Genomic DNA, 72,089 nt, shown 5'->3' on the forward strand with positions numbered 1-72,089 from the left:
CACCACCCCTCCCTGTCAGAGAGTTTCAGAAATCATCAAGCTGGGGGAGCCCCAAGACTTCCTGGTCTGCCCCAATGGGACACTGAGGCTTGGTGAGCAAGCTGCCCAAGGGTCTGGCCTTGGCTGTTTGGGGATATGGGTCCTTGGATGAAAAGTTCAGGCTCTTTCCATTTCCCCCATCTCCCCTTTCCTGACATGGCTGCTCTGGAGTGATGGGCACCTCTGCTCCTGACCCTCTCGAGTTCTTGATTCTCTCCAAATACCCTTTATCAGCTCCTTGATGGTTTCTCCGTTCCAGCTTCTCTAAGTCCTTCCACCCACTGGGATAATGAAGTCATCCGAAAAATACCATTTTGAACATGCTACCCACCAGCTCTACACAGCTCCCAGCTTCCCAGTTTGCACAAGCCCCTTGCCCAAGCATGCAATCTGGTGTCCTGCCACCTTCCCAGCCACAGGGCAGCCTGCAGCCTCCTCTCACCTGCGGACATCAGTTCTCCATGCAGGCTCCTGGGTGTGCCCACCACAGCCCAGCCCAGCACACCCACCCTGCCCGCTGCTTCCGTTCACGCTCTTGTCCCAAGCCTGGTATCCTTCTAGCGTTCAGATCTGGCTCGGAAAACCCTAGGGGGCTCTCCCTCTCTCTCATTTCCTACATCCCTTATTTTCTGTCCCATTTATCATTAAACAATTAGTCATGTCCTACTTCTGGCTGCCTTGATCGACTATGAAAGACACACACTTAACTCTTCAGCTGCCCCTGCCTAACGATTCCAGCTAGACCCGCAGTGGCCTTATCGTGTGCATCTCTCCGTCTTGCCCAGCATCGAGCAGCACGCCACCCTCCTCCACTTTACAACGGGAGCATATAGGAATAAAAGAGGGCAAAGGCCTCTGGGAGAGTTTGAGTGCCCTGGGAACCCGAGGAGGCACAGGGACAGTCATTCAACCTCTGCTATCCTCCAAACCACCTAAAACGAGGTTTCCAGTTTGTGGCTTCTGTGTTTTATATAAATCTGGCCTCATTACAGCTCATTAAATATATTGCCAATTCTATTTAAATAGAGGTTACAACAGCCAGACGTTCTTCTCACCCAAAGACGCTGAAATGTTTCTATATTCTGACCCTCATTCGAGACCCTCATGTGAGACCAGCAACACGGCCGCTGTTCAGGTGCCAGCGCCCTGCTCCCATCACACGCTGCCCGTTGGCTGCCTCCCCTTAACCATCACCCAGTCTAACCTGTCTACCCTGCAGCAAGGTTTTATGACAGCCAAGTTGATCATGTCATTCTCCTCCATGGCCTTGATCCTTCAGCTCCTCAAGGCCGCTCCCATGCCCCCCACTGTCCCCTGTCAGGATGGCTCACCCTTCCCCCAATTCCAGCTCAGCCCCCTCCCTCTAGCAGCCTGGTAAAACCATCCGTCAGGTTTCTGGCCTAAATGTCACTGACTCCCTGTCTACAGGCCCTCCTGACCCCAAGGCATAAACTAAGGGGCAGAGGGTCTGGTGCGATTTTCTCAGCATCTGGAACTTCCTGCACATAATAGGTCCCCAATGTGTGTGTTTCACTTTCCTCAAGAGAAAACTGGAGCACAGGGAATTCAGAGAGAGGTGAGTCATGCCACATACCCCGATGTTCATCCTTGTCTCAAAGTGATCAGAGCTCTAACAGCAGGGCACCCTGTTCTGTCTGTGCCATGAGGCGGCGACAGGCTGAGCGAGGGCGCCTGGCGCCCGCGGTGGCAGCAGACACCTTGGGCTCTTTACTGGGCCCACCGGGGATGGCCAGCCACCGAACAGCCTCGGGGACGCTACCTAGATGCTGGTAGCAGTAGTAAAGTACGTGTAACAGAAAGTTAACCATTTCTAAATGCACCCTTTTGTGCATTCACCATCACCAGCACCCACCTCCAGAACCTTTTCATCTGCCCACACTGAAACTCTGAACCCGTGAAACCCCACTTTCCTCCTCTCCCTCTGGCTCCTGGCAAGCACCATTCTATTTTCTGTTTCTATGATTTTTCTGTTATTTTATATAGGAGGAATTACACAGTATTTGTCCTTTCATGACAGGCTTATTTCACTTGGCAGAGCGACCTCAATGCTCACCCATGTTGTAGCTTGTTCCTTCTTTAAGGTTGAAATATATTCCACTGTATGCAAAGACCTCATTGCGTTTATCTATTCATCTGTCCATTGACCCCTGGGTGGCTCCAACCCTTCCCCCAGCAAAATGGAGCAGGTGCCGCGAACGTGCTGCTCACATACCCTCGGCACCTGCTGTGCCACCCAAGTCTTCTTGCCCTGGATTCTCTGCCTGAGGCTGCAGAGGGCAGGCTGGACGTGCTCTTACGTACACAGCCTCGGGAGCAGCCCTGATGGCCTGGGAGCTGGGGGGTGAATGCCCCACTGACACCCTCACCCTCGTGGCGGTACCCACCTGCCCTTCCCTCCCCCATCTGCCCTCTCCTCCCTGCTCCGCAGTGCAGCCTGTGCTTGCCTCCCAGATAAACCAATTGCTCTTGAATCCGCCCGCAGTGTCCGCCTCAGGGGGAATCCAAATTAAGGGCTGCACCAGGCTCACTCGCACACAGAGGCCACAGCGGGGGGAGAAGCCAGGCAGCCACAACAGGGTGCGCTCTGTGGATGGAGAACCCCATGTCACCCACAGGAGCACGGTCATGCCGCCCAGCAGCCTCTCAGTAGACGGATCTTGACCGAAGTCACCCGGGAAAGCCTCTTGGGAAAGCGGCGAGGGGGCCCTTTCTGCCGCCCCAGGCTCACGACAGCAGCTGCTCTCTGCCCGTCCCAGGCCTCCTCACCCAGCAAGCTGAGCAGCGTCTCCCCCACACAGGGGGAGGCCCAAGTGCAGCCAGGCCCCGAGCACACCTCACTCCTGTAGCCGGGAACCTGCCTTCCTTCCGGGGCTCGTCATGCCCTCTGTGCTGACGTGCAGATGTCTAGGCCCCTACGGCAGGGGCTGGCTAGCAGAGGGGTGGGTCCAGACCAGACACCAAGCCTCCGCCCTCCACGGAGCGGAGGACTGGGCTTTACTTAGTCATGGAAACCTCCCGGCTGCCTTTCTGTCTCTTTCCAAGGCTCGTTCGGCCACGCTAAGCCTTCCTGCCTACAGCAGAAGGTTCAGTGACACAGCCATTGTGCTCTGTTGACACCAAAAAGGCAAGAGCCGGAGTGTAGGGCTTCTAAAGCAGCACCTGGCCCCCACGCCTGTCTGTAGCTGCCGATACAATCGTAAGTGGACATCCTGTCGTTACTAAGGTCACGGATCTTGTGCCCTTCTTTCCTGATTCAGTGCCTGGCACTGGGAGCATGATAGCTTTTCACAGATGCAGCTGGAATGGACCTGCATGGCTGCAGGGCTGAAATCAACACTGGAACTTCCCTGGTGGTCCAGTGGCTAACACTCTGCACTCCCAATGCTGGGGGCCCGGGTTCCATTCCTGGTCAGGGAACTAGATCCTACATGCATCAGCTAAGAGCTCCCACGTGCAGCAACTAAGCCCTGGCACAGCCAAATAAATTTTTTAAAAAACCACACACACAAAACACTGGTTATAAACATGAAAGTTACTAAATTCCACAAAGTCCACGTGTTCCTCTACTTTATCCACTGTCAGTTTAGTCCAACCTGCCCACCAAGGCCAGGAGCAATCCTGTTTATTCTATAGGTACTTATTGAATACCCTCTCTGATAAATCACGCTGGGTTGGGGGAATGCACAGAGAAGCCAGAGTGAAAAGGGACCTGCCCTCCCAAGCCTCCTGTCTAGTGAGGGGCAGACCAGTCAGAACCCATAGCAACAAGTGCTGAAAATGTGCCACAGCTTTCCAAAAGCTTCCATCTGCTCTATCCTTCAGCAGCACTTTAAGAAGGACATACTATGCTCTGTTCATCATGGAGTGAGGAGGCGCTGGGACCCCACTGCCTCAATTCACCCAGGGTCAGCAGGCCGTCAAGGGTCAGGCCGGGGTCCCACCCAGACAGCAGGTCCCAGCACCATATTCTTAACCCCTGTGCCATGTGGCTCCCTTGTGCCCAGCTCTCAGCATTTCACATGGTCACTGTCTCTCTGCTGCCTCCTTTTCTGAGCCTTGGGATAGAGCTGTCTCACTTCCACGGGGAATCCACGTGTGAAAATGAAGTCTGCTCACCTAGGCTCTTCTGAGTCCTGTTCAGAGCAGCTCTGTGTGACTAGTAGCTAAAGTCAGGGTTCTGATGGAGAGAAACAAGCCACAGATGTCTGATGAAACTTCATCAGGATGTCGGGGCTCTGACTTTTGACAGAGGCCTTCCCACCATTGAGGGCAGCCGCTTGACCAGGTCTTGCCATCTTGCTTTCATGAGTCACTGAAATAGCCTCACCCCATCTCCTCTGCCAAGGTAAAAATGTTTGAAAGTACGATGATCACAATAGACTATGACACGACAGAATAAGCATAGAGACATACCCATGCACATATGCAAGCCCCCCCAGGCCCCCCCGCAACACAAAGAACCTACCCATCCCTCACTGATGGCGGAAAAGACACAGACATTCATGCCAGGCAGTGTGGTGGGTACCTGGAAGGATGCAATGGTCTCTGACCTGAGGTTCTCAGAGTCTAATGAGAAAGACCACCAGGGAATTCACTTTAAAATGCTACGATAGGGACTCTCCTAGAAGTCTAATGGTTAAGATTCCACACTTCCAATTCATGGGGGTCACAGGTTTGATCCTTGGTTGGGGAACTAAGATCCCTCGTGATGCACGGTGAGGCCAAAAATAAATAAATAAAACAAGATAAAGGAAATCAGTCCTGAATATTCATCGGAAGGACTGATGCTGAAGCTGAAGCTCCAATACTTTGGCCACCTGATGCAAAGAACTGACTCACTGGAAAAGACCCTGATGCTAGGAAAGAGTGAAGGCAGGAAGAGAAGGGGATGACAGAGGATGAGATAGTTGGATGGCATCACCGACTCAATGGACATGAGTGTGAGCAAGCTCCAGGAGTTGGTGATGGGCAGGGAAGCCTGGCGTGCTGCAGTCCGTGGGGTTGCAAAGAGTCAGACATGACTGAGTGACTGAACTGAACTGAAGCCTTGGGTTGGGAACGAGGACCCCTAATTTCTAGAACTATTCCTGCCCAAGTCTTGAGGTTTAAAAAACGAAAATTAAAAAAGGATGCTATGATAACAGTGCTGGTTACACGAGAGGCCACTGATCCTGCCAGGAGGCAGGTAGGGGTGACAAGGAGTCAGGGAGAGCCCCCAAGAAGGAAACTGACGGCGGAGTCTTGAACACCAAGTAGCAGTAATTTATAGTTAAAAAAAAAAACTAACAAAAAAAAAAACAGAGGATGCAGGACAAGGGGCTAAGGAGAAACGGCATTTCCTAGTCAGGGAAGTGGAGGCGGGAGCTTGGAGGCTCCCAAGGGTCTACACAAGGGTCCACATGTGGACCCTTGGTCCCATCTACTGGGCCTGGACCTTGACCAAAGATTCCACGTGTCTCCTCACTGGTAGGAGGCTGACCGCACACACCATCTCATTTACTCCTCACCATTATCCTTAGCCCACCCAGCACCTGGTCAATCACCTGCTTATTCAAATGGTGCACGAAGAAGTCTCTTTATTTTCTACAACTATGTATGTCACTTTGGTCTCGCGAAGGTCGGGATGCGCCCCTCATCCAATGTCTCAGAGTTTGGCAGCGTCCCTGGCTCCTGAACCAGATCTTGAAACATGAATAAAAGCTGACCCTTTAGTTTTTGTGAACCATGCTTCCTGGCAGAACCATGGCTTCCCTGATTCTTTTCCCTTGGCAGAGAATCCGCCTGCAATGCAGGAGACTCTGGTTCGATTCCTGGGTCGGGAACATCCACTGGAGAAGGGACAGGCTACCCACCCCAGTATTCTTGGGCAGAATCATACAGGAGAGTACATAATAGCTGCCACACTACCATGAAGAAGAGGGACAATTCAGCAGGCTCCAACAGAGCACAGGACAAAGAAAGCTTCCATCAGCTTTCGGGGCCTGTTATTTTTTAACTTTTTATTTTATATTGGAGTATAGCCGATTAACAATGCGGTGATCATTTCAGGTGCACAGCAGAGTGACTCAGCCATGCATATGTGTGTATCCATTCTTACCCAAACTCCCCTCCCATCCAGGCTGCCACATAACATTGAGCAGAGTTCCCTGTACTATACAGCAGGTCCTTGTTGGTTATTCATTTTAAATATAGCTGTGTGTACATACATGTTCATCCCCAACTCCCTAACTATTCCTTCCCCCATCCTGCTATTTAAATGGTCACTGTCTCTGCAGGTGGTACCGTGTAGCGGAATGGGATGTAGAACTTGGCTAGAGGCGAAAGGAAATTTCCACCAAAACGCCAGTTAATTGTAGTGAACCGCAGAAAGCCCAGGAGAGAGGCCCCTGTTGCAGAAAACAATCCACAGGTAAATTGCCAATCAACACAGCTCCGAGTCTACGGCAAAGTCCTCTTCAAAACAGCGCAGGAGAAAGCAGTGAGGGAAATGGATACTCTTTTTTCCTGGGCCTATAGCAGCCTATATTTCTGGCAAGCGGTAATGGAAAACGGGCTTCCTGCATGCTCCTTCTCTCCTGGCTGTTGGTTCTCTGACCTGCTTTCTGCCTCTCTCTGCTCTTTCAACATTCAATCTATTTTGTGATGCTGACTTGTCCAGTGACCCAGACATGCGTGAGGCTCACTTAGAATTTTAACTACAGTTCTTTGTTTTCCTTTTTTTCACTTTTTTTTTTTTTGAGGCTAATTACAATGTTGTATTGGTTTTGCCATACATTGACATGAATCCGCCACAGGTGTACATGTGCTCCCCATCCTGAACCCCCGCCTTCCACCTCCCTCCCCATCCTATCCCCCTGGGTCATCCCAGTGCACCAGCCTCGAGCACCCTGTATTATGCATTGAACCTGGACTGGCAATTTGTTTGATAATGTGATAATATACATGTTTCAATGCCATTCTCCCATATCATCCTGCCCTCACCCTCTCCCACAGAGTCCAAAAGACTGTTCTATATATCTGTGTCTCTTGCTGTCTCACATATAGGGTCATCGTTACCATCTTTCTAAATTCCATATATATGCGTTAGTATACTGTATTGGTGTCTTTCTTTCTGGCTTACTTCACTCTGTATACTAGGCTCCAGTTTCATCCACCTTATTAGAACTGATTCAAGTGCATTCTTTTTAATGGCTGAGTAATATTCCATTGTGTACCCACAGTTCTTTTCTTGACTGGTCCTAGCTTATCCGTTTCTCCTGTGTTCTTGGCCTCCGGTCCTTGGTACGAAAAAACCCAGAGGTATGAATGAGCAGCGGCCTTGCCTCTGGTGGCACCGGGAACCAGAATGGTCTTTGAGACAGGCTTTCACAAAAGGAACTAGAGAGAGAACAACGGGGAAGGCACAGGAGAATAAAAGTGGTTTCCAAGGCACTGCATTCGAGGCTTCTAGAAAGTGCCTTACACGAACGTCTACAGAAAACCAGTGATGGAGGAAGACCCAGTGTGTCCCCAACGAGATCAGCTATGAGACGGCCGCCCATGAACAGAACAGCTCTGGGAGAGTCCAGAGTCCATGTGAGAAATTTCAGCAACACAGTGCAACAAAAGTCCTGAGGATAGCCACCCACGAAGTCAAGGAAGAGGGTTTCATTCTGCCCGCGCCACCCCATCCCCTAAGCCAGCACCACAGAAGACCATCCCAGCTAGGAGGAGCTCCCTCACCCACCAGGAAACCCAGGGTGCAGTGAGCAGCTGGCCGCCCCGGCTTTTGGGGGCGCCATGCAAAGGTCTTGCTTTGGTCTCACCCGATGTAGGTACCTTACAGAATCATGCTTCTCATAATTTATGGCACATGTGAGTTACCTGCAGACGCTGATTAGGCAGGTCTGAAGTGGAGTCTCAAGGTCTGTGTTTCTAACCAGCCCCCTTGGACCACACTTTGCAAGATTCGAGGTAACCTAATTCAGTCTTTGCATTTTTAGATGAGGACACTGAGGTCCAGAGTGGGGCAATGACTTTGGGAAAGATGGTTCAAGTAACAAATGAGCTGAATCTTTCTGGGTCTGTGATTCCTGGCCCAGCATCCCTTCAAAGGAATCACTTAGATAACCATGGAAGCAATGGGGTGAGGGGCCTGCCCTCCTCTCATATTCAGTCTTAGACAGCATTTTGCTTGGCTATGCTGCTGAGGTTTGAACTCCAAGTGAAAGCCCAAAGTGAGAAATATAAAGTTCAGAGTAATGACCTCTCAGTGCCAAATCTATTTCTTTTATTTCCTTCTTTCAAAAAAAAAAAATATTTACTTTGTTTTATTTTTGGGGCTGCACTGCACAGCAGTGGGATCTTAGTTCCCCGGCCAAGGATGGAACCCATACCCCTGCAATGAAGGTGTAGAGTCTTAACCACTGGTCTACCAGGGAAGTCCCTGAACCCATTTCTTTATTGGGGCTCCTGAAGGAACCAAGAGGGCTGATTTCATCAAATACAGCACTCTTAGGGCCGCAGAAAGAGAGTGGCCTCCTGTCCCCTGAGGTCACACAAGGACAAGAAATTACAGATTCTGCGGGAATGCAAGGCTTCTGCCTTAATAAGAAGACATCCGGTAACACTGCACACCCTTTAATGCTACCACATCTTCCTGATCTGGGTCACAAATAATCAGGGGGCTTCCTTGGTGGCTCAGTGGTAAAGAATCCACCCGCCAGTGCAGGAGACTTGGGTTTGATCCCTGGGGTGGGAAAATTCCCTCGGAGGAGGAAATGGTAACCCACTGCAGTACACTTACCTAGAAAATCCCTTGGACGGAGGAGCCCGGGGTTTCAGAGAGTCAGACATGACTGAGGGAGGGAGCACGCACGCATGGAGCAAGATTTGGAATAGTCTGAGTGTTACCTGAGTGGAGGCTCTGAGACCACTGGCTCCCACATGAGCGGGCCTCCCTCTCTGCCCTCCTGGACATCCAGGAAACTGAACGTGTAGACAGTTCCCCAGCTGACTCGAACGCCCAACCAGTTTGGGGGACCAGCAGCTTAGCCGACCCCTCAAACTGCCTTTTCAGTCTGGGATGGTGCAACTGCCTGAGACAAGGGTTGAGACCAGACGGCTCACGTGTCACCTGGGGATGGAGGGATTAAGTACTCACAGTGGGAGGGTGATGTTGAGGCCCTGTCTCATTACTAACAGAGGGGACCGGGGTGGGGGCTGGGGTCCCTGCCCCCCGCCTCTGTGAACAGAACCAAAGTCGCCCACAGTGAGGCAGGGCCACAGATGAGCCACCATCGTGCTGAGAAGGGCAATCTGGATAATTCCGAATTTATCAGAAAGGAAAAGGAACAAAACGAGCGTACAGGAAGGCACTTCTAGAAAGAAGAAAAGGAAAACGCTCCCTTGAAAAGCTTTTGAGAATCAAATGGAAAACATGTGAGGTGGGACAGATTTTCTCTGAAAATGGGAGCAGCTCGCTGGGTGAATTCTGTGCTGTGTGAGAGCACGTCTGTGGGGATGGTATTATCGAGGCTGGGGGTCCTCCAGGCTCCCTCACTGCCTGCTAGTGGGAGAGGGCGGTGGAAGAAGGCTCTGCCAGATGAGCCTCCAGCGAGGGGTAGGGGGCATTACGGACCTGGTTCTGACCCTCCACCCCGGCTCTTTGCCACATGAATTTGCTGACTCTTTCCGTTGAAGAGGGGAGGGGAGCACGGCCCTGTGACTGGCTTTGGCCAGCAGACAGGTGGAGTGAGGGCATGCAGTCCGGAACCGAGATCACAAGTGTGTTTCCACTTGTCCTCTCACTCCTCTGCCTTGGCCATGAGCAGAGCTGCCTGGCTTCCTCACTGGTCCACGGAGAACGAGAGACGAGCAGAGCACAGCTTCCCAGCTGCCTCATCCTGGAGCCCCGGGACCCCGCCAAGCCAACCCTACATCAGCTGAGTCCCAGCAGTCCTGCAGACACGGGATAACACGAGTGCTTCTGAAGCCATCTGGTTCTGAAATGGTTCCCTGTGCCCCCCTGGATAACCAAGGAGACGCTCAACGGCCATCAGACACTCAACCTGCGAAGTCAGTGCTCTGTGGGGCAACCCCTGACTCTAGAGGAGACAAATCACCAAGCCGCTAATCGAGGGGACAGGACAAAGCCACCAGCAGTCATCACCGACTCCAATTTCCTGATCCCTTCTGCTCACATCCCTACACATAATGAAAGAGAAACTGGACTTTTAATCATTGTGGTCGGCTGGACAGTGAGACGCTTTTGCTAATAATAAACATGCGATGCTTAAGGCTCTATTGTGTCATATGCCTTCTGCCGGGTCCCTGGGTGCGCCGTAAACACTCATTCAGCATCTGGAGGCCTGAGGTTTCTGATCACTCCCACAGCAAGGACAGCAGCAAACTCCTGGCCTGGCGCACCGTTCCCAGGCTCCTGAGTTAATAGGTTTCTCAGAGGAAAGAAGAAGGATGAGGTATGACCCATGGCCTTGTTGAAGAAGCAAAGTACTGACTGTAAATAATTTCTTATCCATCCAACTGCTTGCCTTGTCAGAGCCTGGCTCAGGTCTTAATCTGGCTTATCTTTTTTCTGACTGTGTCAACTGAGGAAGATCAAATTTTCTGAAACTCAGTTTCCTCAGCATAAAACCTTAAGAGCTATTGTCGGGGTTCTAGATAAAAACAAGGTAATAAAAAAATGCCTGGCCTTATGATTATACAAGTAGGTCCTCAACAGTAGCTATTTTCTCTCTCAGAGCACAGAGTCAGAAGGGTTGCCATGTGCAGTTGTGTAGGTTGTTAACTGCACAAAAACTCTTGGCCAAGGAAGGACTTGGGGCTGAAGCTCTGCAGGCCAGGCCATGTCTCCTGTGTGGCCTGTGGCTGTCCTGTGGCTGTCAGGAAAAATGGGTCCCTGCTCATAATTTGCACAAAGGCTCTACAGTAATCTTGAGGGCAAGCCCAGTGTCCTTAAAGCTAAAGCTGTGTCTATGCTGAAAGTTTTCTGAAAGAATGTGAAAACAAAATAGATCACTTAACTGGGTAACTTGCAAATAATTACACAACTCAAAGGGCTTCCTTGGTGGCTCAGACTGTAAAGAATCTGCCTGCAATGTGGGAGATTGGGTTCGATCCCTGGGTTGGGAAGATCCCCTGGAGAAAGGCATGGCAATCCACTCCAGTATTCTTGCCTGGAGAATCCCCATGGACAAAGCAGCCTGGTGGGCTACAGTCCACGGGGTCACAAAGAGTTGGACATGACTAAGTGACTAAGCATAGCACACAACTCAAAAAAGAAAAAAGTCAATGGTTTTTCCCTTCACCCTGGAGACTCTGATTCAGTAGGTCTGGGGACAGGCCTGAGAAGAGGGGTCCACAACCTCGAAAATCTAATGCCTGATGATGTGAGGTGTAGCTGATGTCACAAATATAATAATAATAGAAATCAAGTGTGAAATAAATGTGATGTGCTTGAATCATCCTGAAACCATCCCTCCCTCACATCCCAGTCTGGGGAAAAATCATCTGCCACGAAACGGGTCCCTCGTGCAACAAAGCCTGGAGAGGGCTGCCTTAGAAGCTTGTATTTTAAATCAAGTCCCAGGTATCGGCACACATCAAGGTTCACTGTGAGGTCTCTGGTGCCCTTGGCCCAGGCCTGGGCTCCTGGGAGCCAAGAGCAAATCCAACAAACCAACAAGAAAACATCTCCAGCAGTCCAAGTTTATATCTCACAGTTCAAAATCCAGAAATAACCCCTGTGTCTGGTTAACAAGAGTTCCGGTTGGCCAGGACCTCCCAGAGGCTGGAGCAGAATGGCCAGGGCCCGGGAGGGGCTACACAGTGGAGGGGGCAGCTTGGGAGGTGTCTAGGTCTCTGACAGGTAGCCTCTGATGCACACGAATGACAGGACAGAGCTTGGCCACCAAAGGCAATTACAGAGGATGAGACGTGGCGCAAGCCAGCGAGTCAGGGGAGGGCAGGGGGATCTTATTATCTCTCTGTCTCGCTTAATAGGAGTTAATAGTTGGAAGGGAATAAAAGGAGGCTGTGTGAAGTTTAGTGCCAATCCAGTCTAATATGCATGCTATGTTTTTATTTCAAAGAGGATAAAGGCCCAAATTTTATACTGAAAACAAATGTTAAAAATTAATTATAAAGAAGACACCAGAGAGCCCCGAGCCTGTTCCCTGGGTGACTGATTAAATGCCTGCCTCATTTAGACTGGTATAAACCCAATCTCTTGGAAGAAGGCCAAAACTATTTGCCAACGTCCACAGAGACTCTCCAAGAAAATGATCCCGGTGCCAAGGAAAGAGACAAACACGCTCGCCACTGCTGCCTGGAGCCGGCCCCTGCCACGGGGTGGAATTCAGTCACGGGCAGGAAAGTTGAACGATCTTGCAAGGTCAACGTGGGTGAAGAGTGTCCTTCATCGCCTGAAACTGACCAGTGAGGGACCAAACCAATGATGCTGCTTGGGCCTGTGAGAAAGAGGCCTGAAGAGGCTTTGAGGGGATAGGGTTTTGGGGGTTTTTTCCCCCCATCCCTGGATTTTGTTGGGTTTCAGAGAATATCTTCCCAATTCTTGGAATATGCAAGCTCCAATTGAAAATTTCTGAGCTAGGAAGTAAGCCAATGACTCCATTATCTTTTGAATTTTAAAATTACATTTTAATGACAAGATAACATTTTCCTTGTGAAAATAAAACTGAAAGATTACCAAATAATGCAGACGTCCCCCTTCGGCACTCCCTACCCTCAAAACTTTGGTTCCTTCTTTTTGCCCCAAAGACAACCACTATTAGAAGACAGGTGTGGTCCTCAGACCTACAGAGAACACCAACTCACAAGAGCTGTTTTGCATGAGATTTTTCCACTGGTGATATCACGCTGGGCATATTTTTCTGCAACTTGCATTTTTCATTAAATGACTGGCCTTGGAAGTCAGTCGATGTGGGTGCATATGGTAAACGCAGCATAACACTCCAAAATATGAATCCAGTAATTTCATGCTCAACAGAAAAAAAAGAAACACCATGTTTCTTCGGCTGATATTTAGGGCTGTTCATAAGAAGGTCCTAACCTACTTTTCCTACTGTTTCCCTCAGGTCCCCCCACCACCTCCAATGGAAACTACACTCAAACCAGGGAAACTGTCTGCAGTTTCCTACGAGGGAGGGGCGGCATGTCAATGGAGCGTTATCCACATCGTCCACTCCAAGTGGGCAGTCATTACACCTCCTCTATGTGCCCTTTGCACAGGGCCCTTATCACTTCCGCTGGGCATGCAAGTCATTACCAGCTGTGTTCACTGTCCTTTCTTAGTGAGCTCGATGGGCATAAGTGCATGGACCAGGGATAGTAGGAGCCCGGTAACTTTTTTTTAAACGGAAACAAAGTCTTACTAATTCTCTGTATTGCTATGGGAAGAGGATCAAAAGGTCAAATAGAGGTTGGACTGTGGATACAGTTTCCTTTCCTTCCTCCATCTGTCCATCCATCATCTATCCATTCGCCCATCATCATCCATCCTCCATCCATCCATCAACCTAACCGCTATCCAGCCAACCAGCCATCATCCATTCACCCACCATCTAGCCATCCATCCATTTTTCCTTACATCTTTCCACTTCTCCTTCCATCCTTGGTGGCAGTTACAAAAATGTACCTTCCAGATCTCTGATTATAGGCAGTGTGTTGATAACTTGCAATATGAAGCTGGGGTGGGTTAATTCATGAGAAGCATGAGTTCGTGCCTGCCACCTAGGCGTGTGGCATCCCCACGGCCACCGCTGAGGTATGACCGTGTGGTAACAGCGGCTAACGTCTGCTGGGGCTCCTCTCTGAGCCATACCCCAGGGGTGCACCATTCCTGGGTTCCTCAAACGATGGTAAAGGGCCTTCCACTTTTGTTTTATCCTACTGTGATCGGGGATTTGGCCATTCATATTCTAGAGTTAAAGGAAGTGACCACGTGGAGAGACCTGTAGTTTGCCTGAGGGCCGCAGTTGGTGCCACACGAGCCCAGATGCTCAGACCTCTCGGAGCTCCTCCAGCCCGACGCCGTGGAGGCCAGACAACCACTGGGGAGTCACTGGAACCAAACTGGTTTCCTGATTCTTCTCAACTCTGTCTGGCTGCTGCTTGTCTAGGAACATACAGTATGCCCAGCCCATACCGAAAAACTAGGATTAAAAAAAAAAAAAGACTGTTCCATCTGGCAAAGATGGGATCGTACTCTCCTTAGAATTTTCTAGATTCTGAGACTCCCAAGCCTGCTTCACACACCCTCTTTCCAGACACGTGTTGAAGCCTCAGGTTCTTTTACTCAGTCTAGGAGCTCCCCTCTTCCAAGTACTGGCTTCAACAGCAGTTCCCCAACTTTGGAGGCGGAGGTGAAGCTGCTGTCTACCTTACTAAGTTCCCATCACCGACACAACGACACTGCCCTCGCCTTCCTGACTGTGTCTCTGGAGGAAAGGTAGACCCTGGAGGGCTAGAGACGGCTGAAGACACTGTCACAAAGGAGGCTGGGGACAGTGTGCAGGGTGACTCCTCAGAGGTCGGGCTGCAGGCACGTGGTCGGTCAACTACAAAAGCAGATCCTGTGTGTGTGTGTACAATGGAATCCTACTCAGATATAAAAAGAATGAAATAGTGCCATTTGCAGCAACATGGACGGACCTAGAGATAATCAGACTAAAAGTGAAATAAAGTCAGAAAGGGCAAGACAGATACCCACATGTCATCACTTAGGTGTGAAATCTAAAATATGACATGAAGGAACTTACCGACAAAACAGTAAGAGACTCACAGACTTAGAAAGCAAACGTATGGTCCTGAAGGGGAGAGGGGAGGGAGGGATAAACCAGGAGTCTGCAAGCAGCAGAGACACACTACTGTGTATAAAGCAGATGATGAATGAAGGTCTGTTATAGAGCACAGGGGACTATACTCAATATCTTGTAATAACCTACGATGGAAAAGAATCTGAAAAATATATAATATGTATAACTGAATCACTTTGCTGTATACCAGAAACTACCAAAACATTGTAAATCAGCTATACTTCAATAAATTAAAAAAAATTTAACCACTTGAATCCAACAATATAATCAAAAGATAACATCATTGAAAAAGCAGCTCCATAAAAAGCCACAGCCAGCCCTCTCTGGGCAGTCCGCCCCAAGTCTATCCTGCTCACCCCTTCCCTCTCAGCTTCCCAAGCCTTCCAGGACGGACTCCCCACTTCTCAGCAGCAGCTGCCCGCTGTGTCTGCCAACCCTGCCAGGCCTCTGCAGAGGGGGTCACGCCTGGTGGTCCCATTTCCCAGCGTCTCCCACGTCCACTTTTGGGAACAGGCTTTGGAACGCATGCCTGCTTGTCAGCATCCTATCAGCTGTCTTCCTGGCTGGCTGCTTCTTTTCCCTACATTTCCACTCATGCTCTGCCGGAGACCTCGTCCCTACTGCTCGCACGGCCCCAGTGCCTCCCACCTCCGCTCCTTCTAATTCTCTCACTGCCTCTTCAGCACACTCGCCCTCTCTCAGGCCTCTGTTCCCATCCTTTATTTTTGCTTTATTAACACATTAAAAATATACTAAAAAAAATTTTTTTTACAATGTTGTGTTGTTTTCTGGCATACAACAATGCAAATCAGCCATAATAATACATACACCCTCTTGCCCCCTGGAGCCTCCCATTCCCACTGTCCCAGTGTAGACCTACCCTCTCTGTTCACCAGGCCATCACGGCGCCAAACTGGGCCCCCTGGGCCACACAGCAACTTCTCACCAGCAGTCCATCTTACACCTGAGAGTGCATGTAGGCTGATGCTACTTTCTCCATTCGTCCCACTCTCTCCCTCTCCCACTGTGTCCAGAAGTCCACCCTCCACATCTGCTTTCTCTTTTCCTTTCCTGCAAATAGGTCCATCAGTACCATTTTTCTAGATTCCATATACATGTCAATATACTTTGTTTGATGAACCTAGAGCTGCCTCGGTTCCCATCTGGATTTGGTGGATCGTCCCCTGTGTTTGGTGCTGCCTGTCCAGTGGTCAGCCCGACCGTGATCCCGTGATCCTGGCCCCAGATGCTGCTGAGCCCCTCAGCAGCTCTTAACACACCATCCATTTTCAGGGAGGCAGTCAGCATATTTTGGCAGACAAGTGCCTAAGAGCCAGCCTGGGAGTTATTGGGTAGGAATCAGTCATTTGAAAGGACTCAGACATAAACAAGACCTATCCAAAGTGTTTTAGCTGACGGACCTGGTGAACAGAGAGGGTAGGGTCTACACTGGGAGAGAAGAACTAATTTTGATCGATTTTGTTTTTCACACCCCAATAAATGAGCCATGGGTACTGGTGATAATAATAATACAAAAATAATAAAGGTTAAAACAGTAAATTTCGTTTTTAAAAGCCAGGTGAATATCAACTATTTCTGTTCTAATGGTTAGAAGGTACATCAGAATCTAGGAGAGAACTGAAAGCAAATAAGTCACTTGTGGTGCTTTCCAAAGACAAAAGGAAACGAAGTATGTTTTTAAACAATCTTTTCTTTAGAGTCCTATTTATTTATGTATTTGGCCACACCACGTGGCATGTGGTATCTTAATTCCCTGACCAGTGATCTAATCTGAGCCCCCTGCACTGGAAGGCAGAGTCTGAACCACTGGACCTCTGGAGAAGTTCCACAAAGTATTTTTTTAAGAAACAGAAGAATTAAAATTCCCCAAAAGGGTTAACTTATTAACTCTTCTATTTTTTACTTGATGTATACAAACACAAAAAAGCCACTCTGACTTTGATGCTGAAAAGACAAATGATTTCAAGTTTGTGTTGCCTTTCAAGACTGCTGCATGAGCCCCTAAACAATTTGTAGGGTATAAGGGGAGGCATCCACCATCACCCTAACACCCAGGAAAAGTCTTATCAAAGGACTTCCTTGGGGTCCAGTGGTTAAGACTCCATATGCAGGGGGTGTGGACTACATTCCTGGTCAAGGAACTAAGATCCTGCATGCCATGTGGCCAAAAAATTTCACACACATATATATATATGTGTGTGTGTGTGGAAAGTCCTACCCACCTTATATTTTATTCATCTTTGAAGAGACGAAGACATCACAGATCCCCAAGAGCACCAGGTGACAGCTCCATCTTGCCCTCGCCCCGCCATCATTAGTGTTCCAGAATGACTGCATGTTAAACATGGGTTTTCCTTGTCAGCTGAATAAGAGCTTCGATTCTCCCCGCTAGAGATGAGGCTACCTAAAGCATCACCCACATGTGTTCCAGAAGCCTCTGCTGGCACCACAAATGAGCAGCCCTCGGCCCGGCTCCGGGGTGGAATGGGATCTGACAGGAACCAGAGCCTTTACTTCACGGGCAAAACCAAACTGGCCATCCTTCACCAATGTCAAGTAGCACAGCCATTGATTCAGGCTGGTTTAAGCCCCTTGTCTTCCCAGGCTACTGATGTCTGCTGTTTTTTTCTTTCCATTAACTCTTCTCCTAGTGACCCTCCACCAAAGGGTTGGCATTTCTACTTGTTTCTCAGGGAATGCATCCCTCCCTTTCCTGAAACAGCATGTTCAGAAGCTGCAGGCAATGGGTTTTTAGGAGTGCTTGCTCCCGCCAGGGAAGTGGGGAGTTTAAGCGATCTCAAACCTTCACGGGTATGGACTCGCATCCTTCAACCTGCATGCGTTTTCACAGATGAAATGCGAGTCACTGCTGTCTTCACAAAGGGGCGTCGATGTTGTCCCTATTGTCCCATTAATCATATTTAATGCACACCTCTAACAGTATTATCTTTGCTCCCAGTTCCAGGAGCCTGTAATTTAACCAGAGCACTTCTTCCCAAAGTGTGAATCAGGTTCAAACACTATCTCTCCCAACTTCCTTTGTGCTTCTAAATGAGAAAACCAAAATGTCACTTTTCTCAGATATGAAATCCTCTCAAGGTCAATGGAGAAGTATAAGGCAATTAACTTCCTGGGTAAACTGCAGTATGGTGGGGGTGGGGGAAAACACCGTACCTGAAAAAGTGGTTAAAAAAGAAAACCCTTTCTCCCAACGACACCCCTTGTTTAAGCCCCAAATGATGAATGCAGGACCCAGGGCTCCTGTCAGAGGAATAAGGAGCAGGAGTCCACACCCCCAACTCCTGCCAGCTGGCTACAGCAATGCTGTTTCTACGCCGCTGCACACAGTGACTGGGGTGTTTGCTGAGGCAGATGTGTGGCTAGTTTCTTTGCTTTTCTTCCTTCCCTCCCCTTTGATTCTTGTTGTTTTAGTCACTAAGTCATGTCCAACTCTTTGTGACCTCATGGACTGTAGCCTGCCAGGCTTCTCTGTCCGTGGACTTCTCCAGGCAAGAATACTCGAGTGGGTTGCTGTTTCCTCCTCCAAAGGATCCCCCATTCAGGGATCGAATCCGGGTCTCCGCATTGGTAGACAGATTCTTTATCACTGAGTCCCCTGGGAAGCCCCTCTTTTTGATACCTTCTTCCAAACTTTCTAATAAAAGAAGTTCCATTTCTGAATTTCCAGTGGGGCCACTGTGGTCTCAGAAATAATGGGAACTCTATACCCTGGCTAAATACACTGCGTCCGATTAGTGAGACCAGTAATTATGAAGAAACAGACCTACACAGAAAAAGACAGAGGCAAGGCTCCAACGAGCTGTTCAAATCTCGAGTTTTCTTCCAGGTTTGATTGTAAGTGGGGTTTAAAATTTGCCATCTCCTGCTTTTGCATAAATAAAAAAGAAAACACGTTTTCTTAGCACATTTCTTTACAAGAGTCACATTGTGACTCCGAGGGTGAAAGGACCGGCTTCCCATACTTGACTGAATTTCCGAGCCATGGGCTGGGGCACGGAGGGTTGGCCCAGAGCCCCGGAGTTCTCATAACCACAGAGGTCAACAGCCCACCCGTGACTGAATTTCCTAGAACCTAGCCAAAGGCATCAGTGGTTCTGCAGAAGAGCTTGACCTCAGAATACAAAATGGTCTTTGGAGCATGGCTGCACCTGGCAGACCCAGATGTGTCCCCAACACAGGCAGGAGGCACCCCCAAAGCAGTATTATATCAAGGCATGGTCTAATCCTATGGCCCCAACTATAGGAAGGGGGCATGCTGAACTGAATGCCAGCATCATCTCTTCCCAGGTCCCTAGATGTGTGCACAGGCACGCCTGTGAGGCTGTGACTGGGGGTTCTCACTAGCTCTGGGGAAAGGCAAGCCTGTGGCTCTGAGTTCCCCTTCTGTGAAGGCCCCTGAAGCACTGGCCACAGGTTCTAAAGAGATGCGGATACATACAAACAACAGGCTTTGGTGTGGAGGCTCTTCCAGGAACATTTGGGGGTTTCAAGATCTCCCCAGCTGCTCCAATCCCCAGTTTTCCATCAAGTCACTCATTTTCATTGCTCCCCAAGCCCATCTCCCACCAAATGTCTAGGCATCCTCCCCTGCTCATTCCAGTCTGATGAACCCCACAGTTCCCGGAGGAGCTCTGAGCATGACTGCGCAGACCTCAAAACACAGCAGGCTCTGTCGAAGCCCCCAGCCCCACAGAGGGCTGGGTGCAAGTCTCCTCCCTGCCCCTTGGGGTGCAAGACAGCAAGCAATGCTGGAAGCAAGTGTGGCCAGGGTGCACGAGAACCTTAAAGAGAACACACACTGCATGCCCAGGGACACCGGAAACCCACTTTTCCTGTGATCTCCAGTTATAAATCTTCTCAGCTCTTCCGCAGGCAGGCAACTATTCTGATCTCACCAGCCTCCTCGGCAGGGCCACGCCCTCCTGCTGCTTTCCCAGGGTGGTGACGGAAGATGCAGAGTGACAAACAACCACTCAGGGCTCAGTCTCACGTGTCTGGGGCAAAAGCAGCCCACAGCTGGCAAAGAAAGCCTTCAGGACTCAGATGAGCCCAGCAGGGCATGCAGGGAGCCAGGGTGTCCTGGGTCTGCTGGGAAGTGGTGGTGGGGGGACCTCAAGGGAGGGAGACTATTACACCCACCCCTGCCCCCCCCGACCCCCTCCTTCACATGAGGTGTGAGCAAAATTTTGCAACCCGCTGCTCCACGCAGCGCTGGCAAGGCTTGCTTTCCCTGTGACTCATCCCGCTTCACTCTTAGGACTTCTTAATGTCTTTTATCTGCCACGAATGTTCCCGTCAGGGAGCTGGTAGGTGTTAGATGTTCAAGCCGACTCAGGGAGTGTGAGCACACACACACGCTGTCTTTTGAAAAGCACGTTTGTCTCACTTACAAACAAACAAAAAACAATACACCTAGTGTGCCTGGAAGTACTCCTCCGGGATGGACTGCCTGCCTCTGACTTCTGAGCTCCCGTTTCACTGCCTCCACAGGGATGAACAACTCTCTCCTCAAAAAGAAAAGCAAGATCTCAGGCCTGGACCTACATGCCGCTGGAGCAGGCACACAAGCAGCAGGAGGAGAGAGGCGGGGAGGACGAGAAATGAGGATGGTGTGGCAGACACGCGGGGCTGAGTGGATGCAGTGATGTTGTCTGACATACAGCCGGGGCATCAGTGCGGGCCCCATAAAGGACCATGGGATGTTGCGGGTGGGATAACTGGAATTCCTTGCAGAAAAGGTGAGGCAAGAGAGAATGTTAGTGTGATTATTAATTAATAGTCCGTTCTAGGTTGCTTCAGTCATGTCTGACTCTTTGCAACCCTATGGACTCTAGCCCTCCAGGCTCCTCTGTCCATGGGATTCTCCAGGCAAGAACACTGGAGTGGGTTGCCATGACCTCCTCCAGGGGATCTTCCTGACCCAGGGATTGAACCCGTGTCTCTTATGTCTCCTGCATTGGCAGGCGGTTCTTTGCCTCTAGTGCCACCTGGGAAGTCCAATTAATAGTAATAACTGTTATGAATAATGAACACCCTCTATTCTGTCCCTCACCTTTAAAAACTGATAACAGAAGGTGGTTTCCCAAATTTTCAAGTCACGCTTAAGATACTCTGAGAAGTCACTTTCATCTGAAAATCCTGCGGTCATTCACCTTCTAGGGCTCCAACCAATTGAAGAGATTCAACTTGACTCCACAAACTTTCCGAGAAGCATAAGGAACAGCCCTTGGGAAGCTGATGGCTTGGTGGGGGTGGAGGAAGGGGGACAGGCAGGCAAGTACAGATCTTCCCCAACTTACGATCGGGTTACCTCCCTATCTGTTTAATTTACCTAACCTACCGAACATCATTGCTTAGCCTAATGTGCCTTACACGTGCTCAGAACACTTCCATTAGCCTCCAGATGAGGAAAATCTAACACAAAGCCTGGCCGCTTGTATTAAATTATTATTTACTTTTGGTTGTGCTGGGTCTTCCGGGCTTTTCTCTAACTGCAGTGTGCAGGCTTCTCGTTGCAGCAGCTTCTCTTGCAGAGGAGCACGGGCTCTGCAGTCCACGGTGCAGTGGCCGTGGTGCTCCAGCTTAGCTGTTCCGTGGCTGTGGGATCTTCCCGGGATAGAGATTGAACCCGTGTCTCCTGCATTGGCAGGCAGATTATTTATCACTGAGCCACCAGGGAAGCCCCAAACACTATTTTATAATCAAGAAGTCTCTCATGTAACTGAATACTACACTGAAAATGAAGACCAGATACTGGTCTGGGTGCAGAACGGTTGTAAGCGTGCTGGTTGCCTGACCCTCTGTGACCAAGAGGCTGACTGGGAGCTGTGGCTGAAGGCCCCTGCGAGCATCATGGGAGAAGACTGCACCACCTATCACTAGCCCAGAAAAGATCAAAATCTAAACTCCGATCACGACTGAGTGTGTATTACTTCCAAACTGACACAAAGTTACAAAATCATTAAGTCTAACCCTTGTAAGTTGGGGACCATCTGTATATGAAACTGCAGAATAAGATAACAGATGGAAGCATGGTGTCCAAGAAACACGATGAAACGCAGAGGATGACAGGGGGACCAGGGAGAGCCTTTGGTGGAGGTGGCATTTGGGCCTCACAGAATGGCCCAGCAGGGGGAGGCAGAGGGGAGTGCTGGGGGGGGGGACACCCAGACACCTGGGACCACCAGGCAGTTCATGACAGGCAGGCAATGGGGCTGACATGCCTCCCTGAGATCCGCATGAGAGTAGACGGTCGTCAGATGCCTATGACGGCTCCAGCGTGGGAGGTGACTGTCAGGGTGGGGACGGGAGACTCAGGTGAGGGTAGTGGGGGTGGAAGGGAAGGGTCCGAGCCGAGACACAAGCTGAAGGCAGAACTCACAGGACCGGGTCTCGCAGGACAAAGTAGAGAGACGTGTCTGCCAGTGAGAAGTAGACGTAGGTGGCTGGGGTACAGGATTTTTGAGGGCAAGGGAGGAACTGGAATGGGAAATACACAGAGAAAAGGAGCATCTCAGTGCAGAACTGTCTTCCTGTTTAGGGGGCCCCAGGCAGCTGCCTTCATCTCACAGGATCAAGTACAGTGAGAAGCCAATATCAGCCATCACAAACAACACAGCATCATCCGAAGTGATGGGGCTCAAAGATACAGGCTAAATGTGAGCTTGGAACAGGGACCTATGTGGGGTCACAAAATGAAATGGGGGCACAAGAGACCACTGTAAAAGCCAAGAAAAACTGAGCACCCGGTCAGCCTCCTGACTCAGAAGGCTGGCCCTTCAAGCAAGGACAGTTTCCAGGTCTCGGAAAGCTGGTTCTCCCTCAGCAGGCAGCAGCTCTGCCGTGTTGCTCTGGCCCCGGAACGACCAGGGAGGATCAAGAAAACAGGGTCTGTCTCCAGGAAGGAATAAGCACTTCACAAGCCTTATTTTTAGCTGAACGTGTAGATGGAGATTTACTAGCACTGACTCTCAGCGGAAGGGGGCTGTCCTCTCTCCCTCCAGCATGTTGAAGCCACAGCCCCAGGAGGCATCCTGCAGGGGTCCTGAGCGGAAGCCCCGGGTCTCCTGCACACCCCCCATTCGTCCACAGACCCTGCACAGAGGACGCCGAGGCACACAACCTTCTCAAAGGAACCCCACAGCCACGGTGTTAGGCGATGATATAAAACCAACCAACCTTTGGGGGAAATGCAAGACATCTTCCCAAAGCCAGTGCTTTTCCTGGCACTGGCTAACTCCCTCTGCCCGTCTCCTTCGCCACAGAGGGAAAGGAGGGACAGTGACGAGAGACCACAATTGCACTTCACAAAGAGACTTGGTTTTCTTACATAAACTTCTGAGTGGAATACTTCATCAAGTCCCCAACTGCAGGGTATTCTATCTTAGGTTACTGCAATTAGGTAAATCCCGCCTGTCTTCAGAAATGAAATGAGGAGCTGAAAGAGTGCACAGAGAGTCTCTCCCCAAGGTTACCGTGCACAGAATCCTGAAGTCTCAAAAGCACGAATGCTTTCAGGGAAAACCAACCCACATATCCCAGGGGTGTATCTGAAAGGTCTGCCAAAGAGCTATATGTTTAGCTTCATCTGGTGACCCATCCGGGACTTTTCTCTGTCCTCTTCCTGCACCCCAAACATTACTTTTTGTGCTTTTTGAGGGAAAGCATTTAGCTGCTGACAGAACACACACACACGAGAGAAAACAAACAATACGTATAAACTGCTCATCAGGTACCAAACAACCATCACCTATCACACTGAGCAGCTTTTATTTTAGGGTGTCATAGTAAAACTGGGGCTTCCCCAGCGGCTCAAGGGAAAAGAATCCAACTGCAATGCAGCAGACACCACAGGAGACATGGGTTCAGTCCCTGGGTTGGGAAGATCCCCTGGAGGAGGGCATGACAACCCAGTCCAGTATTCTTGCCTGGAGAATCTATGGACAGAGGAGCCTGGCGGGCAACATACAGTCCATGGGGTTGCAAAGAGCCAGACACGATTCAATCGACTGAGCATGCACTGAAGCACACAGTATAACTAGCGGTTGCATGTACTGTAATCAGTTATATTTCATGTTCTATCTCCAAAGTCAGAAGCAGAGGGATTTGAAGCAGCAAGTGAGTCTTTGCTTTCCGCCTTCTCCAATATACTGGCCCTTTGCACCATGGAGTGACTTTTTGAATGAACAATGCAGAACTGAATGAATGGCCGAGTCAGTTTACTGCAGCTTAGTTAGGTCCAGCTGAGCTTTCTCTGTTTCACCTTCATAATAATCTTCTCGGGTTGAGGGCAGGAGGACGGATGGCGGATGTGGAAAAGCCTGGTCAGGAAAGACGGCAAATGCATGACACTTGAGCCAGTCCTCCTCCGCCTCATGCCCTTGACAGACATTACTAATCAATTACAGGCCTCTCTGCTGAGCACTGATTAGATCTCAGATTTCATCTGGGATGCCAAACCCAATCAATGGCAGTAGCTACCCTAAGTCTTAGGAAGAGGAGGATCTATTTGCTTTCTCTTTGTTAGATCCAGATATTTTAAAGCATCACTTAAAAAAAAAAAAAAAAAAGCAGGATCATCTCTCTGGTTTTAATGTCACCTCTTTTATTTTTAAACCCCTTCTTCCTTCCTGTGATTTTTTCCCCCCTCGATATTCTACCTCATTCTGTTTAAACAGAACTGTGTGTGATAATACAACTGACTTTCCTCAAGATGCTCTTTGTTTCTGTTCTCCTAGATCAAATGGCCAAACATCCTGGGCTCAGGAGACGCACTGGCCACCTGAGAGCTAGGTCATCCTTACAAGGGGAGGGTTGCAAAGTGACAGTCAGTGAGGTTGATGGGAGAGTCTCAGGCTAAAAGGTTCTTCCTATAGAAAGACACTATGTGCTAGGCACTGTCCCGGGGGGGGCGACGGGGAGAGGACGAGGCCAGGCTGGTGTAAGTGACTTCCGGGTTTCCAGGAGTGGACTACGACCCCACACCTCCAGAGTGGGGGCAGGGTGAAGACTCAAAGGGTGGGCCCTTGGCGTGGGGGTGGGGTTTGTGTCTCTACAGGTTGGTCTCTGCAGATGGGGGAGAAAGGAAGACAGACCTCCTCCACCTTTAGGGGGCAGGAGCCGGCAGGGCGCCTGTGGAGCGATGGGGTCCCCCTCACCTTTTCTTTGTTCCATGTCTCTGAACTGCTGACTGGGGTTGAGACATGGCAGGCTGACCGCAGCTGTGCTCAGAGAGACGGATGTGAATGAAAGGATGAACAAGGCCACTCAATGGCAGCCTCACTGCCAGGGAGGTGGTGGCCTGGGCCATGCAGGGAGACGCGCTGGGCACAGATAGGGATGCTCAGGAAGGCAGGGGTCAGCACACAGAATCGGCACCAGACTCAGGCAGAAAGGGACTGCAAAACCTCCAGTGTGGTCCCAGTCTCGCTAGTGGGGAAGCTGGCTGAGTGGCCTGTGGGTGGGACTAGAAAGGATGAGCCTTGCTTTCCCCTGAGGCTGGCGGGGTAGCATGACACTTGGTCTGGACATTTTGCATCTGTCTCTAGAGCCCTAGGGGATGAGAGGACGGGTCCTTGCCGGGCAAACTGTGCTCTGGGCATGGGAATGGTGGCCCAAGGGGCCAGCGGGGGCGGGGAGGTGGGCTGCTGCTCAGAGCCCACCCTAGACCCTGTGCTCAGGCTGGGCGCCAGGCACCTTGGACCACAAATGCAAACGTTCTGGCCTGAGGGCGTTTAATCGCAGACTAAACTCATCGGGATAAACAGAAGTCTCCAGTTTCTCCCTCTGTGTGTGTCCTGTGGTCACCGCTTCCTTGCTTTCCTTGGGGGGATTAGGAACCCACTGATAAATCAACCCCAAAGGTTCCCATCAGTGTAACTTGGAGCAAAGCCCTGGGCGAGGCGAGCCTGTATCACTCTCCCCTGTAGGCTTCCCTCCAGCTCCTGCCCCTCCTCCTGCTTTCACCCCAAGAGGCCTCTTCTGGGCCCAAGACCCCCAGCTTCCCTGTCCTCCACCTCCTCTTAGACTTGAAGCCTCTCCCTCCTCCTCTGATTCCCCAAAGCAAGGCAGAGCCTGATAAACAGTTTGAGAACGTGTTATCTAGGAAACCAGGTTGTGTTTGCTTGCTTGCTTTGCAACTCAGAAAACACACAGTCTCTATCCTGTAAAGAAAGATCTAATTTCATTTTGGATCACGCTTCTGTTTGCTTCTCTGGAAAGTAAGATCCAGGCAAGTCTGTAAGAAACCCTATAGGCCTAAAATTGATTTCATACCCCCACACGCTACAGAAGCTCATCAGAGGAAAACATATATAAAACTGACCCAAAGCTGGCGACTAAACATGCTTCCGCACCCACAGATGGACGGGCCTTCTTGTGCCAGCAGCGTCACACAGACAGACAGTGGGGGTTTGTTGGGGAAGTTATATCAGACTTCAGTCGAGGCCCCCTGCCCCCTACCCAGCTCTGTCCTTTGTACCAGTGACAGGACAGATGTGCTGACTGGAAAAGGGTGGGGAGATCCACCGCGTCAATGCCGGAGAGGTTGGGGGGGCGGGGGGGCGGTGCGCTAAGGACCAATTCAGAGCCGTCAATGGCTCCATGGAAAGCCCTTTGTGATGGGCCCCTCCCCAGGTGCTGGGATATAAGGACCGGGCATGAAGGACCCGTTTCAATTCAACAAGACTGTATTGAGGTCCCACCAGGTGCAAGGCACTGCACTCAGCCTGGGGAGAGGCTGGCTGGCAGGGCGGAAGACAAGACGGTGGTGTCAGGGCTGCAGTCAGCCGAGCCCCTGGCATCGAGCTGCACCGATTCAGAAGCGGAGATGTTTGCACTCATTGTCCCCGCACGTCGAACCGCTCACCCGAGTTAAGGGAGCTGGGGACTTTGAGAGTTACTGAGGAATAAATAGGCACACTTGCTTTCTGCTCAGGATGGTCCATTCTGCAGCATCTCAAGGGTCCCACTGCCCCTCTGCAGGTGGTACCCAGAGTGTGCCAACATCTCTGCCCCAGACCTTCTCCCCTACACTCCTGTAACTACCCTCAGCACAGTCCCCCGGGCACCATGTGCCACTTGCCCACCCACCCCCGCATTCTCACACAGGAAATCTCAGCGGCTTAATGACACGTTGATTTCTAAGTAGAACCGAAGTTGATTTTTGAAACTGGATTAAGCATTTTGACACTTGAAAGTGAAATCGTCCTTGAAACATGAAGACTAAAAAATTATATCCACTGAGTTGGTAGATAAAATTCCCTTAAAAGCAGGGGGAAAAAAATCTTTCTGCCATGAGCCAAAAGGGTCTTTGTTCCATGATGTATAAAAATACCCATGGCAAAAGAAGTCAGTAAGAGTATCTAACTATTTACCCTAGTTTTTCAGAATTTTATGCAAAGGCACGAGTGGGTCAAAAATCGTAAGTGAAATTTTATCCCCAAATCAAATCCTCTTATAAAAACTATTACCAGAAGATCTCTGTTTAGCAGCGTACGTCCCAATCAATATTGTGAAGCCTTCATGTTCTAGCATAAGCGACAAACCCAGTCTTTGCGAGTTTGGCGCTGTGGGGTTTAATCTGTATTAACAGTTCTTATCTCTAGTGGAGAGATTTGTGGGGGAGGTCTTGTCTGCCTACGGAACAGCCATCAGCTCAGATGCCGGTATCTGGAAGATCCTTCACAGAACCAAGGTCTATGCTACTGAAAAAACTTTGAAAATGCAGCATGAACACTATATATAGCAGAAAAGCTACTTTTCACTGGGGAGAGAGGGAATTCTAGCCTCAGACATTGTTGAATTCAGAGGCTAATTCCTGATGTTCCTCAGGCGACTCTTTCATTAATAGGACACCTCACCCAGGTGCTGTGAAATCCCCAATATCTACCTTCAGGTATTGGTGGGGAATGACCTGAGGGTGGTAGCTACAGGGTAACAGACTGACAGCGGGTTATCACCCATGAAAGACATTACTAGTCCACTCCTCGTCTGTGTCCATGGAAGACATTACCAGTCAATCTTCTGCAACCTCATACCTCCTAACACTGACTCAGGCAGCAATGTATTAACACCTCAGTAAGGTCCCCCTTCTGTGACAAGGAAAATCCCCTAGTCCAAACCTGGAAAGCAATTTTCTCATCTAGAGCTTCTGGACCACAAACTCAGGGTGGAACTGCTAAGAAAACAGATGACAAAAGCTTTAGGCTTAAAGACAGCATTCAGATGGCTCCCAGCAGTCATGTCTAGAATTCCAAGAATGGACTGGTATGAAGAAGGCCAGTTCAACAAACTTGTTAAAAATACCAACTAAACCCAGTACACTGGACCCTTTGTTTATCTGGGCTGTTCACAGAGAAATGTCCCAATTCAGAAGTATTTACAAAGAGCTGAAATGACCATTCACCAAAAGACCTCTTAGGTTGCTGCAAACTGATTAGCACTGGAGGGCGGGCCACGAGAAGGACCGATAAAACGTGAATTATTTGGAGGCCAGAACCTTCCTGTCAAACTGCATTCCAAAGATAACCAAGGAAGTCACAGAGGCTGTAACATCACTTATGTGCCCGCTGGATCACCTGTTCAAGCTCCATCACAAGCCTCTGTCGGTTCATAAAGGGGGAACCCAGAGACTGCTCTAAAGATGGAAGAATACCCTGCTGCCTCTTTAATCCTGAGAACTGGTTGCTTAACAGAGGGCTCAGACTCCATGGCTTTCCACAAACATATTTACACTATTAACTAGGGTACAAGAAACGTGGATGCTGCAGGCACTTATGGACCCTGATTGGAATACAAAAATCCAACGAGGTCCCTACGGTTCCTAAGCCCTCCCCCCTGCAGAGATGGAGGAGGTTTCACTAGTTAATCGGCCGAGAAGATGGATGATCAGAAAGGGATGGTCCACAGCTCAACTTCCAAGGCAGTACCTTGAAACTACTAAGAGTTTGTCAGGTGTTAACATTTGAAGAATCAGACTTGCTTTTAAAAACAGCATTGTCAGGACCATCCATAACGTCACATCCCTTGCATTCCGATGAGATGCTGGAGTGGGAGAGAGGGGGTGACTTTGGTGACTGCCAGGAAACTTTTCGGAGCTGGCAGCCTGCTTGTCTCTGCCATAGTGCTCAGTGAGTACCCATGAACCTCGTCCTGTTAGTAGTGATGGCAATTAAAGTACCTCTGTGCTTTACTCCCCTGCCGGAGATTCCACTGTTAGTTCTGCTGGAATCTAAGGATACCCACAGAGGTATACTTCACTTGTCACTGCTAACATGCCTGTGATTGGGGTGGGGTGACAAGAATTCCTTCTGAAGCAGGACTTGCCTGGTGGTCCAGTGGTTAAGACCCCATGCTTCCACTGCAGGAAGCACGGGTGTGATCCCTGATCGGGGAACTAAGATCCCATTAGCCAAGCCTTGCAGCTAGGAAAAAAAAAAAAAAAACAACCAAAAACACTTCATCTGAAGCAGTCAGAAAGATACTGACAGACAACTTGGAACTGAACAGAGGCTGTCTCTTGGAGCAACTGGTTATGGCTCAGCCCTGGGGAGTTCAACATCTTACCTGGCTGGGGAGGACTTCAGGTGCAGTCAAGTCGAGGCATCTTCCAGAGGCTTCCCCATCTCAATACGGTTTTCTAAGGTGTTTCTAGCGCTGGAAAAAGAAGGCTTTCCCTCGTCTATCATGCTGTGTGTGGAGGCTGTATTTCTCACTGCAAAGCATCCGATGGTTTTTTAAAATTTACCAAGAAATGTAAGCAACAAGGGTGTGGTTTCTAGGGTCTAAGTCTCAGAACCAAGAAGCCAAACCACCACCATGACCTTCATGATTATTACCTGGCCTTGGCTGTCTTATTCTCACTTTTTTGACAAGAAAGAAAAAATACAAACGTAGTAGAAACATGGGGGTTATAAAACACTGTTCAACATACCCATAACTTGGTAACTCCAAAATGAAGCATACACTTAAAGAAAAATTTCCCCCTTACCACCTACCTCTGAAGTTTTATATCATATACAATCACAGCACTGACTGTGTCTATTGCCCCAAGAAAGTGTTTCATTCTATTATGCATACCAGAGGCTAACAATAGAGCATTTAAAATATGACAGCTCACACTCTTAGATTTTTGCAGGAAATAACGTAAGTGTTATGAAGGGCACACCAATACATCATACAATGCTGTGAGGGAAAATACCATACTTGATTTATACAAGCAATGCTTACTTTAAATTTCTTATTTTTATACACTCATGTGAAAACTGACCCTCTTTGTTCTAGATCAATGATGACTAGCTAACACAGTGGCCTCCAATCTGTGCTGAGCACACAACCCCCCTAGTGTAAGAAAAACCGTGGCCCCACCACGGATAGATGCATGCTTACTTTTAAAGCGGGTATGTGCCCTGCTGTATTAACATACTTATCCTCATCCTCTGCCGTCCCCTTCTCCTCCTGTTCTCAGTCTTTCCCAGCATCAGGGTCTTTTCCAAGGAGTTGGCTCTTTACATCAGGTGGCCAAAGTATTGCAACTTCAGAGGATGAGATGGTGAGCTTCTCCACCTCAATGGACATGAGTTTGAGCAAACTCCAGGAGATACTGAAGGACAGGGAAGCCTGGCGTGCTGCAGTCTGGGGTCGCCAAGAATCAGACACGACGGAGTGACTGAACGACAACTGGCGTACAGGACCTATGATCCAGTGCATTCTTGGTGCACACGGTGGCTTATCCTGTGTGTACCCACTTTGGAGATCTCAAGTTTAGCCAACTGAGAAAAAAGTGGTCCGCAGACTTGGCTGGTGTTAGTTTGCCACCTGAGAGGCTCCATAAAACCCCACCACTCAGGTCTCTCACATGTAGCAGGGCCACACACTAGAAATCTCCAACCAGATGAGCGGCATGGCCTCATAACCTGTGCCTGGTAGGTCGCCAGCAGGAACTCATTTTTTCCTGGGCTCAAAGTCCCCTCCCACAGCGACATTCAGAGCAGCTCTGCCTGGGGACCTCAGCACAGCTGGCTGAGGCTCCAAGGAACTTCTGAGAGAGAAGCACTCCCCTGTTTATTCATATGGCTTGTCTACAAGATGATAAAACAGAAAAGCTTCAGTGATTCTTTTTCTGCTCAGAAAGCCTTAAATACAAATAGATGGCAGAGTAGTCATATCAAAGGTTTCTAAATGTTTTTTTACAAAAATCTGATGTTAGGACATTACGAAAAGTCAAAGCACCCTGGTGCAAGGCTGCATCTAGATCTGTCTTTTAAAAAGTCAATAAGAAATGCGAAGGGGCTTCCCTGGTGGTCCAGTGGCTAAGACTCTGTGTTCCCAACGCAAGGGGCCCAGGTTCCAAACCTGGTCAGGGAACCAGATCTTGCGAGCTGCAACTAAAGATCCCGTATGCTGCAATGAAGACCTGGCCCAGTCAAATAGATAAATAAATAAAAATAAATAGTTAAAAAAAAGAAATTCTGAGAATGTGTGTGCTTCTCTATTTTCTCCAAACAAGTTCTGAGTGACATGGGAGAGCTCTTTCAAGTTCAAATCTGGAGGATGATGGAGACTAGAAGTTAAACAAACAAACAAAACAACCCACACTCTGTGAATCCAAAGCAAAATCTCATAAAATGTCTGCTAACCTCAATTCCATCTTTGCTAGGTGGAGGCTCTGAAGAGTCTCCAGGATTTAGAGTACCTCATCTAACATCCAAGAATTAGCAGAAAGCAGGAGTGTAATAGCTCTGCAGAATAAATGAATGAACCATGAATGGATAAATAATCCCCTGACATTCTGAAGTACATCACTGAGGTGTGGGTCTCAGCCCGTGTACTCCAGTGATTTTACAGACATGCGGAGCTTTCCAGAAGCTTTTTAAACTAAATATATACTGGGAAAACAGATGAAATAAAGACTCCTGGCCTCCAAGAGCTAACAGAGAGTGAGGAAGAAAGAGGATCAGCACAGAAGGTCCATTTAGTGTGTTCTCACAAGAGTCAGAACAAACTGCAGGAAGTTGTGGGTGAGCAGAAAGGCCTGAAGCTGCCCTTGGGCTAGCAGGGATGGGGGACAGGGAGCTGGTCAACAAGGAAGCCTGAGGGGGACCCCCAGCACAGGAAGCAGCTCCCTCGGGCGTGCCACTGGGGAACGTTGCCAAGTTCAAGATGCTCAGGCCTGAAGGAGGAGGCTGACTGCTTAGCAAGCAGCTCTCAGGAGAAGGCATTTTCATTTCATCCCGCAGGCAACAGGGAAATGAGTTGACTTTAAGTAGGACACAGACTTTGGTAGTTTTTGAAAACATGACTGAATCTGAACCAAAAGAGAGAGAGCGAGCTCTAACAGTGGGAAAACAGGAAATATCCAAAAATAATTCATGAGCTCAGATAGGTTAAAATATCACTTCTGTTCCATATTGTGGCCCCTCCCAATTCACAATCGTTAATGATGGGGCGGAGTACCCTTTGACTGATCAGAAGGGGGTCTGCTTCATGGAGCAGAGCCGCCGAGTGACTGTAGGTGGCGTACACCTCCTGGTTGGCTGTTATGAACTTCAGATTCGGGTAGAACCAACTGAAAGAGACCCCACTTTTATGGATGGTATATCTGAATCTCCCCTCAAGAAACTGATGATGGCTGCCTAGAAATGTGTGCTAGACACTGTTGCAATGGAAACAATTGCATGCAAATAATGACTTAGCTTTTTCCAGAAGGGTACAGTAAAGACTTAAGCTGACCCAATCTTACTATGTTAAAAACCAAAAAAATAAGAAAGAAAATATGCCTGTCCATGAGACACCACAAAAACGAAGTCTCTGTCTGCTTCAGTCCTTTACAATCACCCAGAAAAAGGCAGGAAGATGCTCAGGAGAGAGCGTGGTACAGGAACGCTCATGCCTACTGCCTGGAATAAACTGCCATCAGCCATCCCGAGTGACACAATCTCATGACAGTAAGGAAGGAGGTTGCTGTGTTGGCTTTGGGGAGGGTGAGCCTCACAGGTTGGGTGTGACTGCAATTCCGCACACGCTCCAGTCTGTAGAAGGGGGGAAGATAACAGGTAGGAACCTTGGAGATGGTGTTCTCCAAGCTACAGAAAGGGCCCAGCTCTGTGAAGTCACCATACCAAGAGGGGCACAGCATCCAGGGCTCGTGGGGAGGCCACAGGGAGGGGCTGCCAGGGACACGGTGACCCTCATCATTGCATGTGCTGTGGACGCACAGCCACAGAGGAGCTCATATAAGGGGTGATGGGTGCTGCTCTCTGCTGCCCCGTCTGGGCACCCAGGAGCACTGACCTTGGCTTCTGACTGGCCAGTTCCCCTCCTCATCCCTGTCCCCCAGTGCTCCCGCGGTGCCAGCCAGCTGTACGGACACTGACGAGGAGGATGCTAAGGGGATTTTTATACTCTTCACACACTGATGGACTTCTTCCAAAATTTGGAAGTAAACATTAGAGGTAAACTGATGAAAGTCTGTTGCTAAAACAAAATGAGGGCAGGCAAATTAGGCATCACAAAGCCCCAGAGAAACCAGCACCATCTGGGGGGTTGCTTGACCCCGCTGGTCACAAGAACAGCAGTTTACGCTGATACATGGAAAGAGAGGTGCATGGTGGCCCATGCGGAGTTGAGCATGGGGCCCCTCTACACAGCTGAGAAGCCAAAATGGGAAAGCCAGTCATCACACCCCTCTCTGCGTGCACAGCAGCCTTTGCTCACCAGAGGAGCATCCTGGTGTCCTCATCCTTGGGTGGGGGGCAGCAGGACACATTTACCCCAGCACTATACACCCCCTGTTTCCCGCACACGTCTTGGGACCTGCCCTCCTCCACACCTAAGGTGCTGAGGCAGACCTGCAATTGCAGGGCACCCCCACTTTCTCTGTGAGGCTCAGATTGTTACCAGCGCCACTGTGATGGCAAGACGTGTTCACTAGTGAAAGGTGCTCTTTGGAGGAGCGATTTTGATCTCAGTGAGCAAGAGACACACATGACTCGGAACAACCTGCTCTGTCCCCTTCTTGGGTGATCTCTTCCGGCCTTCCTCAGTCTGTCCTGCTTGTGAGATGTGTGACCGGTGCCTTGCTGCTTTGCCATCAAACACTGGCCCCAAGGTCAGGCTTTGCTTTTACAGAGCTGCTTTGTAAAGAAAGAAAGGTCTGATCTACCGCCAGAACCAAAGCTCCCACCTGTGCCCTGTAGGAAGCACCTCAGAGCAGCGACAGACAGTTCAAACAGGCAAGGGCTTGCCCTCCGGCTGAGGAATCAAGATGAGACCAAGACCCAGCAGAGTGCCACAGACTGAACTGAGGATCCTGGTCTGCCCGGAAAGGCAGACGCGAGCCCCAGAGATCACCGTGTCCAGTGAGAAAGAGCACCATAAGGTCAGAGGGGTAAGCACTTCTGGTGGGTCAAGGGCGTACCAAGGTCCTCGAACCTGGCTAAGTGAAAGTGAAGTCACTGAGTTGTGCCCGACTCTTTGAAATCCCATGGATAGTAGCCTGCACCAAGCTCCTCCGTCCATGGGATTTTCAAGGCAAGAGTACTAGAGTGGGTTGCCATTTCCTTCTCCAGGGAATCTTCCCAACCCAGGGATCGAACCCAGGTCTCTCACATTGTGGACAGACACTTTACCATCTGAGCCACCAGGGAAGTCCTGGCTAAAGCTGCAGCCAAATACCACACCTGGAAAGCCCCTTACAAATAAACATGCAGCCCTTTCACTGTATTTATTTATTTTTATCTTCTCAGTAATTACGGGGCACAGGCTTAGCTGCTCCAAGGCATGCGGGGTCCCCACTTCCCCACCAAGGATCCAACCCACATCCCCTGCATTGCAAGGCGGATTCTTAACCACTGGACCACAGGGAAATCCCAGCCCTCTCACTGTATAGGTAGGTAACTGCCTTCTTCTCCCAGCCTCTGGCTCCCTGAGATGACACTGTAAGCGAGTGACCTGGGCAGAGGAGCGGGGACAAGAATCTTGGGCGTCCTGCTTACTGATTCTTATTACCAACCCACCGAGCTGCTTCTGGAAATGGATCAGCATTTTCCACCTCCCAGCTCAGAGAATGCCTTAAAACACATTTAAATCGGATGCACTCCAAAAACTTGATGACAAGAACTCTGATTTTGGCAAGCAATGTGAGGTAGACAGTTCATGGAAGCGCTCATTCAAATAGCCAATAAACACAGGGAAAGATGCTAAACCTTAGCAGTTGTCAAGGAAATGTAAATCATAGCAACAATCAGCTGTCACTTATCACTCTTTAATTTACCAATCTGATAAGTGAGAAATCCTGGGGGTCAGGTGGGGTATGGCTCAAAAAAATCACTGGTGGAAATGCAAAGTATTTCCGTCTGCTTAGAAAGCAATCTGACAACACAGACTCCAACTTAAAGAATACATCCCCTTACACTTAAACTCAAATCTCACTCCTGGCACTTTTCTTTCATAGATACTGTTGGGTTGGTTTCCTACTCAGCGTTCATTTCGCCCTTCTTCTTTCTAATATTATAGAATACCAGGTTTCCTGGGTATCCACCTCTGCCTCCCACACAATTCACCCCAGTTCTCACCTACAGCTCCTTTCAAGTACCCATGATCCAAAAGTAACCCTAAAAGTAACTTGCCTGTGATTGACTCTGGAACACAGGCCTACGCCAATCAACTCCTGGCTTTCTCCTGGCCGGACCAATGGGACCGAAGCCCAAGTCTTCTAGGGTCTTCTGGGAGAGATGAGTCCTAACTCTAAGGAGCCTCATCAGAAGCCTCTCTCTTCCTTTGGCTGCTGTCACAGGCAGTGCCCAGGCCAGAAATGACTGTACCAATCTCGCTTTCAGTCTGAGAATAAATCACAAATATGCCAGAGGCTTCCCTGAACCCCATCTGCCACTGACCTTTCTTGCCAGTGAATCTCTGTCACTGGTTTTCTTCGTACGTTTGAAGTATTTTAAACACACAGAGAGGTACAGGGGTTGTGGTAGTTGTTGTTCAGTCGTTAAGTCGTGACTGACTCTTTGCAACCCTGTGGACTGTAGACTGCCAGGCTCCTCCGTCCGTGGGGTTTCCCAGGCAAGAATACTGGAGTGGGTTGCCAGTTCCCTCTCCAGGGGATCTTCTTGATCCAGGGATTGAACCCACGTCTTTTGCCTTGGCAGACAGACTCTTTACCACTCAGCCACCAGGGAAGCCTGTACAGAGGATAAGGAGGAACAGATCCAAGTGCCCACAACTCAGATTTCACAAGTGGTCCCATTCTGCCATAGGCTCCAGTTCTGCATGTTAAATCAAACTTGAGACATATTTGAAGCTCCCTTTGTAGGTTTTCCTGACTTGGTGCCTCTGTCTCCCTCTACGAAAGCAACCACTAGCCTGTAGCTAGCCTTCCCTTTACCTTATTAGACTATACAAATTGGTCAGTATCAACCATTTTTACCTACGCATTTTATCTACATATATTTATTTATTTCAACCTGTTTTTTTTTTTTTTTTTTTTTTTTACAAATGGCATCACTGTATGTATAATTTAGCAACTCTAGTAACTTTTGAAGTTTATCCATGTTGATCCCTGGCAATTAACTGCCACTCAGAATTGCACTGCTTGGATGAGTGATAAAAGTATTTTTCACATCTTTTATAGATGGTGTTGACCTTGTTTTCCATTTTTTTAAAAATCACAGGTGCTGCACCTCCTGGTGCTTGTGGGGAGTCTCTCCAGGGTAGAACACTCAAGTGGAGCCACTGCAGAGAGGCAGGATCTTGAGGCTTACTAGGCGCTATCTGCATTCACAGTCCTACCATCCAGTTAGACAGCTCCTGCTTCTAAGCTTCCTCTCCAAAGCGTCCTCCTCTCTGCCAGCCTGCAACATGTGAGCTAATCTGTTGGCTGTGACAAGCCTGCGGCTAACGTCATACCCAATGGTGAAAAGGCGGAAGCTTTCCTCTAAGACCAGGAATAGGACAAGGATGTCCACTCTCACAACTTCTATTCAACACAGTATTGAAGTTCTAGCCAGGGCAATTAGGCAAGGAAAAGAACTGTTAATAAGAGGCATCCAAATTGGAAAAGATGAAGTAAAACTGTCATTATTTGCAGGTGACATACTATATATATAGAAAACACTGAGGACTCTACCAGGAAACTGTTAAACTAATAAATGAATTCAGTAAAGCTGCGGGACACAAAATCAACATATAAACATCTACTGCAGTTGTATATACCAGGCTTCCCTAGTGGCTCAGATGGTAAAGCATCTGCCTGCAATGTGGGAGACCCGGATTCGATTCCTGGGTCGGGAAGATCCCCTGGAGAAGGAAATGGCAATCCACTCCAGCACTCTTGCCTGGAAAATCCCATGGACGGAGGAGCCTGATAGGCTACAGTCCATGGGGTCGCAAAGAGCACTTGTATATGCTAATAATGAACTATTAGAGAAAGTAAGAAAACAATCCTATTTACAAGTACATAAAAAGAATAAATACCTAGGAATAAATTTAACAAAGGAGAAGACAGACCTGTACACTGAAAATTGTAAGACATTAAACAAAGATATTAAAGAAGATACAAATAAATGGATGTTCTATGTTCGTAGGGGGCTTCCCAGGTGACATCAGTGGGAAAGAACCTGCCTACCAATGCAGGAGACACAGAGATGGAGGTTCGATCCCACGGGTCAGGAAGATCTCTTGGAGGAGGGCATGGCAATCCACTCCAGTACACTTGCCTGGAGAATCCCCAAGAAGAAGAGGAGCTTGGCGGGCTACAGTCCATAGGGTTGCAAAAAGTCAGACATGATTGAGCATGCATGCATGTCTGACATGCTCATAGACTTGAAGAATTAATATTGTTAAAATGTCCATACTACCCAAAGCAATCTACAGAAGCCATGCAATCCCTATGAGATACAAATGGGAATTTTCACAAAAATAGAACAATCACAAAATTTGTATGTAACCACAGAAGATCGAATAGCCAAAGCAATCCTAAGAAAGAACAACAAAGTTGGAGGCATCACACTTGCTAATTTCAAACTATATCACAAAACTATAGTAATCAAAACATTATGGTATTGGCATGAACGCAGACACTGAATCAATGGAACAGAATAAAGAGTCCAGAAATTAACTCACATATACGGTCAATCAATTTACAGTTAAAGGCGCCAAGACTGTAACAACTGGGAAAGGGAAGTGTTTTCGATAACTGGTGTTGGTAAAGCTGAACAGCCACTGGCAAAAGAGTAAAACTGGACCACTATCTTATACCAAACACAAAAATGAACTCAAAATAGATTAAAGGCTTGAAAGTATACTAAGACCTGAAGCCATAAAACTCCTATTAGAAAATGCAGGTGGTAAACTGCTTGATATCTGTCTTAGCAGAGACCTCTCGGGTTTGACAGCAAAATCAAAGGCAACAAAAATAAAAATAAACCAGTGGCACTATATCAAACTAAAGAGCTTCTGCACAGCAAAGGAAACCATCAACAAAGTGAAAAGACAGCCTACTGAATGGGACAGAATATTTGCAAATCATTTATCTGATAAGAGGCTAACATCTAAGACATAAAAACTCATGTAACTTAACATTAAAATTAAACAATATGATTTAAAGCATGAACAGAGGATCTGAATATACATTTTTCCAAACACAACATACAGGTATATGAAAAAGTGCTCAATATCACTAATCACTAGTTTAATTTCAAATACAAATCAAAATCATAATGAGGTATATCTTCCTCCTGTTAGAATGGCTATTATTTTAAAAAGACAAGAAATAATAAGTATTGATGATAATGCAGAGAAAAGGGAACACTCGTGCACAGTTGGTCGGCATGTAAATTGGCACAACTGCTATGGAAAACAGTATAGACGGTCCGCAATAAATTAAAAATAGAACTATCATATGGTCCAGCAATTCACCTCTGGGAATTTATCTGAAGAAATGAGAACACTAACTTGAAAAGTTATCTGCATGCCCATGTTCACTGCAGCATTACTTAAAATAGGCAAGACATGAACACAACATAAATGTCCACTGATGAATGAAATGGATAAAGATAATACAGTACACACACACACACACACACACACACACACACACACACACACACACGGTGGAATATTATTCAGCCATAAAAAGGAAACCTTGCTATGTGTGGTAACATGGAGGGACATTATCAGCATTGTGCTAAGGGAAATAAGTCAGGGAAGGACAAACACTGATCTCTCTTTTACATGGAATCTAAAAAACAAAACAAAAAATCACTCAGAATCCCCAAACCCAGCTCACAAATGCAGAGAACAGATTGATGGCTGCCACAGGTGGGAGGCAGGTGAAATGGGTGAAGGGACTCAAAGGGTACAACCTTTCAGTCATAAAATGGAGAAGTCCTGGGCATGTAACGTATAGCATGGTGACTACAGCTCATAATATTGTATTCATATTTGAAAGTTGCTAAGAGGGTAGGTCTCAAAAGTTCTGATCCTAAGGGAAAAAAATATAGCTATGTGTGGTGTCAAAGAACTAGATTTATTGTGGTGATCATTTCACAATATATCCAAATATTGAATCATTTCATTGTAACCTGAAACTAATGCAATGTTGTACCTCAATTATATCTCAATAATAAAAAAGTAACGTGAGATGAGGTTGTCTCCAGCCTCCCTCTGGCTTTTAAAGCCAAGGGTTCATGTCTTTCAGTTCAATTCAATTCATTCGCTCAGTAGTGTCCGACTCTGCCACCCCATGGACTGCAGCACACCAGGCTTCCCTGTCCATCATCAACTCCCCACGCTTACTCAAACTCAAGTCCATCGAGTTGGTGATGCCATCCAATCATCTCATCCTCTGTTGTCCCATTCTCATGTTGCCTTCAATCATTCCCAACATCAGGGTCTTTTCTAAGGAGTCAGTTCTTCGAATCAGGTGGCCAAAGCATTGAAGCTTCAGCATCAGTCCTTCCGATGAATATTCAGGACTGATTTCCTTTAGGATTGACTGGTTGGATCTCCTTGCAGTCCAAGGGACTCAAGAGGCTTAGCTAATAAATACTTCGTTACATTGTTACTAGGGCTGGTTCTCCCCCAGCTTTTATTCAGTGATGCAGGAAAATTTTTAAAAAGAAAACAGAAAAAGAAAGAAATCCTTCCCTCCCTGAGGTCCTAAGGATAATTTGCCTGGTTTTCTTCTAAACACCGAAAACCCTGTCTTTCATATTTAGGTCTTAGATCCATCTGGAATTTATTTTTGTGTGAGATGTGAGAAAGCAATCTTGGTTTACATTTCCTTGTATGAGAAATCAGTCACCCTATACTGACTTGGCGTCCTTTCCCACTGATAAATAACACCACCTCTGAACTGTAACTCTGATACACACTTTGCCCAAAGGGACAGACTACCGAATGCAAATACAATATCTTTGTAAATAACACGTTATTTTAATAACTATCTTTCAGAGAAAACCTCTCTCATTGCACAAGGCCACCTTCTCTCAGCTTTGTCTTGGGTTTTGTTACCCTTTACTTTTCCACGTAAATTTTCTAATCAGCTCATCAAAGGCTGAGCAAAATTTTATCAAAGCTTTTATTGAAATTGTACTGAATTAATTGGGGGAAAGTAATAGATTAATTAATGCCTATTTAGCCATCCTTTCTTGTTCTTCAACAAATTTTTAAAAATTATTTGCATACACGTCATATGTCTGTTACAGATTTATTTCTGAGTTTTTGCAGTTCACGGCATCTTCTAAATTTCACTCTCTATTTAGAAGTTGCAGGTGCTTAGGCATACTACTGGGTTTGTATTCAGAAAACTTTCTGAATTCATGGAGTAGTTCTAATTGCATAGATTATCTTGGATTTTCTAAACTGAGTACCATAAGGGTTTCCAAAAAATGATAAATTTGTTATTTCAATCCTTAACAGCCCTTATTTATCTTCGGTTGCACCTTAGTGCCTAGGACTGCCAGTGGAGATTTTAAAGAGAAGTGGTCCAACTGGGCCTCTCTGCAGTATTTCTGCATGTAACATTTCACCAGTAAGCAGGTGTTTACTGTAGGTTTTTGGCAGATGCCCTTTACCAGGCCCTCTATTCACATGGTATAAAAAAAATTTTCAAACACTGAGAATAAGAGTAGAATTTCTGCTTTTTATGCATTAACTGAGATGCTTGAACTCTTTTCTCCTTGGATCTGTGCTCAGTTCTAATAGATTTCCAAATATAAAGCCATTCTTCCATTCCCTTGTATTGATGTATTCTTTACTAATAAGCTGCAGGATCCATTTTACTTATATATTATCTAGGATTTGTGTGTCACATTTATTGTGTTTATTAAGCTCTTACTTTTTAAGCCAGTTTGAGTCAGATCTCCTCAGAGCAAGGGCTCCAGCTGGCGTGATCCCGCTGAAATCAGAGCAAGTGGGCCCTGCTGTAAGCACACGCACGCCTGTCACAGCGGAGGCTGCTGCGGCAACACGCTGCCTGCACTGCAGTCCACGCATCCCCGAGGAACCTGCCGCCACCCACACGGAGGGGCGAGGGTTAGCTATCGCCGTTCCCTGGAGGGAGCAGTCCATTTGGGAAGGGACAAAGGCAAAATGCAGAGAAGCACAGGTAGGATGACTTCGCATGCCGCAAACAATGACCAAATTGCGTTTCACTATGGTGTGCACGCAGGATTATACATCCGTGCAGAGGAGTGTGGAAAGAGACCACCAGACTCCGAAGGCTGGTTATCCTGGAAGTGGCGGAGACAGGGGGAGGGAGAAGGGCTGTTTAAAACAAAAACGTCCACTGTGAAAACTATCACACTCCATGTATGATCTGATCCCCTGTGCTTAACATTTTAAGAATACTTTTTGGAGCATCAATTTTTGAAAGCAAATTATATTTATGTAGTGAAAAAAGTTTAAAGATTATTTTCAGAGAAGATTATTACCAAAGATGCCCCAGAAAGGCACATTTATTTGATTTTATCTAAAAATATTAATGTGCGTGTCAGAAATTGCTGTCACTGAACTCTATAGCCAAACAGCTCAGCTCCAGTAACCATATCTGCCAGCCAGACACCTCACACCTGCTGGGTTAGGGCAGGGGCCATGGCAGGAGCTTATGGGGCTTAGGTGGGTTTGTCCACACCGACCCCACAGTGCCCCGGGGCCTGTATTCCTGTGTGCATGTGCGTGTGTGTGTACATGTGTACTTGGTCATGTCTGACTCTGCAAGTGTGTGCGTGTGTGTGTGTGTACACGCACACGCACTCACTCATGTCTGACTCTTCAACCCCATGGACTGTAGCCTGCCAGGTTCCTCTGTCCATGGAATTTTCCAGGCAAGAACACTGGAGGAGGTTGCCAATCCCTTCTCTAGGGGATCTTCCTGACCCAGGGATCGAACTCAAGTTTCTTGCATCTCTTGCATTGGCAGGTGTATTCTTTACCACTAGTGCCACCTGGGAAGCCCCCCCCCCCCCCCAACCGTATTCTAAGAGCCAGTTCAACAAATAAAAGATGTTGACATTCTACCCACTTCTCAGAGATGCCACAAACCAAGAGGGAAAACCTCAAGCTGGTTTCTTACCACCTCCAAGCCCCAGGCAGGAAACAGAGAATCGATGTCCTCGGGGGACCCATTTGTTCCTGGCATCTTCTCCTCTCCTTGCTTTTACAGAGAGACAGAAGAGATGGAAGAGCTTATTTTTTTCCATCAGCTCCAGAGTAAAGTCACTTATCCTAAGCAGAGGGCTTAGAAGGATGGTGAGGCAGGTTGGCTCCTGGGCTGAGATCGCGGCACCATGAGCGTCTCTGTGGATTACCCAAGGCGAGCCCTTGGCCACAAGCAACCTTCTCTCTCTCCAGCTTCTCTGTAAGGAAAATGATGGACTCGGAAAACACGTGCTAGCATTTGCTCTAGGGCCAGGAGCTGGCTGTGCACTGGGGTCGGCAGGCCCTGCCTTCCAGGAGCACGAAGTCTCCTGGGAGACTCTCCCATTTAAACCAAGATTTTTAAGCCCTAGAGAACTGCAGAGCAGTATGAAAAACCACACATCCTCCCCTCCCCCCAAAAAAAGAAAAGAAAAGGGAAGAGGCTTATCTCTAGATATAATGAATCTGAGTGAATTTCAGAGAGGCATGGTTGAAGTCTTCTGTCCAGAATGTTGGCAAAGATGTCTAACAGTGTGGAAGGCGTCAGGGAGAGAGGAGGAAAGACAAAAAAAAATGGAAGGAAACAAACAGGAAGAGGAAAAGAAAACCCAACAGTTGTCACCCATGGTGCCAGAGGCCACTGTAAATGCTTTGCATCCACTCATTCATCTCCTCCTGACAGCCTCCCTGCGGTAGTATCACGGTCCCCGTCAGCCCCAGAGAGGCAGTGGGAAGTGGCGCAACGGGTTCAGCGACCAGCTTTGGCTTGGTGGCCTCTTAGCCACCAGGTTCTTATTGTTTAGTCGCTGAAGCATGTCTGACTCTTTGCAACCCCTTGCACTGCAGCCCGCCAGGCTCCTCTCTCCATGGGGTTCTCCAGGCAGGAATACTAGAGTGGGTTGCCATTTCCTTCTTCAGGGGATCTTCCTGACTCAAGGATCGAATCTGTGTCTCCTGCTTGGCAGGCGGATTCTTTACCACTGAGCCACCAGGGAAGCCCAGCCACCACTTCCACTTCCCCAGAAAGAACCCGAGAAAAGTGACATCCTCCCAGAGATGCACGGGTCCTTGGGCTGGAGTGAGGGGGCTGGCCTAGAAAGAGGGTACAGTTGCAGACTGAGGTGTACTGGTACCCCGGGTCAGGTGATGAACTGCCACCTATTTGAATCAAAACTTTAAATATCGTTCCGCACGTCTGAGAGGCAAGGTTCTCTGCTGCTCTGGGGAGTTGTGCAGAGGGTGGCGGTGGCAGGGGGCAGCGTCTCCTCAAGGGTCCCCGGGAAGCAGTAGGTCATCATCACTGTCATCAGGTCAGCAGCGAGCCCCACACAGCCCGAGTCCTTTTGCCGTGCCAGCTGCTGCTCTAAGCACTTAATATTAATGCTTGTCAAGCACGGAAGCACGCATGTACTGTTAACAGCCCCGTTTTGCTCATGAAGCCCTGGGAGGTGAAGCAATCAGATACCCACAACTGAGGCTCAAACCTGGCCACTCTGTCTGAATTACCAGGAGTTGGAGGCCTCGCTGTCAGGCAGTTCTGGCCTCAAACTTGGCATGCCCACCCAGCCAACCAGAGCCCTGGGATTCATTGACTTCATACACTTGGGCCAGCAGCTCGCTGAGTATCTGCTGTTAATCTAGCCTGCTCTTTGAGGGTCCTCAGGGTCATCACCTAGCCTACCCCAAATGGCAGGCCCCAGATATCCCCCCCACCATATCCACCGAGGAGTCCTGGGAAGACAACCTTTTCCATCTTGTTGAATTTCCCTACAGGGGGAGTGCTCTTGGAGGACCATCCAAGCTGACTGCCCTTATGTGACTGTGTCCAGGGGCGGAGGCAGTGACTCCGGCCTCACCACGGGACTAAGCTATCCCCCCCTGCCACCCCCTGCCTGGTGTGTCCATTGATGCCATGAGCTGTAACCTGGTCTCGAGGCAGATGTCCTCCGTTCCAGTCGAACGCCTGCCCTTGACAGACCGTCTTCCCCAGGCAGAGGATGCAGGGCTTACTTTCAGTTTCATAAACTGGGCAGGCTGGACAAGATGACCCAGAAGCTTCTCTTATATCCCCCAATCAACTGTGCACCTTTACTGAGGCCTTCTCTTTCCACACTTGGACAGCCAAGCCTGAAACAACTTGTTCGCTGCTTTCCTAAGCCTCTGTCTTCAGAACTGCTCTCCTCTTAGAGGGATTGGCCCGGGCAGGGGGTGGGGGTAGGGGGGCGGGTGAGTGGGTGGGTTATGGCTTTTAAGGGATGAAAGCCCATAGCCCTTTTCTAGCTAGGAGCAAAATGTACCTTGAAAGCGAGCAGTATTCAGTCTTCGGGATCTTAGTTCTCCGACCCAGAGATGGAACCCAGGCCTCCTGCAGTGGGAATGTGGAGTCCTAATCACTGGATCACTAGGAAAGTCCCTCTGTGCTGACTTTAAACATAAGCTATAACCGGGAGAGCCAGTGCGATCAGTTACTGACCCCCAACCTTAGTTAAAAAGGGAGGGATAGACAAAACCAACTCCGACAGCTTTGTGTTCTATCAAAAGATGCTGGCAGCTTTTCCTTTTAATTATCTAAGAGAAAACATCACAAAGAGCCAAAGCTCTGGGTGCAGGCAAGCCTGGGATCTGATCCTAACTCCATCTCGGTGAGAACAGGCAACCAACTCAGATGCTCGGAGTCTCATTTTTCTCCACTATTAGTAGAAAATTCAAATACCAGCATCCCTATCACAGGATTTCCATCAGCATTAAATGAAATCAGACACAAAAAGTCCCCAGTAAACGTCTGTGTTTGAAGACTCGCAAATGAACAACCTAAAGCACAACTAATTTTAAGAGAACTGTAGAAAGACCCTTGAAACAAATAACGGTGTCCACGTGTAAAAACGTACACTACAGATCTGTGTGTTTTACTCTATGCAAAATATACCTCAATCGTAAAAGTTATAGGAGAGGACGAATAGGATATGAAGGTTTATTAATCAGGACACTTACAGAACTAGTCTGCATTCTAGTGAAGAACAGGAACAAACACCCAGCCACAGTCGAACAATGAAATAAATTCAGGGACTGCCACACAGTAGAATGCTGTTTGTCTACTAAAATTACGTTTTCAGAGAATGTTTAATGTCATGCAAACATGCTCAAAATAAAAAGTAGGAAGAAAACAGGATAAGAAACCTGTGTATAGAATACAATTTCAATTTATAGCTCATATCTGCACAGATCAAGACGAGCCGAGCCTGATAAAGGTGTTATCAGTTGTCGTCCCGAGGGGTACAGCTGTGGGTGGTATTTATGTTTCCTTTATCCTTTTCTGTATTTCCTCAATTGTCTAAAATGAACATGTAGTACTTTTAGAATCAGAGGGGAAAAAAACATAGTAAGAGATAAATGTGTGCCAGACAGCACTTATGAGAAGTGGTGGTGTTATGGAAATAAGGTTTTTCACTAACGGACTATACTCCCAAACCTGTTTGAGGTTTTTCTGCAGAACAGAAAAACCTTGCGCATCTTATCACTGGAAAAATACAGAGCCTTTGACTCCAACCCCAGCAGAAAAGCTGGAAACTGGGTTTCAAGATCACCAAAACAATGAACCAAAAGCCCAAAGCATTGCTTAAGCACTCTGGGAAATCGAGGACAACAGGGAAAGAGGAAAAACCTTCAGGGTGATTTCAGAGTTCCAATTACAAGAGACACAAGAGAAGTTTCTCAATGAGAAAGACTGTTTCTCAACAATTATTTTTTGGTAACACAGAGACAGACTCATTCAGGGATCACCTTCTTGTTTTATGATCATTAATACTATTATCATCAGATTTTGTAAAACAGTAAACTGTCTGCAATGTGAGGATGGCTTTTCATTTTTGAACTGAAAAGATGAGAAACTAGAGTTTATCTCCAAAGGAAAAGAATATGAAATCTCTGCAACAATGAGGACTTTGTGTGGGATTTTACACTTGCATTCTCTTTTCAAAAAGATGTAAAATAGAACACTGCCTTTGATTTTTGGTCTTTATCTCAATGTGTCTAATGTTCCTGAAAGGATAACATGAAAGAAGAAAGTGAATCCCCTCTTATCCCAGCAAATGCGCCATATGACACGGGGGGAAGGGGGACTATTTAAGGATCGAGGTGGAGAGGTACTGGGGAAGAGGATGGATTGAGAAGAACCACAGACACTGCCAGGGGACGCATCTGGTCCTGAAAACCTCCTGAACCCTTGGAACAAAGCTCAGCATGCAAGCCTCAGCTACTGCTGTCCCACCAGCTTGCCTTGAGGGTGCTGCCAACGATGCTGTGACTGCCCTTGTCTTCACCCAGACAACAAGCCAAACTGAGACCTGCCAGGAGCCATCAGTGGAGAAAAGGCAAAGGGGACACCTCAAAACTCCAAGGACAGGGAGGCAAGGGACCCCCTAAAAAGGGTCAGCTGAATTTCCAGACAGTCCCTGTCCAGGTAACAGAGTGTGGGTTTTAGCCAAAGGTTTTTTGATCTTTTCAGTTAACAAGTTGCCCTGGGGTATTTATTTCCTGTCAATAAGATAACAATACAGCTGGAGAAACAAGACAAAAAAAAAAATGTCTTTCAAGTTGAGGTCTAAAGAATGAGAAAAGAGAAAAGGGGGAGGATTTCAAGGCAAGATCTCCAAGTTGGGGGGAAGAATGGCTTACCCAAAGAAATGAAAGAAGGTGGGCAGGGCCCCTGGGAGCAGGTAAAGGATTTTGGTCTTCCTTTTAAAGGTAACAGAAAGCTTTAAAGAGACCACTGGCTCAATTCTCCTAAGAACAGTTTATCATCTCTACCAGCCTAGACGCATCAGAGAGCAGTTAACTCACGACATCATCCATGTCTGAGGGGCTAATACGTTCAACGAACTGACTGAGAAAGGCTGGCTCAGACTGTATTTTGGTAACCTCCTTTTGTTATTTTAGTAACCATACCCCTCATTCAGGGAAGTCTAAGGCTGAACTGCTTTACACAAAGTTCTACCACACGGGGGAGGCAGCAGAGCCCAGTGGCCACACAGACTTGGGTGGAGATTCCAGCTCTGTCATTCACAAGATGCACGACCCCAGGCAAGCCACTTAACCTTCCCGTCTCAGCTACTGCCCGGTACTTACATCATCCCTTCCTTGTATCTTCCAACCAACTCTAAGCCATAATTCATAGAAGGATTTTGGCATATGCTCACTGGGCATGGACTGTTATTACTGTATTATTATCATCACACACTATTTGAGAAAAGACTTCCCGTGTCACATGAGTGAGAACTACCCTCCTGCCTTCCACAATGGCTGAGAAGTGACTTCATGAAAACATAGAGCATATTAGAGTGTTAGTTCTTGGTCTTTAGACTAAGTTACAGTCTCCAGTAAGTGAAAATAATTGGGGATTTTTTTCCCCCTAGAGACAGGTGTTGGTCAAGGTTTTCTGCAGGTTCTGGATGAGGGAAGGCAAGATGAAACCTCCAATTTGGGGCTCAGCTATGGGCTCAGCTACGAGGAGTCTCTCTCAGGATTTTCTGGGTGACAGAGCTATAACGATGTGACCTGGGAAAGCCCATCCTTGCTTCTTACTGGCTTAGAAGGATTCTGAGTCACCTCTTACAAGTGTTTTCAGGACTAACTACAGACATTTCTGACCAATACTATTTTAAGTGTTATCTGAAAAGTGGCAGAAATCAGACAGACCTTATTCTTTCCATGGACCAAACCACAGTACATCTCTACCCACTCTGGTCAAGAAAGATGGGAAAACCAGTCTTGGATGTGTCCCAGGCAACCAGAACAGTGGATGCTCCATTTTACCAATATTTGTTAAAGGAAGGAAAGAGTTAGGGGGTTATAAAGCCTTTCCTGGCATTTTATTATGGGAAGATGAAGACTGAGAAGAGGATTCTACCGGGAACAAGAGTAATTTCTAGCATCCTGGGATGTGTGGGCAGGGCCCACCTCAATCTTTATAGACTTTCAGCAGGAGGCGGAGAGTTAAACCCACTCATTCAACATCCTAGTCTGTCTCACTTCACGGCTCACAGGGACCTTTCCCACACGTTCTTTCAGTTCCTGCCAACAGCTCTGTGACACAGACGTTCTTACCCTCTTTTTAGGGATGTGGAAGCTGAAGCTGAGAGAAGTACTCAAACCAGTCTGCTAGCCCCAGCCCCTGGAGCTGTTGTGAAGATGTAGAATCCCACGCTCCAGCCTCAGACCTACTGAATCAGAACCTGGGGATCGGAATTTATAATCATCACCCCTGGTGTTCTTCACTTCAGCTCCCCACTTACCTCCCAGTGTCCTGTCCCTTGATCAACCATAAACTATTCTGATCTAGCAACTCTATTCAGGCCAGATTTTAAACCACCATCCTGGGACCCAAGCCAGAAGAAGAGCTCAGAGTCTGTATGGGGCAACTGTGTCTGGTCAAAGGGTCTACCTTTTCCAAAGGAAGGGCCTGAAAAGAAATACTAATTTTTAATATCTGCAATTTTGCTGGTTTTATTCCCTGGTTTTGCACATACCATCAACAACATAAAATTTAAACCTTACCTCTTTTGTTTCTCTCTGCACAGTGCTAATCTGTAAGGTACTTCATTATCTTACATTAAGATACCAATGTGAATCTTAAAATAACCAAGAGGGCCTGGTGGATTTCAGAATGGTACTGTGCATGGCCAAATAAGCAAATGGAAGAGGGACAAGGAAGTCAGATAGCTCATATGCAAAGGGTCCAGGGCCAACCCACTTCCTCCCCATGAAAGTGACCAAGAATAACTGAGAACACGTTTGAATGAATTACTCAGTGTGGTGGTCGTTCTGTGTATCTACACCTGTGTGTTATGTTATCGGTAATTTTGCACTTCCAGTTTGAAGATCAGTTAACAGTTCCAACTTGTCACATCTTTGCTCTTTCTTCTCACTTCTAGGCTTTTAGAAAGGTGAAAATATGGTTAAGAAAACAAGGCAAAAGATGGAAACATTTGACATAGAAAGCACAGGGACATTTCCTCAAAGAAAATGGAGATGGAGTCACAAATAAACTGGGGCTATAAAGTCTAGAAAAGATGAGGAGTTGGCCTGAACAATAAACGATCTTAGCCTGCATGCAGATTTTCACTCTAAAGACGTTGATCGCGAGCTGTCGGCAGAAACGCACAAAGCACTGTATGTGAAGAGTGTGCTTTGGCAGAAGGAGACAGAGATGAAAGACCTGCTTTTGCAAAATCTGACTTGATACGTTCATAAGCAAGAGGGTAACAGAATTATGAGCAAGATCTTACAGATAATGTTAAAAAAAAAACTCTCAGAACACAGTCGAGTTAAATTCCTCTAAAATACTGGGTAATGGGCTATTCAGGTCTATAGGATTGAACAAGGCCCAAATGGAAAAAGCTGAAGTCATTTCCATTTTTAGAAATAATATTTCAGCTTTTAGAGTACTCTCTTCTGAGCATGATGGTATGCCTACAAGAAAAGTGACTGTTCTGGTCACTCACGCCCCATAAAGACCCTTGTACCTTCCATCAAAGCTGAGGACAAAGATTGGGAAACTCATTTTTCAAAGTGTGACTTTGTTTTGCATTAAAAATCCAAAGTAAGAAAAGATACCAGGGTGCTTTATCCCTTGTCAAGTCAAAGATTCTACATTTCCCCAAAGAAGGGCTTGGAAAGAAGAGATATTTTACTGTCAGGATCGGTTATTTTGCCTGGTGTTTTTATTACTTGGTTTTGCAAACACTATGAACAGCATATAACTTAAAAGCCACCTTTGAAGTGTTCTTTTTTCCAATGCATCCGGACTCTGTGTGGACAGGGAAAGCATAATCTACCAAGTTAGGAGTCCAAAGCATTGAAGGACACTGGCAGTCCCTCCAGGTGAATGCTGAGACAGGAACTCTGGGGTGTGCCCACCCTTCAGAACCCCTGGCTTGTCCGCTGCTCACTGGCTATGTGGCACGCCCAGGGCAGGAGAAGCCACTCAACACTGCTCTAAGCTAATCTTACCCTCCCGTTCCAGCTGTTCTGTAGCTATGCCATGGGCTTTAAGAAGAGATGGGGTGATGCTTAGGGTTCTAGAAGCCCAGAACAAAAAGGAAACCCATGGCAGGCTATGGCAGGGCAGTGGGAGTTTAAGGAGAGAAGGAAAGGAGAGACAAAAGTGCCTCCATCATCTCTGACTTTACAGAGGAAGGCAGAAAACAAGTGGCAACTTAACTCTTTTCAAAGATGCAACAGAAGAGCCAACACGGAAGCGACCTAAGCGTCCACCGACAGAGAAACGGACAGAGAAGATGTGGTCTCCATGTCCAATGACACAGTACAGTCATAAAGAAGAATGAACGAATATCATTTGCAGCAACACGGGTACAACTAGAGATGGTTATACTAAGTCAGTCCAGAATCTAATTTTTTAAAAATGATACAAATGAACTCATTTATAAAGCAGAAATAGATTTACAGAAATTGGAAACAAACTTAAGGTTACCAAAGCAGAAATTGCCCTGGAGGGATAAATCAGGAGTTTGGAATTGACATACAGTGTCACATACAAGACAAATAAACAACAAGAACCCACTGCATAGCACAGGGACCTCTACTCAGTACAGTGATGACCTACACAAGAAAAGAATCTGAAAAAAAATGAATATATGTATAACTGAATCACTTTGCTGTACACCTAAAACTAGCACAAAATTGTAAATCAACTAAAATCCAATAAATTAAAAAAAAAAAAAGGTTCAGCAGAGAAGACAGCCCTCCCCTCGATCTACCCCACTGTGGGGCCTATCCTCATCTCCTAAAAACTACTATAAAAAGAATAATCACACTTGATATCCACTGAGTGCTTACTGGGAGCCGGGATTTCTCAGCACTTGAAAAATGCTATCTTGTTTGATGCTTAGAATACCCCTGGGAGGTGGGTACTTTGAGGACAGAAGGGAAGCGCAGCGGAGAGGGGCAGGAGCGTGTGTTTGGCTCTGAGGGCTGGAGAGGGCCGGGTGGAAGCTCCACCCACAGGCACTGGGTCACAGACGTGGCTCCTGAGGATGGAAGCCCGTGCACTGGCCTCAAGGCTATGGCCGGCATCGGGGCAAAATGAATCAGTAACACTGTCTCATGGCCTCCTGGCACTCTGAGGCACCCATGCCACTTTGGGGAGAGGTGGTGCAAGAATTCAAGGAAAGGAAAAAAGGCAGGAACAGAGGGACTCAAAAGGAGGGACTGAGGCTGTGGGCAAAAAGCCTGGTCGGGAGAGGAGGTTAAGCCAGCCAGCCTGGCTGTGGCTCACCTGCACTCAGCTCTGCTGCCGACTGCTATGACCTTCAGTCAGCTATTCAATGTCATCATGCCTCAGCTTCCTCATCCATTCAATGGGGACGATACCTCATAGGGTTGCTGTAAGGGTTAAATGTTTAGACTTGAAACCAAGTCCTTATTCACTGTTAGTGTGTGCATACTCAGTCGTGTCTAACTCTGAGACCCCGTGGACTGTAGTTCACCAGGCTCCTCTGTCCATGGGATTCTCCAGGCAAGAATATTGGAGTGGGTTGCCATTTCCTTCTCCAGGGGATCTTTCCAAACCAGGTATCGAACGTGTGTGTCCTGCATATGTGGGTAACCACATTTGCCTACCCACATTCACTGTTAGCTATTACCAGATCACCCCGGTAGTACTGCGACTTATCAAACAAGATTTAATTTTAGAAAAACATCACAAAATCTACTGCACCTTCATCAGCCTGAGTTCCCCTCAAAGGCACTGCCTGCAACAGGTGTTCAAGGGAGGATGGTTTAGCAGGAGCAGGGCAGGAGGGTGAGACGAGGAAGGAGCTCAAGCAAGCAGGGGAAGCATCACGGGTTGGCTGGATCTTACAAGAACTGTCCAGGGAAACTTAAGCAATCCTGGCAGAGGATGAATGGAGAAACAAGACCTCCACCAGCCCTCACTCCCACTTCCTGGATGAGGTGTTACCAGCCGGGTAGTCAGCACAGGATAGGGCGGAGACTCCTCTGACTGGCAGCCCTGGCTGCTCGGGACCAGACTCTGCAGTGGCTGCAGCTGCAGAGGGTTCAGAGCTGTGAGCAAGGCGTCCACAAGGTGTCCACGCAACAAATCCATACTAAGCCCCTCCCTGCTGTGTGGCCAGGCAGGGGGGACAGAGCGAAGAACAAGCCAGGCAGTGTCTGTTCTCTTCTCGACTGGCGTGAAGGAGATGACAATTAAGCAGCAAGGAGAGCCCGAGTCTGTTCTCTACGTCTAGGGTGGAGGGAGAGGGATGGACTGCGAGTCTGGGGGTGGCAGGCACAAACTATTGCATTTAGAAGGGATAAACAACAAGGTCCTACCATATAGCACGGGGAACTATAGTCAATATTCTGCGATAAATCATAATGGAAAAGAATATTAAAAAGGATATGTGTTTTTGTGTATAACTGAGTCACTTTGCTGTACAGCAGAGATCGGCACAACACTATAGATCAGCTATATTTCAATGTTTTTTAAAAAGCAAGGGAAAAAGAAATTTTAGATAGGGATAAAGCACCTGGGAAAAAAAATTACAATGAGCTAACAGGGTTAGGAGGAAAACTTCCTTTAGACGGAAGGCCCAGGAAAGGCCTCTCTGAGGAGGTGACACCTGAGTTGAGGTTCAAATTATGAGGAGCTACACAGAATGCACAGGGCAGATAGAAAGATCCCGACTTGAGCTCCAGGAACTTCTCCGAGGCTAGGACGCCAGCTCGGAGGAAGAGGGAGCTGGGGGACAGGACCGGGGCAGGGGAGGAAGGTAGGGGAAGAAGGGCTGGCAGGAGCCAGGTCCTGAAGGATCCCAGAGGAGGCCAAGGCGAAGAGCCTGGATTTTATTCTGAGCCCACTGAGAAGCTAGTAGGACATTTTGCAGGCAGGGGAATTCTGTGATCTGGTTGTGTGAGGAGAGCAAGGTGAGAAACTGGGAAATGAGTAGCTGCTGGTTTTGTAGGTCAGAAATGGCTGAATGCTAGTGGTTTCAACTGGTTCAGCCTTATTCCTGTCCTGTTACAGCTGTCATTGAGAACAAGAGCAGCATCTTAATAAGGCTGCAGTGACCGCCAGCACCGCGGAGGCTTCCCTGGGAGCACCAGGGACGATGGCTCTGAACCAGGGACGAGGACCTGAACCTCCTGGGGGGTGTGGAGGCAGCAGCACAGCAGAGGGGTCTCGCTGGGTCCCTACAACCCACACAGCACACAGGAAATGACCCCTCAGTTAGTGTTTCTGGTCTATCATCTTCCCGGGTATTGGGTTATTCATGTTCTGCCAACTTGCCACCAATGCCCTTGACCACTTGTGTTTATCTGCTCCATCCCAGACACAGACAGACAAGGGAGGGCGTCTGCCATGGCTTTCCTCCCAGGGGCTCTCACTTCTCCGACTGCCTCTAGCTTTTTAAAAACATTTTCACTGGTGTAGATTTACAATGTTGTGTTAAGTTTTAGGTGTACAGCAAAGTGACTCACTTACACATTACATACACATATATCCATTCTTTTCCAGGTTCTTTTCCCATATAGGTTAGTACAGAGCACTGAGTGGAGTTCTCTGTGCTAGACAGTAGGTCTTTACTAGTTATCTGTTTATAGTGCAGTGCAAATATTAATCCCAATCTCCCAACTTATCACTTTCTTCCACGTTTCCCCTTTGGTAACCAACACAATTCCACTCCTGGGCATATCCAGGGAACACCATAATTCGAAAAGACACAAGCACCCTCAATGTTCACTCTAGCTTCTGTGGAAGGAGGGAAAGTCTTCAGAACAGGAGAGAGGGTCTGTTTAAGAGGTGTCCACAACCACTGACCAGCGTACCTGTCCCATAGAGTGACAAGCATCCATTTGCATCCTGACAGGCCCCAGTCGTAAGGATTCTGCAGTTAAGCAACATGCAGACTGCTGCACTGCCCAGCCTGGTTTAGCCCCTGGCCCAGATGCGCACACATTCCTATGCTTCAACACATCCAAGTTTTACTTAGGTGCATGTGACAATCAGTTCCACAGTGGTGTGAAGGTGATGCTTTAAATTCTGTGTGAGAATATGGCACCGAAGTTTATCTTGAGGCTGTGGAACTGATATCTAGTATCCAGTATTTGCCATGCAATTTAAAAAATTTCTTAAGTTTCACTCTTCAGTTCAAAGACCATCAGCTGTCTAGTAAATTAAACAATACCTTGATGTTACCGTACACTTTGATTTTTCTGTGGTTATCCTTGAAGCATAGAGGGAAAGTGCTTATTTAACCCCCCGCCATCCAGAGACCATTACGAGGAAATCCTCTATGGCACAGACACGAAAACTTCACTGGAACTCAAATCCCATATAAATCATTAATGGTTATCAGGCAGGAGGGCACAGACTTTGGGATCAAGTTTGAAGAAAGGGTGAGAGCTTTCTCTTTGAATCTATCAGAAACTGGTTACTGATGGCCTCTGGGGCTGCCCACAGTCACTCTCCATTTATCCTAAGATCACCTGGGTTTGTTAACATTGGTCAACCATCCAGAGTAGCAAAATAGGCCACTGACCTGGAATAGAGAGCTTCAAATACATAAATTACGTAAAGATAAAACCACTAAGGTATTTTACTGTCTCCTTGGAACTAAGCTCTGAAGAAGTACACCAAAATCAGGTCCTTTTCAAGCATACAGAAGATGTGGGGTTTTTCAGGGGGGGATCATCATAACCCCCAAAATGAGAATGTTAAAGTGAGACCAGAGACAGCTTTGACTCAAAGGTGGTTAGAGGTCACATACCAGCTACTACGGGAGCCTAACTCTACCAACACAAGAAGGTTTTTTTTTCATTCCATCTAATTTTTAGGGGAATTCAAAACATCCTAGTGGGATAATTGCCCCCAGTGCACAGAAGGTGCAAAGAATTCCATCCTATGTTGAGCTGCATTTAAAAAACAACAGTTTTGTATGTCAGTAAATAACTACACACATAATCTCTATTATATGAAATACTCCCCATAATTCATTCTCAGCATCACCCTTGATAAACAAGAGAGGACCAATGGTGGTTGCAAAGTGGAAATGACTTTCCCCTTGCTTCTGATTCAACCACAACAGACAGATATAGTATCATGTTGTCCAGGTACAGGCTTTTAAACAGTTCCCTTTCAATTATTCATGGAAATGGGGGTGAAAATACATATGTGAATCCTTGAATCAATCAAATAGGTTTGCGTCAAATGTTTCTGAAACTGAAGAATATTTCATTTGCTGTTCTTTCTTAGGACAGAACCCTAACCAACCAACCAAACCAAACACCTCTCTTTTTAATAATTAAGAGTTTCTGGTAGGGAAGAGGGTCACTTTCTAGGCTTAAAAAAAAAAAAGATCACAACTAGTGATCTGATGGTAACTGTCTTGAATGGAGCTTCAAGAAAAAATTCCCTGTAATTTTTTCAATGAATTGAAAAGAAGACTGCACAAATGCATATTTGCATAGGTTACTGTCTACTAAACAAGCATTTGTGTGTATCTCATAGGACCACAAGAGGATTCAGACTCTGAGTAAAAGATGATATACACCATTATCCTCCCCAGGGATTTAGTGCCAACTCCACGTACAGTGAACAAAAGACCACGCAGACAGCACCACGAAAGGCGGTGCTGGTGACTACTGTGTTCTCACTCAAAAATACACATTTCAAGGCAGAGTGTCTCTTTGCTTAGAGACAGTCAACCCAGCTCACCTTAATTCTTTCCTTTCTGACATTCTGTCCATGGTAAATTTCTGCTATTCCCAAGATCTCGGGAAGATCTATGTAACTGCTTACATGCTAAATGTATTACTGCTGTGTTAAGTCATTACATATTCATTCTGTGTTCGATACGTCAGTACCAGAGCCCACAGACAAGGGTAATGTGCCTCCTGTAAAGCAGGCACAAAGACACACCAAACACACCCTGTGCCTACATGCCAGAGTCGCTCATCTCTGCTGTTCCTGTGAAAAATCTAGCCTCATGCCATCTTCAGAATATCAAGTTCGTGATTACTTTTCAGCAATTGAGGCATGTCAAAAACGTCTGTAGTAAATAACATACAAACAATATATCGCCTAGTCAACATTTGGTCCTCCCACTTTTACTTAACCCTTCCAACATGAATACGATACCATCAGGGAAAGCTTGTTTAATATTTGAAGGGAAAAGCTTTGGGGCCCCTTTTCATGTGGGTTACCTATAGGTTATTGATCTGGAGCGGTTTCCCTCTTGCTGTTTCTCATAGAGGCAGACGCTTCATTAGCCTCACCGTAATGGCTGTTGTTTCTACCCATGGATTAAATCCTACACGTATATATGTACTATACATTTATCTATTTTATACAGAACACTAATTGGGCAACAGACTGAAAATTTAGATCATTTTAAAAAAGTAACAAAGGCATATCAAATAGAATACACAATAAGTCTGCAGAAAAGATACAACCCAAACAAATGTTCTATACGCTAGTGATTCAGTCTTACATGACTTCTTCCCTTGAAAATACAAGAAATGTATACTTTTTTTCTAGAGTTTAAAATCAGAATATTTCATGGGGTGAGAATTTTTTATTGTTAGATCGGCTAATTCCATAAAGGAAATGTGTAATGATTGAATCACTAACAATATAAAGATCTTTTTGTTAGGAGCACATTTACATTGATTGGAACTGGTTGGGTTGAACAGGCTTTTAAAGTACTGAATCTAAAAATAGTTCTATCAGGATCTGTAGAGACATTTTTGCTAAGTGTTCACTGGCCTAAAAATATCTTTTAGAAACAATTTAGCTAATGTGACTGGGGGGAGCTGCGTGGCTCACATGGACATACTGATCCATAGACTGTGACTTCCGGTATGACAGAATAACCTACCAAATTAGTAATATCACCCAGGTCAAATTTATAGGCATAGTAGAGCTCCTGAAAAAAATACAAGCAAGTCCGTGAAGGTAATATTTTGTTTAATGATGGGGTTATAGATGGATGTGAGAGGGCTGGGAGCATGGAAAGATGAAAAGCACAGTTGAAGAACAAAATAAGAAAATAGAATATACAGTTGAAGTCGTGTCTCCCTTTCACTGCAGTGTCCTTTGTGATGAAAGGCAACGTTTCTTTTCATGGACCCTGACGGGAACATGCGGTTGACTGTTTCACAGAAGTAAGAGCAATCCTGGAATGAACCCCAAACTGAAACAACACAACACATTGTCCACTCAGTGGACACAGAGCCCTGAAGAAGTTAGTTTTCAAATGCTGGGCTTTTAAAAATAACTGTATGCTTTATTTACCAGCACTAATATTGAATTCAGTTATTCCTCTGGGGGGGTGGGGATCTGCCATTGCTAACAAGCTTTCCCTAAAACAACAGAAGTCAGTGGTCACTAGGTAGAAAATGAAGGGGTGGGGGGAGGTGGCAGGACCACCTTTTGTCTTTGATCTGGGACGCGCAGACGATTCCACGAATTCAGGGTTGCTAATTACTCAAATAAAACACACTTTACACGCACATCGATAAATCAACCTGCAATGGCAAGTCGGGTAGCGGCTACCAGACAAAATGAATATGCATAAGCACCACCTCCAGGGAGAGACTCCGGTGGGTGTCGGGGCGGATCACCAAATCTGAAAGGACGGTCCCAGGAAGGCGGCGGGCAGTGCCCCGGGAGAAATGACAAGTAATTCACCCGCCAGAGAAGATGCCCTGCTAAGAAGTCCCGGCAGGTGGGGGCGGGGGGCGAGGTCAGCCGCAGGAGCCCCGGCGAGGACCCCTTACCTTGGGCAGGGGTCGGAACGGGCAGGCAGCCGGCCACGGCCCCGCCGGCCCCGGAGCGCATCCAGCCGGAGCGCAGGGCGGCCGATGCTCGAGCTCGGCGAGGACCGCACACCCGACTGGAGCCCCGAGCGCCACTCTGCTACTTACCCCATCGGCGTTACTAATAGATGTTAATGGCTCCCTCAGATCCAGGAGAAACCTCTTTCTTGTCATCTGGAAATTCCAAGTTAAAAAAAAAAAAAAAATCCTGGAGCAGCAGTGGGCTCCCTGCAGCCGGGGATGCCAATCCGCACTCCGCCCCCAAGCCGCCTCCACCCTCCGAGCCAGCCCCCAACTTGCTGCCGCGGGGACCAAAAATCAATCCGAAGCCGGAGCGGCCGGGCGCGCAGGCAGACAAAGACTTCACCTCGGGCAGGGCCGGAGTCTGGCTTTGCTGTGAAAGCGGTAGCCTGCCAGTGGCATTGCATAGAGGGGGTCCTACACGTTGTTTACCTCCAGAGTATTCGTTTAGGACATCCCAAAATGCTCAAGTCCTGAGACCGTGCGGGAGGTTGTCCCGTAGCTGTGGACAATCATGTCCTATGATGAAAAAAAAAAAAAAATCCCCGTCCCCTTTGTGTGAGACCAGAAAGCACTTGGGAGGCTCCTGGCCCCCAGACTCCTGACACCCCATGTTCTTTCCTGACACACCTATCCTCCTGGCATGGAGTCCCCAGGGACCTCCCTCTCCTGCCAGGAAGAGCCTTCTAGCCTCCCTTGGGTTTGGGGAGGGAAGGAGGAAGGGAGTCAAGGCGGAGGAAAAAAGGAGAGAAGGAAGGAAAGAAGGAAAAAAGGAAGGAAGGGAGGAGGAAGGGATTAGGTTTAATCCGCTCAGAAGTGCCATAGTTAATATCAATCAACTTTCGCTGCTTTTAGTTCCAAGATGAAATGTTTCACTGAAAAGAGGAAAAATTAAAAAGGAAAAAAAATCTCTGGTGAGAAGAGTTGGTCTGAATGCAGGTGAGCGGGACACATACATGGCACTGTTGTGCACCCCCTTTAGTGGGTTACTCAACTCCCCGATGGGTCAGACCATCTGGGTTTGTCACACCCACCCCCAACACCCAGCAAGGCAGGCCTGCCATATTGGTGACCAAAGCAAGCCAGGTTACCAGTTTAGCTGGTATCTGCTAGAAAAGTCTGTAGTTCAACTCAGGGAAGGACGCATTAATTTTGCAAGCTGTGATAAACCATTCTGTGGCGGTGGGCCATGGGTGGGGGAGTGCCTGGCTTCCACCCTTCTTGACCCTCAGAATCTTGTACGTTTGGAAAAGGAAGCCACCAAAACTAACAGCCTTTGTTTCTTCATTGTCTTCCAGTTCTTAGAGCAGAAATTGTTCGAGGACCTTTGTAGTTAAACATGGAACCATGTTAAACATGCCTGTTGTCCATTATAACTATTCTTAATTATGCTACCTTTTCCCATTTCTTAGTTTTCATTCTTATCTATATAGCTTCCTCCAAAGTAATAAAACTCGACTAGTATAATTACTATTTTTCAACAAATCAGATTGCCCCTGTGACCATGATTCTCAATCAATGAGAATTAATGGTCTAGTAAACTACAGAGGTTGCAACAGAAGACACAAATGAGAGAAAAATTGGGAATTTCACTAGAACCTTTGAAGAATTTTATCAATTCCTTATTCTCTTCACACAGGACAGGATAAAATGTGATAAAGTTTCAGAACAATGGAAATTTTTAGAAAGACATACATGCTCTGTAACAGCTACTATTTCTTTTTTTCTTTTTTTTAATTTGGCTTTTAATGAGCAGCTGCAAAAGTTCAAGAACAACCTATTAACCACTTCGGGGTCTGCTTTATGAGAAATGTGATCCGCCTGCATGACCCAGAGCCCTGCAAATTCCAGTAAACGAGGGGTAATATAGTTTTAAAAATAAATCAATATGCCAAAGCAATTGCACGGAACATGCGTGGCCTGGGAGGTGAGAGTGGTTAGGGAGAGGGAGGTAGACCGAGAGTCACCTTCTCATGTGCTGATAAAGAGCCGCAGCGATTTTCTTATTTTCACCCAAAGAATGAAAAATGTCATTAATTCTTCCAAGACAAATGCAAGCAACCGGCTTTGTTGCTGTTTCTTCCTCCCTCCCTCCCCCTCCCTCTTTCTCTGCATCTTTAGAGAAAGACAACGGTTAAGATTGTAGCAAGGATGGAATCACAGGGTCTGGCTAAACTAGCAGAATCACAGACAGCACCAGAGCGATGTCTTCGCTCTCCAGCTCTCTAATTATTTACCCAGATCAAGCCTGACTGCTGGAAAATCAGCTCTCTCCAGGAGGTAACCGAGCTGAAAGGTTCTTTTCACTGAGAAATGATGGGCTGGTGGCTGGCATCCAGCCCACAGGCCAGTGTGCCCTTGTGGGCAGTGTCACGAAATGAATACCCAGGACCACACCATTTTCCTCCTCTGTCCCCAGGAAAGTATTGGTCAGTTTCAGAAAATTAGGGGCGAGGAGCGTTGACTGTGGTACAGCAAACACACACAGACTGAGCCCCTCCAGGACACTGTTCTCCTTCAGAATTAACTGGGTGACATGAGGAACTTGGGGGCAAGCTGAGGATGTTGGTATTTTATAGCTGGAGCTTTTCTGCAAAGTCCCTCTATGCAAACAAAGCCGATCGCTTCATTGTTCCCACTGACGGGTGCAGTTTTCCTGTGCAGGTCTCCAGAAAACACAAACTATTCGGGCAACGTTTCTGTTCTAATTTGCTCGGGCTCTTCTAAAACAGAAAGCCGCTAGCCCTCTGTCACCTCCTGTATGCCTCCAAAGGCTTTGGAGTCACTCGACTCCACAGAAGAAAGGATTTAAAAAAAAATATCAATTTAAGTCATTCTCATTTATGTGTGTCTGTTTCTAAAAGCTTTGTTAGAAGCGACACAATTTCAATGCCTTGCACTTTCTTATCTGTGTTCCTCGAACTGCACAACTACTGTCTCACACATGTAAATTTTTCATTTACCAGACCCACGATGGGACTGATCACCTTCAGATTCCTTTATTTTTTTCACCACTCACAGACGAACATGGCTGCCAGCGAGAATCTGTCTGAACGTGAGGGCCTGGCACACACATCACCCCTGCTCGCCTACCTACACACTTCAGAAGATACAACATCAGGGTTCATCCACCAAATCTATCATAGGTTTGGGGAGACAATGCACATATTATCGACTGGTATTTCAAATATATGCTGTGTTTATTTTAACATTATCATCAATTTGTATTCTCCCCATACACAGCCACTTCTTAATAGTACATTTGAGGATGTTTTTTCCCTGTTTCCCGGTCAGGACTGGAATTCCAAATCTGCTGTGGTTAGTTAGCCTGCCAATTTTTAAAAGTGACTCTCCTTTGAAAAAAAAAAATCCCTCTTTTGGGCAACTGACATTCTAACTTGAGTTCACAAAGCAGTGGAATTTTCTTCCTGCCTTCAGCATCTAACCAAACTACTTCCTTTGAGTGCAGCTGGGATTTGTAATATATTCATCAAATTTTGATCACGAAACATTGGCATCCATATTACAGCTTCTATGTTCAGGAGAAGGGGTTCAATAAATTCATTATTTAGAAAGGAACTAAGCCTGGGTTTCCTAAAAGTCTATATCGAGGTTCTTATTAGACTCTCCAGAAGCACTTATTAGACTCAACAGAACCAAGTATTAATAGAAGAATTAATAGAATTTTGAAGAGGGTATAAATTTAACCAGGTGGGATAATGGGGTCATTTCTGTTTTCAGTATAGAAACCACTGCCCAACTGTCTTGCGATGCCACTGAAAATAGAGAAAACTTCATGTTAGCAGGAGGGGGAAAAAAACCCTTACCCTGTCTCATTTAAATAAATTGTTTTATAGGAAAACAGAATAATTTTTATCAAATTATTCATCAAGAGAATACATATTAATTATAAACAATATCCTCCTTGGTATTAAAAAAAATCTTGAGTGGAATATAAAGGATTTTCCCCTAGTTCTAGGAAGAAAAGAAACTGTCAGTATTCTCAGGGCCATCACAGACTATAAGACTACAGAGTAAAATTTAGAATTTATCTTGTATAGAAAAATGTTTATTGTAGGGATTGAAGTTTTTTTTTTAAAAAAAAAAAGATGTTGGGGACATTTTCACCACTCATAGGATTTGCAGCTATTGAAACATCCTGTACTTTCTCTCTCATAACTGGATCTAACTCTTAATTGCACAAAGCCACTGTTCACCTGAGCACAGGGCAGCCTCCCTTCTCCTCCCTGGGACTACTTAATGATTGCCCTCTATTTTTTACCCAACAGTACCAGATATAAAGTTACTGAAGCATTGGTCCATTCATACTCCTAAAACAAATGGATTCAGTCAGGACCACCCCAGCCTGGAGAAGAGCCATTTGATTTGCTTCATGGCCAAATTATTTCCGGATGGAGTTAACGCAGTCAACTGCCCGGGGCGGGGGGGCCGGGGGCTGTGACTGTCAATGGGGGCGTCCCTGGAGGAGGAGTGTGGGCCACCTGCAACACCTCATCTCACGGCAATGCCCTGAGACTTCCTCCTGGTCTAGACTCTCTTGGCTGTTCCCTTCCTCAGCCCTGGTGCTCGTCGTTATTGGCTGTGTGTGATCCTCATGTTTTCATGGAGACAGTCCAGTTGGATCACAAGTGCTCTGCGAGTTGCTCACGAGGAATCACAAGATGGTAACTATAAAAAACCCAACACTACCTTTTCGAGTTACGGGGCCAGAGTGGACTAAGCCATTAGAGTGTCAGTGTTTGAAAGGAGGAGACTGTAGACTCGGATGCGGGTGGTGTTTATACAAATGTGACGTGGCAGCCTTGCAGCGTACATGGTGGTGCTATTTTGCAGAAGAGGAAACGTGTCAGCAATGAGGTGACGAGGTGACAGAGGAGGCTCGTGTCCCAGTCCAGGATTATGTTTACCAAATCAGGGTGTCTCCCTCAGGAGTCTCTGAAGCTCTGAATGCCCAGCTAATACTGGGATGGGACTGTCTTGTGGTTCCTCTCGGAAGCAAGGGCCTCGTGTTACTCGTCACCATCGTTCAACCTTAATCCCCCTCCACCTTCACACTCAAGGCCACTCTCATCCCCTGCTGGGCCCGCACTGTCAGCATCAGGAGGGCTGCAGCTGGAGCCTGGACTGGGAGCTCCTCTATTTACATAAGCGCAGGCCTTCCCAGGTGGCTCAGTGGTCAAGGGCCCACGTGCCATGCAGGTAGGCTCGGGCTCGATCCCTGGGTCAGGAAGATCCCCTGCAGAAGGAAATGGCAACGCACTGCAGTATTTTTGCCTGGGAAATTCCAGGGACAGAGGAGCCTGGTGGGCTACAGTCCAGGGGTTGCAAAAGAGTCAGACACAACTGAGTGACTAAACAACAACAAACAGGTAAAGGAAACCCCTGTGTGACGCCACCATCTGCCTGGGATTCCATCCGTGTGCAGCAGGGAGCTTGAGTCTGTGTGACCAATACCAGCATCTGAAACTGCGGCCTGATCATGAGTGCAAAGTGAGACACGAGGGTCTCCCTCAAGGTGACCGGTCTCCCTCAAGGACCAGGTCAAGAAGCACCTCTATTTCTTGTTTTGAGTTCTTCGGTCTTTTCCCCTTTGACTACCGCCTTAAAATCTTTCTATCATGGCCTGTTACAGCTGCTGTGACTAAAACTCCATTGTACCCCACTGACATCATCTGTGAAGATCTTGTAACACAGAAGAACAAATCTGACTCCATATCCAATCTGTTTCTTTTACTTTACCCTTTATTTCTTTTGCTACAAGTTACTATGCTTGATCTTAGTCAAAAGGCTAAGAAGTGATTTTTTTGCTGCAAGTTAATCTAAAGGGATGCTGCCCTTTAGATAGCTTAAGGCATATGTAATGGCCCATCTCCAGGAACCCTGCCCCCGCAGCTTGAGTGTTCAGCTACAATACCTTTGCTAAGCCCAGAGGAAACATCATGACCAAGCCTATCTGTGAATGGCTGTAGGAAAGAACAAATCTATATATCCTCCTTGGACTCTGGTCAAAACCAGGGAATATTTGCCACAGTTTATCTCCTTTGTTATTTTACCTCCTCATCTCCCTCTCTTTGCTCTATAATAGAGACTAGCACCCAGACCCAGGCAAGATGGTTCTTTGGGACATTAGCCCACCATCTTCTCGGTCTGCTGGCTTTCTGAATAAAGTTGCTATTCCTTGCCCCGACAACTCATCTCTCAATCTGTCGCGCGGCAAGCAGTATAAGCTTGGACTCGGTGACAATCTCAACTCAAAACCCTCACTGCTGATATGGACGTGGGCAGGGCCAGGCCCTGCAGGGGGAGGTTTCTTTGCCTGCTCTTCTTTCCCCTGCTCTTTGTCTTCCTGCTGCTGCCAGTGCTCTGCCTGGAGACTGACCACACCTGACCTGTTGTCAGACCTCAACAGCTCCAGACGAGGTGAGGGGCCATCCCGCTGGCATACTGATGAGACTGAACAACTCTTCGGACGGTTCCTAGATTCTCTGCAGGGAAAACTGTCCACCTGGCTCCACAGGCCATCACCATATCTGAGCTGTCCCCACTGAGGGACCTCGCCTTGGCCGTGACCTGGAGAAAAAGTGGTTTGATCCCATTAGGACATAGAAGATTTGTTTACTTGTTTCTAGCAGGTTAGCTCCTCTTAGGCTTGGCTGATAGGGTGGGGCAGCATCAGCTTCTCTGAGTCTCAATTTCCTTATCAGTCACATGGGAAATGTACAACCCACCCCACAGAGTCTGGTTGAGATATGGAGGAGAAAATGGCAACCCACTCCAGCATTCTTGCCAAGAGAACCCCATGGACAGAAGAGGCTAGCAGGCTACAGTCCATGGGGCTGCAAAGAGTAAGACATCACTGAGTGACTGAGCAAGCAGGAACTGAGATAATCTGTGAGAAATCTGGCACCAAAGGCAAATATCTGTTCATCGTCTCTAACATAGCCAGGACTTCAGCCACCAGGAGCTAGTCAAGCATCACCATCTTTTTCCTGGTGAGAAGAGACCCGTCCTCCAAGCTCCCCAGAAGCATGTGCACCAGCTGCCTTGGGGAGCCCCTGGCTGGCTGTCAGAAGGAGAAATGGCAGATGGGTGGTAGGCTGGAGGGGGGCGGGGGTGCTTCCTTCTCCACCTGCCTGCACCAGCCCTGTTACCTACACTAGGTCCTCCTGCTTCTTAGCAGACGGGTTCCCAGACATTCCCATCTTTTGGATCTCTAGGGCTTCCCTCTCTGTCCACCCCGAGCCGTGGTTGTAAGGCCACTCTAGAGATGAGCAACACAGGGCCCTGCCCCAGGGCCTTTACCAGCCAGTGGGGGCAAGAAGAACAAAGCAGATTGCCGAAACTGCAGGGTGTTATGAAGAAATACAGGAAGCTGGAGCCCGAGGCTGGCAAGAGGGAAACAGGAGACCTGAAGTGATCAGATTTGTGTGTCCCAAGCCCACCCTGGATGCTGTATGAATGGGGATGGAACAGAGGCTGGAGACAGGCAGGCCTGGAGGCCAGGGTGGGGGCCCAAGAAGGGAGGTGTTGGCCTCTGCTCCAGTAGCAGTTCTGGAGATGGGGTGGGTACAGGCCTCAGGGAGATGAAGGTGCCAGAGATGCACCAAGGCAGCAGGCTTGGGGCGTGCAGTCAGCTCGCTGGGGTGCCTGGCAACTACAGGAGAGATCTGTAGCCCCTCGAAGGCGCCCACCTCTTGGCCACGAGGCAAGGATATCCCAGAGGAAACATCTGAGGCAGGGAGGGTTGGGTGGGTCCCTGAACCACACCACTTATTGTACATAATGGCCGGAGCCCCTCAGGCCACCATCGGATGTCTGCTTCGCCTGTGCGACTCTTGGCTGCAGAAGCACCCAAGAGAAACCTGAGTTGGCCTGCAGATCCCCAGCTGGCCTAGAGAAGACCACGCTGCTGGATGAAACCTTAGGCTGGGATCTCAAGAGGAGCTTTCTCCAATTGGACAGGAGTCAGGTAAGCAGGTGTCTTTCAAAGATAGAGCAAAGTACATAACGGCAGGTGACACTGCGACACGCCCCTCTCCCTTGACCTGTGGCCCAGGGAGTCACAAGCAAAAGCAATGAATCAAGAGCAAATTCACAGAGAATGATGGCACTCTGATAGGACCAGTCCAGCTCCCAGAACTGGGGCCAATCCCAGACCTAATCTCATTCACCAAGAAGCAACAGCACACCCAGAGAGAGGAAGACAGCCCAGATCCCACATGGAGCTCGGTGAGGCGGAGATACGTTAAATAAACAACAGATCACATCAGCTGTGATATGAATCTTCTGATTTTGGGTGGGCACTTTGCTAAAGCTGTCAACTGTCTCTGCCTATATAAAAACAGGAATTACTCCTGCTTTTCATTGGATTGAAAACATCCCAACTGTTCTGAAAAGCCCTTTCCAGAAGCCAGTCTGTTCTCACTGCAACAAGGATGAGCTCCTAATATGTGCTGGGTTCTCAGGGAGCTACACGGACGCACTCATTCCGTCCTTGTATCCACCCTGGGAGGGAATACCACTATTTTATAAGATTTGGGAACTGATGCACAGATAGTTTAAGCAACTTGCTCAAGGGCACACACCACTGACCCGCGACACAGCAAGGATTTGAACCCAGGATCTGAATTCAACCCTGTACTCCAGGCTCTCACCAACAGGCTCAGGAGCTCAGCGCTGTGCTGAGGGCTACAGCCGCTTACCCTGCCCCTCTGCTCCTCCAGCCCTGAAGCCTGTGCCCGCCTACTCTGGTTTCCCGTCTTGCATATGTGGGTACTCTGGGGGAATCATGGCTAACAGCTATTGTGTCCCTGCTCAGGATATCCAACCCACTCCAGTGTTCTTGCCTGGAGAATCCCAGGGACGGGGGAGCCTGGTGGGCTGCCATCTATGGGGTTGCGCAGAGTTGGACATGACTGAAGTGACTTAGCAGCAGCAGCTCAGGAACCCATTTCCCATTCTTTCAGTCTTCCTCCAGCTAAGGAATAAATCGCCATGAGACAGATGTGGGATCATTATCTGGGATTAAAAAAAAAAAAAAAAAAGAGGATGGATACCGCACAGAAGCCAATATCCAGGGTTGAGAGCATATGGTTCTAAATTTTACAGAGATAGAAATCTAATATTCCAACAGAAAGTAATTCTACAGCCTTTGAAACACTTCAAAAAACTGATCTGCAGAGGCAGACAGAAATCATCATTGTGAAGGAAACTCTTCCTCCTAATAGGGGGGAAAAAAAAAGAATGGAAAAAAAAAAAGTTGAGGAAATGACTCACTGATGTGTACGGAGGCGAGAGAAAGTGGGCCCTGAGGAGCCACATGGGTGGTTTACAGAAGCCTCGAGGCCCAGCTGGGAGGAGGAGGCAGGCAAGTGAGGCCCCTGGAGCACCCATCTGAGCTTCTGACTTGTTCTTTCTTTTGCTTCTTCCACAGTTCATGACTCAGAAGCACCTGGAGATGGGGGTGAGCTGGGCTTAGGAGCCTAGGCTCAGACTGCTCAGAGTCCAGGCCTTGGAGAGGCGGGACAGCAACTTGGCCCACCTACCTCTTCCTAGCTGTGTGACCTCCAGCCACTGGCCTGCCCTCTCTGGGCCAACTTCTTTGTTGGAAAAAATGGTGAGAGCAGTACCTATGACATGGATGGTTATCAAGATGCAAGATAAAAAGAAGTTCCCCACACCAAGGGCCAAGGAAACACTACTAAGTAACAGCTACCAAGGGTAGTCATAATAAGGCTGGCAGATCCTGTCATGTTCTGGATCATGGTACCCAGGGACCAGGTGGCCAGATCAGGTCCAGCCCCAAAAGATGGAAAGCACACCTTGAGCATTCCCAATTCAAATGATGGCCCTGGAGCTCAAGCCAACTGTGGGCTGTGGTCCTGACCTGAACGGGAGCCCAGGATGCTGGGCAGAACAGGAATGGCAGGCCTGGGAGCTGGGAAGAAGGGGTCCTGCCGTGATGGTGGAGGGGTAGATGAGTCCAGGTAAAGTAGGGTTCCCAGGGTCTTTGGATCCTCCTGCATGTTGGACTATTTCCAAAACTGCACTGGGTCTCGGTCCAGATACCTCCTATAGGCCCACCTATCGGTGGCAAGTTCAGAGGGGGTGTGTGGGTCTCCCTCACCAGCTGACGGAGCATTCACGCCAACAACCAGGGTGATAAGTAACCGCCGTCCTTCTTGGGTGGAGCTCTAGTGGGGACCTCTCTTTCATCGTACACCAGCCTGCTTCCTCTCTGCTTCCTCTCTGGCTTGTTTGAGTGGGTGAGGATGACTCCCCACTGCCCACATGGGTCCCTGTGTCATTCTGCAGAGGGACCCTGGGCTGGCAGGGCCTGTCCCAAGCCTGCGTCCACGAGGCAGCCCCCCACCACCCCCATGACAGAGGCTCTGCTGGCACTGCCCACGCACTCAGCCAACTCGGATCCAACCCGGGGATGCTGGCTCAGGCCATTGCGCTGCCCGGGGACAATGAACCCTCTCAGTGTCCTTTACATCGAATGACCCAACACCCTGCTTAAAGCCACGCTGCTTTACCATTCTCAAGTACAGTAACTCCTATCAAGAAAGATACAAATGGTGCTGAAGTGAACGACGGGGCCATTCTTGCACATAAAAGGGCTTTTCTGTGTAGGCTTGTTGTGAATTGTCCTTTTTCAGTGCCTTGATTGTCAAGCCAGTGACTGACAGCAGAGCCGAGAAGGCGCTGGCTGTGTTCGCCGGGAGGTGCTCCAGGGGGCCATGCAGAGTCACCCACATCCTTTCAGGCTGTGGTCCTGGAGGGTCTGGGAAGGTGGGTTACCCATGTGCTCCTGGCCCTCTGGGGCCACAGCAGAGGAAACCTAAGTGGGGAAGGGGAAATGGCCCATGCTCTTCCCCATAAAAGATGCCAAAGGGACCCTGGGCTGAGGGTTAAGTCTGGACTGTGCAGCGGTTCATCCTTAGGCCACAGTGCCCTGGGGCTTGACTGTCATTTCCCCATCTAGGGGTAAGCCCGGGGATCCCCTGGCCTGACCACAGGGGCAGCCGCTGCAGCAAAGGCCCGTCACCTGGCAAGGCTCGGGGGTGGGACGAGAGCAGGGCGCAGGGGGGCCACGCCCAGGCCCAGCCAGTTTGGTGGCGCCGGGAGGGGAAAGTCCCCAGGGTGGGTCTCCAGGGGCTCTGCAGGGCCCTCTGGGCAGCCACTCCCTCTCCCCTGAGGATGGGCTCTAAGACCCGGAGCTCTCTCTCTGCCTGTCCTACCCCTAAGTCCACCCAACACTGAAATACTTGACGTGTTTGTAGTTCCTCAAATAAGCCCAGCCTTCGCACCCTCCCTCAGGCCTCTGCAGGCATCTCAGGATGTCTTCTGTCTCCTCCTCCTTCACCAGCATTGAGCTCTGGAAGCTTCTCCAGTTTGGCCTAGTTGGATGAAGCCCTCAGAGCCTTGGCTCAACCCCTGCCAGTGTTTCTCCACCCTCTCCTGATAGGCTGCCGGTCTTTCTCCCCTGGGGAATGAGAAATGGAAAAACACCCTTCATTTCTATGCATTTGTCCAGAGCAGGGGGGCCTGGCTATCCCCAGGGACCGTACAGGCTCTACTCGGGAGATGGGAGATGCCTTCAAGGGTCTGGCTCAGTCATTTGAGGTTACCTTCAAAGCAGCTGCTCAAAAAAGGGGGTGCAGGGTCCAGCCAGGTTGGCTAAGTCCAGGCCAGGAGTGGAGCAGGGACAGATGACACAGGGAGGCGACGAGAGTGGGAGGGGTCCTGGCATCCTTCTCCTTCTACTACCAAGACTTGCCAGCTGCATCCCAAAACTCCCACTCCTTCCAATAAGGCTGGTGGAGAAGTGTTTTCCAGAGGTACCACCAAGGTGCGAGGAGGCCACCCTGAGAACAGAGGAGGGGCAGCTCTGCTGGGCGAGGAACAGAGATCACTGGTGGGAGGATGACGCTGTGCGTACGTGTCTGGTCAGCAGGCTTGGGGTCCAGCACCTCCACACGCAGGGGAAACCCAAAGGCCTGGTCACTGCTGAGAACATCCAGTCAGGGCACTTAAAAGCCATGCCATAAGGACTTCCCTGTGGCATTACAGGGGGGCCCCAGTTCAATCCTTGGCCAGGGAACTACATCCCACATGCCACAACTAAGAGTCTGCATGCTGCAACTGAAGATCCGGCGTGCCACAACTAAGACCTGGTGCAGCCCGATACGTCAATTCTCAACATATGTATTTTTAAAAACCCATGCCACAGGCACCTGGGTGGGAGTGTGTGACGGTGACGGGGGTTCTGCAGGACCCCTGTCCTTCGGATACAGACACTGACTGTGGCTCCTGCCTGCAGGATGGACTTGGGGCGGGTGTGGGAGTGGGGGCCCTGTGAGTGGCTACATAGGAGCCCCAGAAGATGAGAAAAGGCAGCCCGTAACTAGAAGTGCAGGTAAAGGTGTGGGGCCTTGGGAATGAGGGGTCTGGCCAAAGACATGGAAAGGAAGCTTGCAGCTGGCCTGTGAGCCAAGCCGTGAGGGAGATGCAGATCAGCAAACACAGAGCGGGGTGCAAGGCCTGGGGGAGCAGCCCTGGGGGTCAGGGGTTGTGAAGGCAGGGTGGGGTGGCTGAGGGAGGTGTGGATGGCCCTTGCTCATCAAGAAGTTCTAAGGAGCTTTGACTTGAGTTCTGTGAACTGGCCTACGGTTCCTCACCGAGGAAAAATGACCGGAGAGAAGAACCAGCTAAGGAGGTAAAGGCCAACTGAGGGCCCTGCTAATCAACCAGGGCATGAGACGGCACAGGCCGGAACTAGGCCAGCATCAGAGTGACCAGAGAACAGGATGTTGCAAGGGGACCACAGCTGCGGGACTCGGGGACCACCCTGGGGGAGGAGCAGCCACCGAGGTTGGTACCCCGACTGCCAGGAAGCAGGGCGGCACGGGGGAGGGGACTTGGCCCAGCGTCACTGAAGGACACAGCTGGCAGGAGCTGGGAAATGGGATCTGGAAAGGCCACCGCAGAGACACAGGCCCACAGGTCATATGCTCAGTGGGCGGAGCCAAAGAGATGAGACTGTGAAAAGCAGATGAAGCAAAGATGTTGAAATCCAGCATCATAGAGCGGGGGGCTGGATGCATAGCAGCTACTCAGCATGTCAACCTGGTCCGGTATCCTTGCCTAGAAAATCCCATCGATAAAGGAGCCTGGCAGGCTACAGTCCTGTAGTCACAAAGAGTCGGACAGGACTGACCAACTGAGCACGCACAAGCAACACGTGCATGTAAGCTAAGGCAGTCATCCTAGCCAGGACCCCTACCGCACATCCTGAGCTCCTCTGGGATGGAGCCAGATGCAGGCTGCATCAGCCGTGCCGGGGTGGGGAGGGGGGCGGCTTGAAATTCATCAGGGTCCAGACCCCACCCCAGAGATTCTCCATTAGGGGTGCAACCCTGGCAGCAGCATGTCTTAGAAAGCCCCTAACTGAAGACAGGGCTGAGAGTACTGACAGAGAAGGTCTAATTCCACAAACGAGGAGTGTGGCCCAGGAATCTGCTTATAAATATGTTTTTCCTAAAGAAACTTAGGTGATCCTGCGGCAGGACCTGACAGGAGGACCTCGGGTCTGGGGGAAACAGTGGAGCGCATGCTGGGGGC

This window comes from Budorcas taxicolor, chromosome 1 (genome assembly GCF_023091745.1).
Source record: "Budorcas taxicolor isolate Tak-1 chromosome 1, Takin1.1, whole genome shotgun sequence".
Lineage (NCBI taxonomy): Eukaryota > Metazoa > Chordata > Mammalia > Artiodactyla > Bovidae > Budorcas > Budorcas taxicolor.